Source organism: Gastrolobium bilobum, unplaced genomic scaffold (assembly GCF_033153095.1).
Source record: "Gastrolobium bilobum isolate Gb01-03AN ecotype WA unplaced genomic scaffold, APGP_CSIRO_Gbil_v1 utg7851, whole genome shotgun sequence".
NCBI classification, from domain to species: domain Eukaryota; kingdom Viridiplantae; phylum Streptophyta; class Magnoliopsida; order Fabales; family Fabaceae; genus Gastrolobium; species Gastrolobium bilobum.
This window is the reverse complement of record NW_026899675.1, coordinates 13,777-85,865: the sequence shown is the minus strand read 5'-3', so window position 1 is coordinate 85,865 and position 72,089 is coordinate 13,777. Positions and strand designations below refer to the sequence as shown.

The 72,089-nt window shown below is 35.2% G+C and overlaps 5 protein-coding genes across 6 annotated transcripts in view; 3 read left to right on the top strand and 2 right to left on the bottom strand.

Annotated features, from left to right (window-relative positions):
• Window positions 1-23,004: 23,004 nt before the first annotated feature.
• LOC133292522 (protein ALTERED PHOSPHATE STARVATION RESPONSE 1-like) lies at window positions 23,005-26,199 on the top strand. The gene is made up of 4 exons (XM_061490938.1): window positions 23,005-23,665; window positions 23,750-23,922; window positions 24,090-24,313; window positions 25,455-26,199. Exons 1-4 carry the CDS (start codon window positions 23,005-23,007, stop codon window positions 26,197-26,199), a joined length of 1,803 nt encoding a protein of 600 aa, XP_061346922.1.
• Window positions 26,200-27,310: 1,111 nt separating this feature from the next.
• LOC133292519 (ATP-dependent zinc metalloprotease FTSH, chloroplastic-like) lies at window positions 27,311-31,223 on the bottom strand. Its single transcript, XM_061490935.1, has 5 exons — window positions 29,708-31,223; window positions 28,833-29,079; window positions 28,575-28,758; window positions 28,097-28,268; window positions 27,311-27,656 (listed from the first exon to the last, which is right to left on the bottom strand). Exons 1-5 carry the CDS (start codon window positions 31,022-31,024, stop codon window positions 27,435-27,437), a joined length of 2,142 nt encoding a protein of 713 aa, XP_061346919.1. The 5' UTR covers window positions 31,025-31,223; the 3' UTR covers window positions 27,311-27,434.
• Window positions 31,224-49,944: 18,721 nt separating this feature from the next.
• Window positions 49,945-54,242, top strand: LOC133292520 (probable CoA ligase CCL5). The gene is made up of 5 exons (XM_061490936.1): window positions 49,945-51,218; window positions 52,701-52,846; window positions 53,040-53,107; window positions 53,392-53,494; window positions 53,919-54,242. Exons 1-5 carry the CDS (start codon window positions 50,006-50,008, stop codon window positions 54,030-54,032), a joined length of 1,644 nt encoding a protein of 547 aa, XP_061346920.1. The 5' UTR covers window positions 49,945-50,005; the 3' UTR covers window positions 54,033-54,242.
• Window positions 54,243-60,496: 6,254 nt separating this feature from the next.
• Window positions 60,497-60,868, top strand: LOC133292521 (auxin-responsive protein SAUR64-like). Its single transcript, XM_061490937.1, has one exon. It carries the CDS (start codon window positions 60,497-60,499, stop codon window positions 60,866-60,868), a length of 372 nt encoding a protein of 123 aa, XP_061346921.1.
• A 10,233-nt stretch (window positions 60,869-71,101) lies between these two features.
• Window positions 71,102-72,089, bottom strand: part of LOC133292523 (uncharacterized) — a 3,567-nt gene continuing 2,579 nt past the window's right edge. For both annotated transcript variants that reach the window (XM_061490939.1, XM_061490940.1), the window contains exon 5: window positions 71,102-71,385. In XM_061490939.1, coding sequence (XP_061346923.1) covers window positions 71,299-71,385 — 87 coding nt within the window. In that variant the 3' untranslated portion in view covers window positions 71,102-71,298. The remainder of the gene's footprint in view (window positions 71,386-72,089) is intronic.

Genomic DNA, 72,089 nt, shown 5'->3' with positions numbered 1-72,089 from the left:
ATTTTTGCATAATTGTGATTGGGAAATCAGGTTATGTCTCTTGTTAATTGAACCTTTGAGGTTAGGGATAACCCAAGGAGGTCTTTGATATAATTTTTGAAGACTTAGAAGACTTTGGGAAAAGATTCTTCTAAAGATTAAAATCTGAAACTGGGAAGTTTCAGTTAAAATAGCCATAGTAGTTCAAATTCTGATCTTAAAGTGTCGTAGCAGTTATAAAACGCAGGAATGCGAAATTTATCCTTCATCCATGATTCAAGAATTCCAGAACCTTATAATTGTTACATTTGTGATTAGATATTCTTCTGTTAATTTTGTTTAATACAAATCTGATAAATACCTTGTTTCATTTAGTCTTTTCTTAGTTTTAAAAGATTGATTACTTAATTTCAAGAAATTAGAAATAGGAATTAAAAAAGGAAAACTAAACAAACCGTTCCCTGAGAACGATAACTCTTTCTTTCGAAAATTACTACCCAACAAGTATCAATATTCTTTGCGCAATACTAGCTGATTGCGAATATAGTAAATCTTGACACCAAAGAAAAGATCCCATATGCTTAACCTTCTGCGTTGGGAAATACATATTTTCTACCCAAATATGATAACTTTAAATAATGGGATAGGCATCGCGCCATGACTGTATGATTTATAAATCACGTACTGGCATCGTGCCATGACACTCTGGGTTCACAAGCCATTAAGAGTTCAATTATACAAGAGTTTTGATGATAACAAACAAGCCTAGAAGCGACTTCAAAGATAATACAACTTGCAACAATCAAAAAGTCCAAGGAAGCAATTCAACAAGACAACAAAAGCAAATCATTCAACACACATGATCATGTTCAAAGATCAAGATTGCAGTATATCCTTGGGGCTTAGATTTGAATGTAAAGGTTATTGATTAATGATGCATAAATGAGCTCAAAGGATACTTAACTCTATGCATGCATTATCCATGACACTAATCACTTGAAAGCTTTAAAATTTATGAAAAAGACCCTTGACATATTTCGTAACCTCGAAACATTTTCAACTAGTCAAGGAATTACATTAAAAGTGATTAGAGGCAAGTTGGAATGCTTTACAACTCAAAAAACTACAATACTTATGTTCTGTCAAGAAAGTATTCGATTATTTTCTTAACTATATTCGAATACTTATGCTATGAACAAAGTATTCGAATACCTTAAGAAAAGTATTCAAATACTTGATGAAGTATTCGAATACTTCACGAAAAGTATTCGAATACTTACTGGGCAGTAAGCATTCCAACGGCTACAAACGGCTAGTTTCGTACTAACACCTATATAAACTCATTTATTGCAATTCAGAACACTAAGAATTACTGTTCCATTGACTTTGCAATCATTCTTGATTATTCTCATTGAATCAAACTCATTCAATACTTTTTCTTACTCATATTGATCATAAAATTTCTTTGAGCTTCATTCTTGAGTCATTGATCAATACTCATAAGCTTCAACTTGTATAATCTGTACTTTAAGAGTATAAATCTATTTCTAAACACTTTTCTTCTGTTTATTTGTGTTGAGGATAGTGAGACCCTAGTGAAAAGATTGCTCATAGCCTAAGAAAATGAGTGAAAGTGTAAGGGTTTCAAGAACCAAAATTCTTGAAGGTTGTAGTGGCTTGTCAAGCACTCTTAAAGCTTGACCATTAGTGAAAAGTTGATCGAGCAACTTCAATCTGAACGTAGGTCACGGTGGTGGTGACCGAACCAGGATATAGCTTGTTTGCAATCTCTCTAACTCTTTAGCTCTTTACATAAGCATTGTTAGAATACTTGAGCATATTTAAATTTACACTTTGCATATTATTTGCATGTATTAATTTCTATTCTTTAAGCTTTGCCTACGTCAAATCATATTAACTCAAGAAATTCATTTTCAATAAAGAAAGTGAGGCATTGTGCGAAAATATTTTTAAAATTCAATTCACCCTTCCCCCCTCTTGAGTTTGAGGCCACTTGTCCAACAAGAAGAACCACCATAGCAGAGGAGAGGGAGAGAGAAGATCAAAGAGGATCGAAAGAATCATCACCATGGTAGAGGAGATCACCAGATTGAGATTTAGTTCGGATCTAGGAGAGAAGATTGGAAGAGAAGAAGAAGAACGATTCAGATTTCAGATCTAGTTCTAGATTTAGGCAGCAACGAGATTTTTTTTGTTCTTTTTTACACACCAAACGATATCTTTTCGTTTGTAAATTTTTTTAAATGCAATGACTCCTTCTGACCGGGGAGTTACGGGTTTAACCAGGGGGATTTCAGGGGTCAACGTGGATGCATGGTCTAACTACTGATCCCAACCATCAAAAAGATGGGGTCAGTGACCTGGCAAGGTCGACCCCGGGATGGGGTAGAGTTTTAAAACACTAGGATGAACTGCAATCTAAATTGGAAAAATACGACTATATGAGTAATTGGCTTGAATGACCAACTATCTACACATTTATAATGAGATTCAGCCTTTCATAGAGATGTATATTGTAAAATCTATGTTGAATAGAGATGGCAATTCGGGTCGACACAACATGATACAAATATGAATACATTCAACATGAACACGATACAAATTTAAAACCGGGTTAAAACTTTTGCACAAACACAACCCATTTATTTTGAGGTTGACACGACACACTATAATTAACCAACAAATTCATAGTGTATCACTTATTATGGGGTTTGACATGACACGACGTGACACTAATAACATATCAACCACAATTTTGTGTTACTTATTATGCGGGTTGACACGACACAATAAGATATGAATAACCTATTTACAACGTGACATGACATGACACGAGTTGTGGAACCAGTGCACTCTACGTAAAGAATATAAAGGTTCAACGATTTTGACGATAACAAACAAGCAAGAAAAGAAAGCTTCAAGTTGCAACAATCAAAAAGAAGCAAACAACTAACATTCATGAAGTCCTTCAAGATTCAAGCTTCAAAAGAAGAATCTAAGTCCAAGAAATCTCAAGTAATATACTTTAGGACTTAGAATTAATTGTGAGGATAATTGACTTCTTGCATGAATAAGCTCAAAAAACATTTTTGTTAAAGTACATGCATTAAATCATCAATTGATTACACAAAGGATTTATAGCATTACGTATTTATAAAAACATGCTTTCAAGATTCAATCAAGCAATTAAACATGTTTGAAATGCTTATGAGCGTATTTCCAACCTTTTCAATAGTTGGGAATCGATTCCTTATGAGCAAGAATCGATTCCCACTCTCCGGAAAAGTTGGGAATCGATTCCTTCTTGCACCAGAGGACGAAAATAACGGTTATAAATGACTAGTTTTGCAAAAATGGTTGTACAAAGGCTAATGGGGGCCCTCTATAAATACAGACTATTGTTCCATTGATTGGACAACTCTTCTTGATCATAATTCTTGATTTAATTCATATCATTTGCTTATTTTCAATCATCTTGATCATAAATACTCTTTGAGCTTTATTCTTGTGAGAGTGTCTACACCCATAGTTATTCAACTTGTATAATTTGTACTTTGAGAGTACTTAGCCATTGTTAAACACCTCCATTTGATTTCTTGAATAGTTAGGGGAGTGAACTCTATTCACTTGAAAGGTCACCAAATTTCTAAGAAAATTTGGAGTGAAAAATTGTAAGGCATCAAGAGCCCGAAGTCTTGAAAGGTTATAGTGGTTTATCAAGTACCCTCAAGCTTGATAGTTAGTGAAAAAGTTTGATCGAGTGGCTTCAGTCTGGACGTAGGTCACGGTGGTGGTGACCAAACCAGGATACATCTAGTTTGCAATTTTTCTAATCTTAAACTCCTTACTTTAGTATTGAAATTGCTTTTTTAGATTTGTCTATCTATTTACTTGCTTACTTTATTGATCACACACTTGCTCTCACACTTAGATTTTTCCTTATTAAATCATTTTATTGAAGAAACACTCTTTAAAATATCAAAGGAGACACTTTGCGAAAAGATTTTGTAAAACTCAATTCACCCCACTCTTGAGTATTGAAGCCACTTATCCAACACGAATAACTTGTAAAAAAATTAATGTGATTCAATTTCAGGTTTGTGGGTTGACACGCGTCATATAGGGTGGCAAAACGGGCCAACCCGACTCGACCCGGCCCAACCCGTGTTCAACCCAAAAAAAATGAGTCGGGTTAGGGTTGGCTCGCGGGTTGGCTCGAAAATAAGCTCGCAGGTTGACTCAGAAAAATGCTCGCGGGTTGGCTCGGAAAAAGGTCACGGGTTAGCTCAAAATATTGCCAGCGGGTTGGCTCGCGGGCTGGCTCGCAGGTCAGCTCAAAAAATAATGGTTTATGTGGAGCTAAGTTTCCTGCAAATACCAAATACAATCTTCAATAAAGCTAAATAGAATCAAATACATAGCTGGTAGTCACAACTGGGTGTAAGCATGTAACCATTCACATATCAATCTCTCTATCTGTTATGCACAATTCTATGCGTTTAAACTTTCAAACTTTAAACTTTAAACAGCCAAGCAAATCCAAAAATTAAAAGTTCCAAGACCCAAGGATTATGAATTTATGAAAATGAATAGATCTGTCACCTACCAACGACATACACTATTTCACAAAGTTATACATATATGTATTCTATTATATCATAGCCATGTACACAATTTCAAAATCAACATCAACCAGAGAGAGCACTCATAAGTATTTAAATCCAAATTAAGCTATGAATCTAAACATGAGTTCAGAGAGAAAATCGAATATCTTTCAAATAAAATAATAGCATACAATATATTTAGTTGACAAATGATTATGATCGACAAATCTCTCGAAGCGAATGTTTTACTGAATAAACAATTGTATTATAGCATGAATGGATCTTAAGGTTCAGCCATACACGTAAATCCACAGTTCTGACATTTTAATCTGGTTACTTTCATTAAATGAATTTTATCTTCTTTTTCTTTTTCTCAAACTTAAGATCATACACTCTAGAATAATGGTTCTACAAACTCAGATAGCATGAGGACAACCAAAAGGGTAAAAACACATAAATTCTCACTCACGATTCAAATCATACAAAAAAACAAAACAAAAATATAAAGAAAAAAAAAGACAAAGACGAGCGAAGACCAGCATTTACCTGGCACTCTGAGTCTCTGGCTACTGGCAGCGAAGACGAGCGAAGAAAAAGAGAGGGGGACTCGGGGAAATTGTGAGTGACGATGAACGAAAGTGAAAAGTGACGATGAAAGAAAGTGATAAGTGAGATACGGCTAAGGCAGTTTTTGATATTACTATTTTTAATTAAAAAAAACCCAACCCGCGAGCTGGCCCGTTTGACCCGCGGGCTGGCTCGTTTGAGTCCGGGTTGGCTCGGGTCGGGTTGGCAACTCATTTATGCCAACCCCACCCGACTCATTTATGGCGGGTTACGGGTTGGCTTGTTTTTGCCACCCCTAGCGTCATGGCACAAATTTTTTCGGATCAAATTTTTTCTACCCGAACATGACATGAATTTGAAAACGGGTCGAACCGAATACAAATTTTTGATGTCATATCAATGAGTTGTGTTGAAAATTGTCACCACATATATTAAATATATGTAATGTGCCTAATCATTATATTTTGGAATGCATTTCCATTTAAATATAAGCAACTCAATCACTAGTCATTGAACATGAATGTTCTTACCCACAATAAGTATCATGGTTGTGCTATTTCCATACTTTACCATTACAGGCAAAACCAAAATCAGTAGAAATAAGGATGCATAAACTATTCAATCTTGTGTGCCCACAATAAGTATATTAGTTGTGCTATTTCCATACTTTACCATTACATGCAAAGCCAAATTCAGTAGTATATATATATATATATATATATATATATATATATATATATATATATATATATATAAAAAAGTTCTATTTCTCTCATGTTATTGGAGATAAATATTTTCTATCAGAGACACATGATGTGGTGAGACCTACTTCCCATTAAAAAAAGAAAAAAAGTGGTGGCACAATTTTTTTATGTGAGAGTAGCATAAGATAGTTATCTCATGTAAAATAAAACAATAATTTCCCTATATATATGAGTTTTATTACTCTCCTTTCACATAAGATAGTTATCTTATGTTGTAGAGAGAAAATGGATGGGTCCCACCATTATATAAAGAAAATGAAAAAGGTGAGATGCGAAAATCGAAGTGAGATAACATGAGAGAAGTTATCTTATGTGAAATGAGAGCAATATTTCCATATATATATATATATATATATATATATATATATATATATATATATAGAAGGTAGGATCCTTTGATACCGGTGTCAAATTTAAAGTTTGTCATCTCATATGAGAGCTGTTAGATCAAAAAGGATAAATGGTGTCACATGCTTACAAATCAGAGTTGTTGATCTCTTTTTATCTAATGACTCTCAGATAAGGTGTCAAACTTTAAATTTGACATTGGTATCAAAGGATCCTACCCCTACATATACATACATACATATATATATAGGCAAAATCTTTTGAAACCGATGTCAAACTTTAAAATTTGACAACAAATCCTAACCATTAATCAATGGTTATTATTTATTGGGAATTAATGATTAATTAATAAGTTTGATTGAAGAAAATCATAACCATTGATTGACGGAAATCCATGGTTAGGATTTGATATCAAATTTCAAAATTTGACACTGGGGTCAAATGATCCTATCTCATATATATATATATATGGGATAAACATTTCTACAGCCACTTTAGATAAGGTTATCTACAACTACCCTTTATAACTATGTACTACCGGTAGCACATAGTTATAACATTAAAGTTGCTTTTTTTTTCTCTCTCCGCAGTCAAAGCATTAAATATGAGAAATCATAACTATACAAAGATAGAAATAAATATAAAATATTAAATTTAGGAAATCATGACCATACAAAGATGGAAATAAATATAACCGTTGGATCAACATAAACGATCTAACTGTGAGATTGACTGGGTGTAACATAACTTGGGTGTCACAATATCCTATCCATATATATATATATATATATATATATATATATATATATATATATATATATATCTTTTAATTTGATGTAAATATATCTTTTAATTTGATGTAAAATTAAAATATAAAATTGTTAATCTTCGTGTATCTGACCATTATCATTTATTAGAAAATGTTGTCATTTGCTCTTCATCTTAAAGGAAATTTTTTAAATACTACAGTTGTATCGTGTTGGGTACCACATTTTACTAAAATTGAAAGTTTTTATTCCATTTTAATCTCTTATTTTTTATTTATTTTTCTTTTGTCTTTACTGTTTTTTAATTTGGGAACGGTATTACCTGCTACAATAGTACCCAAAGTTCGCTCTCATCTTACATTGAAGTAAAAATACTTCATAGGAGTTTTGTAGTCTGGACTCATTTCCATACGCCCTTCTCCTCCATTCCTTGACCAATCTGGTAAATGGATGAAATTTATTCTTAGTTGCATAAAAAAAAACCCTTTGCAGCTGCTAAACCTGAACATCGAGCTTGAAGAAGAAAGTTCATAAAGCTGGATAGCAGAATCAATGAGAGAAACTCAGTATGTATGACCTTGGAGAAAAGGGTAACCCAACTGAAGATGCACGACTAATATCCGTAACTGGTGAAGCATTCTTTGAATGTTATAACCCAAGCGGTCAAGCTTCATTTGCATTTCAAAAATATAAAAGATTATCAATACTTATCTACAGTCCTAAACTTAAAGCTACGAGTATTGAGGTTAGAACAAGTAACTCGAGATCTGCGCAACCCAATATTCATCAATGAACTTTTTTTCTTTTCTTTTTTTCCGGTAGACTATTCATCAATAAACTTAAGAGTAAATACATTTTTGGTCCTCAGCAAATTTCACGATGTCCGCCTTAGTCTCTAGCAAATAAAAAGGCCCATAAGAAATTCAAAATGGACTCATTTAGTTGAAATCGTGGTCCCTCACAAATTCAAAAAAGATCCATATTAGTCCCTAAAATGACTAAAATGGGTCCATTTTGAATTTTTTAGGGACCACAATAGACTTTTTTATTTGCTAAGTACTAAAACAGACATCATAAAATTTGCTGAGGACCAAAAAGAATATTTACTCTAAACTTAAATAAGAGTAAAAAGTGGCGAATTCATATTTGCAATCGTCTTGAAGCCTGTTAGCTATAAATTATGATTATTTTAATGGCTTTATTTTTACAAAATTTGAGTTGAAGGATGGATATTAGTGCATGGTAATGGGCCAAATGAGTACCAATCAGCCCAAAGGTAAAAAAAGAGAGAAAGAGATAAACTGATGATTTACTATTCTCTTTTGTTATTTTTACTGCAGTTTGAAAGCAAGATCCAATCTGAACCATTGGATGGACAAAGAGATGGATGGACAGCAATGCATTTTGAGGCAGCTTTTTAGTTTTTAGTTAAATAGAAGTCTGAGTCATTTTTAGGGACACATATACCGTACTTTTAGTTTCAGTTTACGTTTTAGAATTTTGCATTTTTTCTCTCTTCGAATCTGAGTGTTTGTCTTGAAAGCTGGTGCATGTTCTTCAATTCTTGATCTCGAAGTGCATTGACAACGCAACTTCAAGGAAAGGAACCACGGATCTGCATACGAGCTCCTGTTTTCACATTTCTGATCTTTTTCTTCCTAGCTCTAGTTTAGGAACTTTGACTCTTGAAGAACCGGTTTGTAACTTTACTTTGAGTTTTCTTTCATGAATGTTTGTGATGCATGTTTCTTTACTTTTAGATTTGTAATATTTTTGAATATGGGTCTCTGATCTTTTCCTTTCTGGGATTCACGATGATTGGGTGATCTTTTATTTTTCTGAATACTGTGATGGTTTGCTTTAGTTTCATTTGATTAACAAGATTTTGATTTTAAGTTCAAGAACACCATGGGAATGGGTCTTGAATAATTTTAGCATAGCTATGATTGGGAAATCAGGTTATGTCCCTTGTTAATTGAACCCTTGAGGTTAGGGATAACCCAAGGAGGTCTTTGATATAATTTTTTAAAGATTTAGAAGACTTTGGGAAAAGATCCTTCTAAAGATTAAAATCTGGAACTGGGAAGTTTCAGATAAAATAGCCATAGTAATTCGAATTCTGATACTAAAGTGCCGTAGCAGTTATAAAACGCAGGAATGCGAAATTTCTCCTTCATCCATGATTCAAAGAATTCCAGAACCTTATAATTGTTACATTTGTGATTAGATATTCCTCTGTTAAATTTTGTTTAATACAAGTTTGATAAATACCTTGTTTCATTTAGAATTTTCTTAGTTTTAAAAGATTGATTACTTAATTTCAAGAAATTAGAAATAGGAACTAAAAAGGAAAACTAAATAACCCGTTCCCTGAGAACGATAACTCTTCTTTTGAGAAAAATACTACCCAACAAAATGGCGCCGTTGCCGGGGAACGGTGTTTGATTTCATTTTCTTTTTGTGATTCTGTTTTAGAATTCTTGATTTTTATTTTTTTTTATTGAATCTTTTTCCTTTTTACATTTTTGTCTTGTTACCTACTAACTCCAATTCTAAGTTCTTGTGAGATTTCTGCAGAATTCAATTTAGATTACAGCAATAAGCATTACTACAACCTATTGAAGATGGCAGAGTCGAACCAAGGATCTGTTAATGGAGAAAACATCAATGGCAATGGGAATGGCAACCATGCTCTAGTTATGGTGGATGAAGAGCTTCCCATTGCTGAATATGCTATTCCATCACTTGATGGAGTAGTTCCTGGTATTGTCCAGCCTGGAGTGGAGGGGAACTTTGATCTCAAACCAGGGATGATACAGCTGCTGCAATCCATGACTCAATACCATGGATTACCCAAGGAAGATCCCCACAAGCATATTACGAAATTTATGAAAATTTCCGATACATTTGCTGTTCATGGGGTGTCCACAGATGCCATGAGAATGAGGCTGTTTCCCTTCTCTTTAGCTGGGGCAGCAGAAGAATGGGTAGAAGATTTTCCTGCACAGTCCATCACCACATGGAAGGAGCTTGGAGAAGCCTTCCTTATGCGGTTTTTCCCACCCACAAAGGTATGTGATTTGAGGGATGACATAACAGGGTTCAGACAGTATGTTGATGAGTCAATCCATGAGAGCTGGACTAGATTTAAGGGGCTGATTAAAAAGTGTCCCACCCATGGTCTTCCTAAGTGGGCTACCATTCAGATTTTCTACAGAGGATTGAGTCACCAAGGCAAAACTCACTTGGATGCCACTGCCAATGGAATGTTTTTATTGAAAAGGTATCCAGAAGCTTTTGAGACACTTGAGAGGAAGCCAAAACAGCTGCCAATGGCCTGAACAAAGAGATGAAGCTCCAAAGAAGGCAGCTGGACTTTATGAAGTGACTGAAATAACATCCATGGCAGCTGAGATGGCAGCAATGCATAACACTTTCAAGGTTTTAGTCAAGCAAATGGCTGAAACTAAACATCAACCACCTGCTCAAGTGGCTCAAACAACACCAATCTGCTCCCTTTGTTATGGAGCTCATTTTTTCGAAGAATGCCCAAGCAACCCCTCTTCAGCCTTTTATGTTGGTGACTACAACAAAAACTACAATAATAGAGGAAATTATAACCAAGGCAGATGGCAGCAACAAAGTGGGAATTTTGGCCAGAATCAGGGCCAAAATTACCATCAAAATGTTGGAAATAGAAATCAGAATCAACCCTTCCAAGGAGGGCAGCAACCTTATCAGCCAAAAGTCCCATTTCCACCCGGTTTCAACTCACAAATGCCTCAAGATCAGCAAGGGCAATCTAATGCAGAAGCTCAGCCTCTTCCTAATGATCAGTGGTCAAACCGGATGCTGCAAAATCATGAGGCCATGCTTCAAAGTCATGGAGCAATCTTAAAAAGCTTAGAGACACAAATGGGGCAGATTGCTTCCTCTCTTAGCAATAGACCGGTGGGAACTCTTCCTAGTGATACTGAAGCACCAAGGAGAGAGGGAAAGGAATCTTGTAAGGCTCTCCATTTGAGAAATGGAAGAGAGGTTGAACAACCAGAGCATGTTATTAGGCCTTCTACCTTGAGGAAGTTGGCAGAAAAAAATGTTCAACCAATTGAAGAAGAGGAAGAGCCTAATGTAATTGAAGTGCAAGACTCAGAAAACAACAAGGAGCAAGGTGATTTGGGAAAAACAGAAAAATCAGCACCTAAATCAAAGGAGCCAGCCAAACCTACGCAGCAAAATGAAGGCACTTCACCAAGATCAAGGGCAAGGCAGATTCCATTTCCACAAAGGCTACAAAAACAAAACCAGGAGCAGCACTTTAAAAGGTTCTTAGACATCCTCAAACAACTCCAGATCAACATTCCATTTGTGGAGGCCCTTCAACACATGCCAAGCTACATCAAATTCATGAAGGACATCCTATCAAGAAAGAGGAGAATAGAGGAGTTCGAAACAGTGGCACTGACCAAAGAATGCAGCAGCATTGTCTCTACAAAAGTACCTCCTAAAATGGAGGATCCAGGTTCTTTTACTATTCCTTGTGTTATAGGAGATAGGTATATTGGTAGAGCTTTATGTGATTTAGGCTCTAGCATTAATTTGATGCCTGCTTCCATTTTTAAGCAATTAGGAATAAAATCTGCACCCACAACATTAACTCTCCAATTAGCTGATAGGTCTATTGTATACCCTGAAGGAAAAGTGGAAAATATTTTAGTAAAAGTGGAAAAATTTATTTTTCCAGCTGACTTCATTATCCTTGATTGTGAAGTTGATGAAAATATTCCTATTATAGTAGGAAGACCATTTTTAGCTACAGGGGGTGCAATAATAGATGTGAAAAAAGGAGAGTTAACAATGAGGGTAAATGATGACACTATGACCTTTAGTGTTTTTAAAGCCATGAAATATGTAGATGATGATGTTGATGATTGTTCTGCCATATCTGTAATTGATACTTTAGTTGCTGCCCATTTACACGAAAATTTGGAAACAAATGATTCTGCAAGTGATTCTGCCATTTTTGAATTTTATGAAAATAATGCATCTAATCATGATCATGCATGTGCATTGAAGTCTTATCCTACTAAGTTCTTTGGTGACAAACATTTTGAGTCCCTAGGACTTCATGAGAGAGTCACCAAACCTCTTAAACCTTCCATTGTGGAACCACCTAAAGTGGAGTTGAAAGAACTCCCAACTCACCTTAAATATGCTTTTCTAGGAAGAGATAATACCCTCCCTGTAATTGTAGCTGCTGCCCTCAAAAATAATGAGGAGAATCAGCTCCTAAGTGTGCTTAAAAATCACAAGAAAGCCATTGGCTGGACCATGGCTGACATTAGAGGTATTAGCCCTTCTTTTTGTATGCATAGGATAAGGCTAGTTGATGAAAATGCCAGTTCTATTGAGCCTCAAAGAAGGCTCAATCTAAGGGTTAGCTTAATTAGCCAAGTGACTAGAAAAACAAAGATCCTAGCCCTGCCTCATTACAAGCCTTAAAGACCCTTTGATGGAGATAGCATATTGGACTTCAAGTTTCTAAATGGTAGTGTAGGTTGAAAGCATTCATGCATAATGACAATGAGTGACCTCCCTTATAAACAGGAGAGAGTGTGAATGATTGAATGTATCTGGCAAGGAATTCAGTGGAATTTCAATTGAATCATTTTAAGTTAAGGGTTGCAACTAAATGAATGAGCATGAATTTTTGATTGAATGTTTATGTAATTGCTGATTGACTGGAGTTGGGTGATTAATTGGTTGTAGGAATTGGTTGACATTAAACCTGGTCAAAGCTTTAAGAAGAGTGATGTTTTGCACGGATGGCTGATTTAATTTAACTAAGTTATTGTAATCATATCTGCGTTGATATCTAACTTATGAGTGAAGTTTGTCTGATTACTTGAGGGCAAGTAATTAATTAAGTTTGGGGTATTTTGTTAGCTATCAATTATGACTAATTTTAATGGCTTAGTTTTTATAATATTTGAGGTGAAGGCTGGATATTAGTGCATGGTAATGGGCCAAATGAGTACCAATCAGCCCAAAGGTAAAAAAGAAAGAGAGAAAGAGGTAATTTGATGATTTACTATTCTCTTTTGTTATTTTTACTGCAGTTTGAAAGCAAGATCCAATCTGAACCATTGGATGGACAAAGAGATGGATGGACAGCAATGCATTTTGAGGCAGCTTTTTAGTTTTTAGTTAAATAGAAGTCTGAGTCATTTAGGGTCAGATACCGTACTTTTAGTTTCAGTTTACGTTTAGAATTTTGTATTTTCTCTCTTCGAATCTGAGTGTTTGTCTTGAAAGCTGGTGCATGTTCTTCAATTCTTGATCTCGAAGTGCATTGACAACGCAACTTCAAGGAAAGGAACCACGGATCTGCATACGAGCTCCTGTTTTCACATTTCTGATCTTTTTCTTCCTAGCTCTAGTTTAGGAACTTTGACTCTTGAAGAACCGGTTTGTAACTTTACTTTGAGTTTTCTTTCATGAATGTTTGTGATGCATGTTTCTTTACTTTTAGATTTGTAATATTTTTGAATATGGGTTTCTGATCTTTTCCTTTCTGGGATTCACGATGATTGGGTGATCTTTTATTTTTCTGAATACTGTGATGGTTTGCTTTAGTTTCATTTGATTAACAAGATTTTGATTTTAAGTTCAAGAACACCATGGGAATGGGTCTTGAATAATTTTAGCATAGCTATGATTGGGAAATCAGGTTATGTCCCTTGTTAATTGAACCCTTGAGGTTAGGGATAATCCAAGGAGGTCTTTGATATAATTTTTAAAGATTTAGAAGACTTTGGGAAAAGATCCTTCTAAAGATTAAAATCTGGAACTGGGAAGTTTCAGATAAAATAGCCATAGTAATTCGAATTCTGATACTAAAGTGCCGTAGCAGTTATAAAACGCAGGAATGCGAAATTTCTCCTTCATCCATGATTCAAAGAATTCCAGAACCTTATAATTGTTACATTTGTGATTAGATATTCCTCTGTTAAATTTTGTTTAATACAAGTTTGATAAATACCTTGTTTCATTTAGAATTTTCTTAGTTTTAAAAGATTGATTACTTAATTTCAAGAAATTAGAAATAGGAACTAAAAAGGAAAACTAAATAACCCGTTCCCTGAGAACGATAACTCTTCTTTTGAGAAAAATACTACCCAACAAAGCCTTTTTTGCATAGCGATTACATAAAACAATTATTATATAAATTATAAATGGGATAGGATATTGTGACATTAAGTGGTCGTAACATTATGCGTAACATTATTTGTGTGTCACAATATCCTATCTAATTATAAATACTAAACAAAAATATGATCAATGAATATTTTATGTTACCACTTAATAAAAACTGATCACGTCCTCTCTCAAAATAGATTTGAATATCTCTTTCACTTGCAAACAGAATTATAAAATTACTAAATACAGAAACAAAAATTTAATTGTAAAAACAAATACATTTAATATTTAATTTGGGAAAATTTAAGAGTAAAAATTTTGTGTCATCTTAAGTGAAATGACAGTGTTCATGTATATTTATTGATTTTCAATGTTCTTTATCCTGCAATCATTGTAATTCATTTAAAATGATACAAAATTTTGTTCTTCAAAATGAAAAACGTTTTCCCTTAATATTTTGAAATCATAAAAAATACAATGTTTTTAATTCAGTAATTAAAAATTTTATTAAAAAAATTAACTAAGATTGGTGTATTTGATTGAGATTTTAATGGATTAATTTTGGACAAAAAACTATATTGATATTCAATTAGGATTTTAAAAAATGATTTTAGAGTTCATCCAAATCCAGTGATATTCAATCAGTATTTTAAACAAAGAAAAAATAATCTTGTGGTATTAAAAAATTTGACGATTTTAATTAATTTTTTATTAGTGTGGATTTTATGAGACTTTTTAATAAAAAATATAAATAACATACATCTCTCATAATTTTATTCTAACCCCGGAGATTTTTCTGTCTCACAAACTACGCTAAACTTTTTTATCCTATTTTCTTCCAAGCTTTCGCAGGACTAATAAGTTACTTTGGGCATATCGTTTTTTTCTTTTATTTTCTTCCAATTCATCTGCTTTGGCCGAAGGGGAAATTTCTGAATTATAATTAGCTAATGATAAGTCATGGTTATCCTTCAATAATTGAATGCCCTGTTGAAGTTGAGATTAGACGGACTATGGTGTGTTGTTTGAAATTTGAAATTGAAATGGTTATTTTTATAGAAAAAATGTATCAGAATCTGAATAATTTCAATACATGAGGAATGTCCACAAGTGCAACTATAATAATTGTTTAATAATAATTCAGTTCTGCATCATAACAATTGAATGATATGAAATATATTCTCTACCAACATTGTCATGGACCATTGTAGTGCTAGTTACTGGTTTCATTTTTAACTGGACACATTTTATAAATACACCTAATGTTCCTGTGTTCTTTGGATGGGTTTTACAAATTTGTAAAATTAGAGTTTTTATATAGTTTGAGTTTTTCTTATATTTCTTGCAGCCCATTGAAAATGTGTGCTCTGTATTGTCTTTACTGTTTTGCCCTTAATGATATTCAGGGTTAGTTTGCTTTGGAATAGACGAATAGACATACTTATCAAAAAGATTCAGAATCGAATTTTTCTGCACTATCTCTTTGGAAACTTCCCTCTTTGAAACTTAGGGTTTTCTAATCTTGCTTTCATCTTCTATTCTTCTGTGAGTTAAATCCAAAATAGGAGTGAGTGAGAGAGAGTGAATCTAGGGTACTTCCCTAGGTTGGCGGTGAGCATTGTTGAGAGGGTGAGATTCTTTGAGAACTCCGTGGAGTGGTTTTGTATTTGTGCTGTTAACTTTGTTTTGTAGGTGAAAGGAGGTGCAATTCTTGCTAGGTTCTTGGTCGTGTGTGGAAGAGGAGCTTCTGGTCAACGAACCAACCAGTGAAGGCTTGGTGTTTCTTCTTGTCTTGAGAGAATTGGAGCTGCAAGAAGTTGGTTTAGTGGTTTGGTGTAAATCTGTTTCATTTGTTGTTTCTTTCATCTATTACTTGTTTTTTCTGGTTAAAGTTTTAGACTTGCTATGTACTCTGAATTTTAATTGGACTAAATAAAATTGCAAGAACTTGACCCTGGATGTGGAATCTTGATAGCAATATCAAGATTTGAACCAAATAAATTTTTGTGTTGTGATTTTTCTGTTTAGTGCTTCTGCATTTATCAGTTTATGAGTTTGGGAATTTGACCCCAAATTCTTCACCTTCCTTTAGATAGCCAATGAATAAGTTTATGTTCCACACTTTGTTTGGCACGAAGAAAGATCTCGGACAAATGGACTATTCATTAATGTATATGTAAAAAATTTCCGGAAAACATATAGGACATGAAAAAGTTATTTGGCCCTTATGGTACAATAACTAATGCAACTATAATGAAAGATGTGAATGAGAAGTCTAGGTGTATTGGTTTTGTAAATTTTCATGATTTAAAATCTTATAAATTCAACCGTCTTTTAAAAAATTCATGATTTTTTAAAATCTTATAAATTTATGTTATCCTTTTAAATCTTATAAATCCTATTAAAATCATTTAAAATTCAATCTTATAAAATCTTGATGGTGATTTTTTTTTTAAGTGTCACTACAATTCTAAGTAGTCTTTTAAAATCTATAAGATTTTTTATCTCAAAATAGTCTTATCAAATTTTAATCAACTACACCCCCTAAGTAATTTATAATTACTTTTAAAAATTAAATTTGTTTGGGAACTTAGGGGATGTATTGGATTAGGATTTTAAAAGATCATTTTGAGATAAAAAAATCTTATAGATTTTAAAAGACTATCTAGAATTATAATGACTTTAAAGATTTTTTCAAAAGATTCTTTTTATAATCAATATTTTATAATGTTGTATTTTAAAGAATTTTATAGAATTTATAAAATTTGATAGGAGAATATGAATTTATAAGATTTTAATAAACCATATGAATTTTTAATAAACATTCAAAGGTGATTCTTAAGAAGGATAATCAAATCAAAAATTTATATGCATAAAATTCATTAAAACTTTGTGATACATTTGCATGCTATTAGTGTGATGGAGCATGTTATTTGCATTTAAAAAATTTTATTTCATTTTCATCAATATTTTTTAAAAATTTATTAAAATCATTATATGAAATTATATAGTAAATGCAAATGTATTTATCCCAATTTAATAGATCATAAAGTGAAAAAACTGACATATATACTGTGCAATGAGCATTATTCTTCTACTCATTATCTTGTCAAACAATAACTTGCATAATGGATTCATTATGGTACGAGAATGATCAACATTATTGAGTAGAAACTCTTTTAACTCAATGACGAAATCAAGTTATGCAATAACAACAACGGTTTTTTTTCCTTATTTTCAACAAATGAGTATGAAATTTTGTCTCTTGTTGTGTGCCTGGTGCATAAAAAGTCTTGAGAAATTTTTATATGCAATATACTATTTATTAAACATGTTTATCATTAATGTATTACCAGTGTTACAATTATATAAAAAATAAAATAAAATGTAACACATCATTAGAAACGACAAGCATAACCATAAATCATCACTTAATCATGAAGAAGAATAGCATAAGGAGGAATGCTAAAACCAGATAAAATATATGAGAGTCAAAAAAGAACATATCTTAACTTTGAGAAAAGACTATGGTAGATTGTGAGACACTACAATAAAGAAATCTCAAGAAATTTAAGGGGTTGGGGTGAAATTGTAAGAGAGACATGCTATTTGTACTTCTCATTAAAAAATCTCACAAAATCCATACTAATAGAAAAATTATTAAAATTGTCAATTTTTTGGATACCACAAGATTATTTTTCCTTTATTTAGAATCCTGATTGAATACTACCAGATATGGACAGACACTAAAATAATTTTTTAAAATTCTAATTGAATATCACGTGAATTTTTTACAATATTCTTTAAAATTCTAATTGAATATCAATGGATTTTTTTGTCCAAAAATAATACATTAAAATCATTAAAAATCTGAATCTAATACACCCATTAAATGTAGAGATAGTGCATTTACACTACAGTATTTATTATTATTATTATTTTGGATAAATCACATGTATCTTATATCCGAAAGGTAATTTTGTTTGAGTCAAAAATATTCACATTATTACAAGACTAGCTCTACTAAAAAAAATTTACATTTATAAAAACTTGAATAAAAAATATTGCTTAAACCGAATCAAACATTTATTACTTAAATCAACTACTTTGATTACTACAGTATCCATTTTGAATCATAACGACAAAGTGACAAACTATCCGCTCTGCGTCGTACCAAAGTGAGCATTTTGTTTGAAAGTACTTGATTTTGAACTGAAGAAACAATCGTTAAAAAGAGTAAAAAGTCAAAAGGAATAGTGTTGAGCTCGCTGTGCCTGTGAAATTCGAAGTACGAATAATTTTGAGAGGTACGAGAGAAAATTATGCATAACGATGCAAGGTTATCGTTGTCTGTCAAAACGCCTCGTTCCCCTCCCCACCATGATTGCAGATATGAAAATAAACTTTAACGACTTTATCCTGTTATTAACGACCCACCAAAAGGCAACGTGTCTCCTCCTAAACAAATTCAGCTTCCAAGTAACGTACGTTTCTGCAGTTTATCATAGAATCCTATGTAGATGCCAATGTTGTTTTTTTTTTATTATTATTATTATCATTGATTGATCAATTATTTGACTATTCGGGTAAAAATTATATGGATAGCAAAATTCTCCCTTGAAGTTTTAACATAGATATTTGATACAGAAAAAAAAATTATTCATGTGAATCACGATTCCAAATAATATAATGGGAAAGTAAATTTTTCAAAAATTTGGTAGACTAAATTATTTTCAGAAATATAGGTTCAAGTTTTTCTGATTTTATATTTGGTTGATTTTCAATAATTCTTAAAAGTATGAACTGATTTTACAAAATTAACATTTGATGAATGATTACAATATCTAATACTAAACTTCAATAAAATTAGTTGAGAGTTATTGAAAGTCAAACACAAGCTCCAAATGATTTGAAGATCAATTCAACATGTTAGGAATTTCATACAGTTGTTTTATAAAGTTTTTTTTTTTAAATAAAAATTAAAAATTGTGTTGCAAAGATTATCCAACAACAATTTAATATCACTAACCAAAAAAATATTAGGCAGCAAAAATAATATTGCAGTCAGAAGAAACCAAGATATATGATTTTCCATAAGTCTTAGTAATGAACTAAACAGGCCATAAACATGAATTGGAATTTAATAAATGAGTAAAACTTGATCCGTTCCTAATCGCCATTAATGTTGGTGCAAAGAATAGCACTATATGGAGAAAGAAAAATATCTCAACAAAAAGGCATTGTTTTACACAAAATTAATTTAATTTGCAGTTATCAATTTGTTCTAACAAGAGAGGATGTATTTTAGTCATGAAAATATTAAAGCATAGTTATTTATGTCCTATAAATTATGTAAAAAATTTCTGTCAAGTAGGAATCCAAGAATACCACTCCCTGATGGTATTATTTCTCTGGGTTCTTTTTCATAATTTGAATTCCCAAGAATCTCATTTTTCTATGAAAATTTTTAAAATCTATATACCAAAAGTGAGTTAATTCCCAATATTAGTTTCTTGATAATCTAAAATTTATCCCTCTACCAAATAGCTGTCAAAGGAAACGAATTCAAACACTAATTAAACTAAAACAACCTCTTACTACTTAATCCACATGATTGGTGGTATGATATTTTTCTTTTTTGGTAATCAAGGTGGTATGATATTTTACCTTTACGTTTAGCCCTAGACTTTGCCCCCGTGTTTTTGTTTTTTTTGGGCGGGGAATTGATTTTTTAAATTTTCTAGACAAGATTGATGATATACCTCTGCTTAGGGGTGTTCGCGGTCTGGATTGGATCGGTTTTGGAAGCAAAACTCATCCGATTCAATCCCTTCGGTTTGATCATGTAATCATCCATTCGGTTTAGATTTTTTTTCAAATCCGATCCAATCCAATCCAATTTTTTTCGGTTTGGATTGGATCGGTTTTCGGTTTTTTGAATATCTTAAAATTAGTCTCATGATTATTGTACAAATAACATCTTTTGTACGTATTGGCTTTGTAAAAAAAAAAAAAATTTGAAATACAAAAATATCACTAAACAATATTACTATAGTTGATGAGACGTGATTAAGTTTTTTTTTGTTTAGTTGATGAGTTAATGGGTCTTGAGTTTAGAAATTTTTGGGCTATGATTGGAGAAAGGACAAGTAGGTAGAGGATAATTAATATATTGGATCGGTTTGGATTGGATCGATTTTCATCAACCCATCCGAAAACCGATCCAATCCAATTATGATTTGCGGTTTTCTTTCGGTTTCTGATTATTCGGTTTTCGGTTTTCGGTTTATTCGGTTATCGGTTTTTCGGTTCGATTTTCGCGGTTTGAATCGGTTTGGATCGGTTGATGAACACCCCTACCTCTGCTTCTCTCTAAGTATTTATAGATTTTGTTATTTATTTATTTTTTGTTATTGAAAGGGGGAGGAAGACCTTTTGACTTTCCTAGAATTAGATTTACTCACCACAGTTTTTAAATATTAATAGTAGATTTAGGATTTTAATAAATAATATAAAAAAATCAGTAAATATTATTCTTCATAATAAAAGAGTATGTTTTTATTCGAATAATTATTTTTTATTTTATTAATATTTTCTCTCATCTTACTTAATAGAAATATCAAGATAATAGAATAAGGAGAAGGATATTGTGACAACCAAGTTATGTTACTACCAATCAATCTTATCATTAGATCGATTATATAGATCCAACGATTATATTTATTTCCATCTTTGTATGGTCATGATTTCCCAGATTTAATACTTTATATTTATTTTCACCTTTGTATGGTTATGATTTTTCATATTTAATGCTTTCACTTTAAATATGGGGAATCATGAACATACAAAGATGGAAATAAATATATCCGTTGGATCAACATAATCGATCTAACGGTGAGATTGATTGGTAGTCACTTGGTAGCAACACAACTTGGTTGTCACAATATCCTTCCCCATAGAATAAAATTAAAAAATAATTAATAACTTATTATTTTAAAATAAAAGAAAAATCGATAAAAAAAGAAAAGAAAAGAAAACTAGATTATCAATTGAAGGCTATACATAACTTGCAAACAAAATTCAGTGAGTTGGAATTCCACCAAACTCTGCTTTTGAGAAGAGACAGATTTTGATTCCGACGTGCACTTCAAAACATTTTGCTGTACAATAGATTTTTTCACATTCCCATCTTACTAACGATCATAAATCATGATGCCTCGGTACCAGCCTTTAGAACTCACTATTTGTGATTATAAATGAATCACTTTGAACTAGATGACACCCAGATGATAAAATTTTGTTTCATTCATTTGGCTTGCTTATGATCAATCAAAAAGTTATGATATTCTTTGTCATCTGCTTTGCCGAATAATGATTAGCATTCATATCTAATTTGAAAATTAGAGAAAATAAACGGAATTGTACTCAGTTGCTATGGCTATCATATGGTCGGAAAGGTTTTCCTCTTGTCAATGATTGAACATCAAAAGCCATTACAACAACCTGAGCAGAGATTTGGATTTGCTTAACTTTTAGGATTGTATGTATTCTGAATTTAGGCTACTCAGATTATGAAATGGATTAATTTTCCTTTTCAACGGGTTGAAATTACAGATCATGTTGGTGAATTTTCAATTTTGACACGTGACTCGTACGCATAAGCATAATCTTTTATTTGAATGTCAAAATAATAATAAACTTACTAAAAAATAAACATTACTTTTAATTTTTAAAAATATCTTAAACTATCAATATCATAGGTTTTTAATATAACAAAAGTAATGTTTTTTGCTTTTTGTTTGAATACTCTAGACATTTTGAGTTTGAAACTGATCTGTTTAGAATACTAAAATTAATGATCCCAACATCGTGTTTGTGCATGTTTGAACGCTTAACATTTTAAAAACCCCTCAACTACATGTTTATATATATATATATATATATATATATATATTGGTAAAATCATTTCTGCAGCCGCTTTACGTACAGCCGCGACAGTTGTATGATTATGATTCTCCACGTTTAATGTTTTCATCTTTTGTATGGTTATGATTCTCTGCATCTAATGCTTTCAAGTATATATGACAATTATTTGATTGCTGCACATACAACAGCTGCAGAAATGAAAATCTCATATATATATATATATATACTATCGCTTCTCAAGCCGACAGAAATAAATATATATATATATATATATAAGGCTTATGATTCCTATATATATATATATATATGGTTATCTCAAGTTGTCGGAGAAATATTTTTTCCATATATATATATGAGTAAGAATAATTTGACACTAATATAAGGATCAACATCTGATGTAAGATTTTTTTATTCCTACATCGCTTGAAGAGTATCTTGTCCTTCTCTTTATTTTTCTTTTCATTCTTTTGACCTATTAGAAATTTTTTATACAGTATTATTAAAAAACATTATAATGTGAGAATTACATTTAAAATATTGAAATTAAATTTACAAAGAACGTTGACTTGTGAGTTACAATATATGTGGAGCTTAAAAAGTAATAAATAAAACAAGTGGAGGACCACAAAGGTAAAAAAAAAAAAAAAAAAAAATTAACAAGAAAGAGACGTTGGAACCTTAGGACAGTCCCCGCCACCTCAATGGTTAATACAGTGGTCCACTCTTTATTATAGCTAATTAATTATAATTCAAAACGGTTAATATTCATATTCAAATTCCATCTATAGTTAAAAGATGAGATTGAGAAAGTAGAAGTAAAACTAAACCATGGGCTGCAACACTTCAAGAATCAATGGCTTACCTGCGGTTGCTATGTGCCATGACCGTTGCAAATTTATAGACGAAGCTCTTCGACAAAGCTATGCCGTTGCGGATGCGCACGCCGCACACATGCAATCTCTTAAAACACTTGGCCCTGCTCTCTACCGTTTCTTCAATCGATTTGAAATTGAAGAAGAAAATAACCCCAAATCATCATCACATTCACCCTTTCACCCACATTCTAAATCAGAAGCAGCAGAAGCAGAATCCGACAACGCAGATAATGAATCCCAATTTTTCAACCCATGTCGTTATGACTCTTCACCTCTTTCTCGTAATGTCCATTTCACTAATTATGTGCCCTCACCGCCTCCTCCGACAACCTCGTCCTGGGATTTCTTGAACTTGTTCGAAACCTTTGACAAGTACCAAGTTCCGTACACTGAGGAGAAGAAAAAGGAGGCTGATTCTGATTTGGAGGTTAAGAAGAAAGAGCCGTCACCGTTAACGGAACATAACGACGTGAACTCCTCCGTTAAATGTTTCTCTGAGGCAATGAAAGAGATTCAGATTCTACTAGAGAGAGCATCGGATTCGGGTAACCCAATTTTGGAAATGCTCGACGTTGGGAAACTCCGTTACCATCGTAATATAGCCGTTAATCCAGGTACATGTGAATATTTTGAATTTTAAGAAAAAATTTAATCAAATTTAATACTTTAAAAAAAAGTTTTTTTTTTTTTGGGTTCAGTTTCTTGCAAGATGATGCACGTGTCAAACCCCCTTAACTGCATGGATTCCTCGTCGCTTGGTCGGAGAATGTATGAAGGAGTTGAGATAGACAAGGGATTCAGTTATGGGAATCTTTGTTCTACTCTTAACAAGCTATGTATGTGGGAGAACAAGCTCTATGCTGAAGTCAAGGTATGGATTATAAACAAAAATTAAAGGAAAATTGTAACAGAATTAAAGATTATTGTTAGCTTTATTTCAAAGTTATTGATAAATTGCACAATGTTCATTGTTCGTTTCTAGAATTCTTTGATAGAATACAAAATGTTTCGCAATATTCAACATGGTGTTTTATTCAGGCTGAGGAGAAATTGCGCATACTTCATGAGAAGAAGTGTAGGCAATTGAGACGTATGAATAAGAAGGGTGCTGATGCTCACAAAGTTGATGCCGCTCAAACTTTGATTGGGATTCTAGCTACAAAAATCAACATTTCTTTTCAAGTAGTTGATAAGATATCTAGCACGATTTGTAAGTTGAGGGAAGAGGAGTTATGGCCACAGATTAACAGTTTCATTTTCAGGTATGTCATGGCAGAAGTTTCTTGTCTCGAAATTCTTCTCTAATTAGTTAAAAACTCTGTAGTTAGAAGGTACGGGTGACTATCCTAACAATTTTAATATCATAGTTGTGTTGCTATCGAGAGAGAGCCTGAAACAGTGATTAAGGGCTTGTTTGAAATCAGTTTTCATAAACAGATTTTTGATTTTTGATTTTTTTTTTTTAAAAACTCGTTTGGTAAAGTCTGTTTTGTAATAAAAAAAAACTGTAACTGTATTTTATTTTAGAATCGAATCTAGAGAACATGTCTGATTTGTTTTTGTTTTCTGTTTTGATTTTTAACTCTCAAAACAAAAACAAAAAACATAAAAGATAACCGTTTCCATAACTATTCTACAAAACAGTTTTGAAAACAAAAAAACATAACACAATCAAACAGGCCCTAAGTTGCTCTTGTGACCTTGGTCACGGTTCGAATAGGAGAAATAGTTTTTTTGAAAATATGCAAGTGTTAGGTTGTTTACGAGGATTGTCCTCGTCCCTACCCTCACTAGTTAGGGTTTAATTTAGAGTGATTTTAGTTGTGTTGCTGTGATTAAAATACATAAGAAATAGTATTTATACTTTTGATGTCATAATCTTGTTTTTCATTCTACAGCAAAAGGTGCTTATAATGTGCCCAACAACCAGAGGTAGAGATAATTGATCTGATGAAATCCATAGACACAGGAATGACCCAGTTAGCAAGAGGAAGAAAACAATGAAATTGCATTCTATAAAAATAGAAATTAATACAATTTTTAGCAGAGCTATTATTCAGTGTTGTTTATTTTGCATTAAGAGGCATGTGTTTCAAACTGAAATCTTACAGAAACAAATTTGAAAATGGAGAGTTTAGATACTATAAGAATGATAAGAAGAGTTATAAGTGAAGAAAGTATGAACTTATGTACCTTGTCCCGCAAAATCAAGTGAACCTCTTAAGTGGCTTCTTATTTAGTAGTTCATCTATTTATATAAATTTATTGATATTGTTGTACTTCACTCAGTATTACTTCTATAATTTCTTCCTTGAAGGCATAAGACAGAATGTTATTTTCTTTATTTGGATTTTTCCCCCTTTCCCCTTTCTACTTGCTAATAGTTATCCATTTGTGGAAAAGGTTTCTGGGAATGTGGAAAGAAATGCTAGAATGTTATAGATGTCAGTATAAGGAAATTGCTGAAGCCAAAAGTTTGGTTGCCACTTCATTGAGCAGAAAGCTTAGTAATTCTCATCTTGATGAAATAATAGAACTCAAATCTGAGATACAGAACTGGAATTTAAGCTTCTCAGATTGGATTTATGCCCAAAAGTCCCATGTGAAAGCCCTGAATGGTTGGCTAGTAAGATGTCTTGTGTATGAACCTGAAGAAATAACTGATGCCACAGCTTCCTTCTCTCCTGGGAGGACTGGGGCACCACCTGTGTTTGTGGTCTGTACCAAATGGTCAAGGGCAATGGATCTTCTTTCAGAGAAGGATGTAATTGAAGCCGTAAATGTATTTATTCTCAAAGTGAATGAGATCTTGGAAAAGCATGTTTTAGACCTTCAGCAAAAATTAACATTGGACAAGGAATTGGAGAGGAAAGTGAAAATCTTGGAGAGACAGGAGCATAAGATGCACAAAGTGGTTCAGGCTCGAGAAAGAAAGATGGTTCCAGTTGCCAAAAAAAGAAGCACAAATATTGGAGGGGATGCTGTCCATCATGGTGAACTTGACATAATTAGCTTGCAATCAAGTCTCAAACATATGTTTGCTGCAATGGAGAGGTTCGCTGCCACCATTGTTCCTGCATATGAAGAACTGTGCCAACAACTTGAGCAAGACAACCATGTTTTGGGAGAATTCAACAACATTCATTAGTTTTATACCATTTAGGTTGGATGATTCATTGATTCTTGTAGAATTCAACAACATTCATTTAGTTTTATCATTGATTCATTATGTTTATGGATACATATATCTTAATGAACTATTTTATGTTTATCAGAATTTTATGTAGACAGAAGTCTCAGAATTATTTTGATGCCATTTTGTAACCGATGATTTGGTTTTAATCCAAAAACAACAAGATTAATTATAAGAGGTGTTAAGAAAAAAATGTGGTAAGTATGAGAAAGATTATACTTAGAACCTCTTTTCCCTTTCACCAACTGCTATGGTTGTTGGATCAAAATAAAATCAACGACTCATTTAATGTCATTTTGTAACCGTTGATATGATTTTGATCCGATAACCATAAAATTGGGTTGTAAGAGGATGTAAGGAAAAAATATTGTAAGTATAACCTGCCTCGGTACACGTATAACTTCCCAAAAAATTCAATCATTCTATTAATCCTTGTTAAAAACCATAAATTATACTTTAAAACGGAAAGATTACAAATATTACATGAAAAGGTAATACTTATCACTTTTTTATTTATTTTTTTATCATCTCTTAGCACCAATCTTGTTATCGTTGAATCAAAATCAAATCAATAGTTATAAAATAAAATCAAGTGAAAGTCACTGATTTAATTTTTTTGGATACATTGAGAAATTGAACACACTACTTATTACATAACTACCCACATCCCTCACCACTAGAGTAACCCTAATGACTTTCATAGTTTCATTGATTTAATTTTGATCCAATAATTATAAGATTGGTGATAAAAAATGATAAGAAAAAAAGGTGATAAAAATAACCCATCCCAATCTTATAAAAGAACTATAACTCCTTGGAAATTTGTTTTGGCATGGGAAAATGCCCCTGAACAAATTACAAAGTAAACATGCACAAAAATGCAACTGACACGTAAAATGAAGTCGCTCCTAAAGAAGATAAAAGGTAACGAGGGAAAGAACCTTAGGTCCATAACCCTATTTTTTTTTTTTTTTTTATAATCCTTAGGTCCATAACCGTTTATTAACAGGAAAACGTGCGTACGCTAGAAGTGACTTCGTTTAGAAAGAACCATATTTTCTTGTGAATGAGCTGGTCTATTTTTTCCCCTTGAATTTTATAAAGTATATTTGATTTATTCTTACATTGTAAATGTCTATGCTTTTCTTATAGTACAAACATGCTTGTGTATCTTAAGTATACCAATACAATCACACAACATACAGTTCAGCTTTTCCATCAATAAATAGGCTCATGAATTCTTCACCATCCACAGTTTCTTTCTCTATGAGGAGTTGAGCAAGCTTGTGAAGGATATCAACGTGAGTTGTGATTATCTGCTTTGCCCTAGAATAGGCTGTCTCTACCAGCTCCCTTACCTCTGCATCCACTATATCAGCAGTTGCCATGGAGTAATCTTTTTGCGTTGACATCTACAATTAAAATTATAGGTAATGGTGAGGCATTCAACTATGTACTAGAACAATGTTTTCTGTGCATTAAAATGTGAACTACTTGTGTCAAATAAATTGGGGTGTGCATAGTGCGGTTCGGTTTTCTATACCGAACTAAACCGGTTTTGAAAAATGATTTGGTTCTTAAACCGACTTGAAAAAATGTGGTACGATTTGGTTCGGTTTGGTTTGCGGTTCAATTCGGTTCATTTGGTTTTTCCACACTTCCAAAAGTGGGTATGGTTCGGTTCAGTTCAGTTTCGAATCGGTAAAGTGGTTTGATTCTTGAACCAAACCAATTTTGAAAAAACGGTTCAGTTCTTGAACAAGTTCAAAGAAAATGATTCAGTTCTTGGACCGGTTCACACCCCTACAAATAAGGACATAAATGAATATTAGGTCAGAGTGTAACATCCTACCTGTTGGCCCAAGAATGGATTTCCACCAGGTCCCCCAATGGCAATTTGTCCAATCTTTTTGCTGAACCCGAATCTCTCAACCATTTGCCTTGCCACCCGTGAAACTTGCATAAAGTCACTTGATGCACCAGTGGTGACATTTTCCTCGCCAAAAATGACCTCTTCAGCAACCCTGCATTGGCACAAGAGAGAAAAGGAATTTGTTACATAAGATTCAAAGCTAAAACTTGGGCTTTTGACATCTATAGGCTTATAGCCACTCCTTTAAATATATACAGCTATAATCAATTGTAATAATTAACAACAGTTTTTATAGCCAATCTACATCACTCTTGCACTATAGATTTATAGCAATGGTGATGCCAATAGTTAATAACGAAAATTACATTGAGAAGTGGTATAATTATGGTACTCAAAGATCAAAATCCAAAATCAGATAACAATATGCGTGTTTCCAGGGATTGCATGGTTCACTGACCTTCCACCTAGAGCAACTGCCATCTGATTTTCCAAGTAGCTTCTACTGTAAAGTCCAGACTCAAGTCTCTCTTCGCTGGGAGCAAAAAATGTGAGACCACCAGCTTGGCCTCGAGGAATAATTGATATTTTGGCTACAGGGTCATATTCAGGCATCAAAGCACCAACTAAAGCATGGCCAGCCTCTGAAATTAACAAGTAAAAAATGGTTAACGACCCACAAATTGACAGCAAGGAAACTTAGGTATATAACATATACCATGATAGGCTACTAATTTCTTCTTCTCTTCTGAGACGACCGCATTTTTCTTTTCAGGTCCAGCAATGATCCTTTCAAGCGCATCAGATATCTCATCCTTACTTATTTCCTTGAGGTCACGCCTGGCTGCAATAATAGCTGCTTCGTTCATCAGATTCTGGAGGTCAGCCCCCGTGAATCCCGGGGTTCTTCTGGCAATTTTTTCAAAGTCAACATCCTTAGCAAGTGCTTTCCCTCTGGAATGCACCTGACAGAGAAGGTAAGCTTATTAACTAAGATACAGAAATGAGAGTAACATACTCATCTAGACCCCAGCCCAGCAATTAAACTAAGATAAGGTATGTATTATAGTAATATCAATTATCAAAGACTGCACTATAACGTTCCAAAACAATACAAGTATCAAATTCATAAAGGAGAACATAAGGCATTTCCAATAGGAAAAACCCCAATGCACAAAGGCCTCCAACTTTGCGAGAGCAGGGATGAGGGTCTAACGCAGCTTTACCCTAATATTTTTGCAAATTTAGACTATTTCCTATGCTCAAAACCTTGACCTTCCACTCACAAAGGGAGCAACCTTAAAGGTTCGCGCTCATACATCATCACAATAAAATAAAATAAAATAAAAGACAAACCCCGATGCACAGAGCTCCCAAATTTGTGAGGGTCAATTATATGCAATCTTACCCATACAATTTTTGCAAAAGGCTACTTCCCATACTCGAATCAGTGACCTTTCGGTCACAAGAAATAACTTTACGCGGCTCTAAGACTCGCCCTCAATCATACATCATCACAATACAATATTTGAATTCATGACATGACATATTAGCTAACTTGATTCAAGAATTCGAGATTGGTGGTGACCTCACCTGAAGGATCTTAACTCTACCAGCAACATCAGGTCGATCAACAGTGACTTGCCTATCAAACCTGCCAGGCCTTAACAATGCAGAGTCAAGAACATCAGGTCTATTAGTTGCAGCCAAAACAATGACACCCGAATTACCAGAAAACCCATCCATCTCCGTCAGAAGCTGGTTAATAGTTTGTTCCCTCTCATCATTACCACCACCAAGACCAGCACCTCTCTGCCTTCCCACAGCATCAATTTCATCAATAAAAACAATGCACGGTGCCTTCGACTTAGCCTTCTCAAACAAATCCCTCACTCTCGAAGCACCAACCCCAACAAACAATTCCACAAACTCTGAAGCCGCACACGAAAAGAAAGGCACGCCAGCTTCACCGGCAACCGCTCTCGCCAAAAGGGTCTTCCCGGTACCCGGTGGCCCCACCAAAAGACACCCTTTTGGAATCTTAGCACCCAATGCAGTGTACTTATCTGGGTTCTTCAGAAAATCAACTACCTCTTGCAATTCAAGCTTCGCTTGGTCAGCACCCGCCACGTCAGCGAATGTTACACCCGTTTCCGGAACTTCTTGGAACCTGGACTTTGATCTCCCGAAATCCATCGGGCCTCCAAGCCCACCAGGCCCACCGGGCCCACCCTGGGCTCGCCGGAACAGCAAGAACAGCCCTGCGAACGCGAGCACCGGGAACAGCAAGTTTCCGATGAAACTGAACACCCCGTTACCCGAATCGCCTTCGGAAACCGAAATATCGACGCCGCTCATGGCCAGAATGTCGATGAGGTCAGGGTCGTTGGGGACGATGACGGTGGCTCGGCGGCCATCGACGGCGGAGAGTTGGAGGACAGAACCGTCTTTGCTGAACCTGACCCTCTCGACCTTGCCCTTCTTCACAGCGTTCAAAAACTCGCTGTAACGCCATTGGGCACCTTCGGGGAGATCGGAAGTGGACTGTGTCTTAGGGTTTGGTGCAGTGAGGAGAAGATTCTGAGAAAAGGGTGAAGAATTAGAATTAGAAGGGTTGGGTTGTTGCGTTTCAATTACCGTTGGAGGAGGGGTCACGTTATCTAAGGCCAAAGCTTGAGGTTGAGGTGTTAAACTCATAGAGGATAAGATTATGGCAGTTAAAGCAGGTGAGGGTTTCCATTGTTCTGAATTTGGCTCTGTCTTAGGCTGAAGCTTCTTGAAGATGTTTTTTTGAGCGTTTATAAACCTTGTTTTGTAAACAAATGGTGGCGATCTGGTTGCTTTCGGGGATAGGAGACCTTTGCTTCCAACAAAGTTCGAAGAAAGCAACACGTTTGTGGCGAAGGCCATGCTAATGCTACTCAAGTTAGTTACTTCGAGTTTCGAATTAAAATGTCGAGTAAATTATGTGAATGGAAGAAGGAGTGATAGATATACCAGTACCACATTACATTCGGGGAGTTTAATGTTAAAAATCCTAGATTTCGTTTTTTATTCGAAGGATGAAGCAACCTGCTTGAAGCTATGCCATAACTTGGGGTTGTGACTTGTGCGTATGTTTCATACACGTGGCCTGTACTTTATCCATCTGAGGAGCAAGGAAATATCGTAGGGGATTACGGAATGTACACGCCAACTCTCTTCCCCACGTGTTTATTGGTTGGGCCTCTTGTTGCGTTATCTGACAACAATATAGCCCATTCTCTAATTGATGGGTTTTCTCATTGTCATTGGGCCATAGGCCCATAGCTTCTACATCGTGTCCTCTCACCGAGTATTGTTGTCAGAGAAAAAATTGGTAGGCAATTAATGTGAAGATTGAATTAGTTGGAGTTCAATTAATAAAAGATTAAAAGGGTGATTAAGTTGAGATTCATAATGAGAATAAGTGAAAACACAGATTAGCACCAATTGGAAAATAGATCAGAACAACTAAGTGACGAAACTAGTCGATTTCTCATTTTTTAATAATTGTTCACACAATTGCTGTAGCAAAAGTTGTAACGATGCATATCATTTAACCAGAACACATTAGTTTGCTAGAGTTTTCCAATAATTTTGCATGTTTATTTCTGAGTTCCAATGTAACATATTCCTATCCAAATTATGAAATCATAAATCCCTTAAGTTTAAGTTCAAAGGTTGTATGATGTCAGTACATTCTTGTAGCTTATCAACTTAGTTAGATTTATGTTTAAATCCACTAACCATACCGTTTTATATAAGTCTAATATTGATTTCTTTCTAGAAACCAAAATGACAAAACCTTACAAGTATGCATGTGTGATGTCTAATACTAGCTGGGCATTTCAATCAGACCAATATAAAACAGTTTGAAATACATTTAGGCAACTGTCCATGTGTTCAATTATATCAAATGGATACTTTATCTTTTAATTCTATAATTTTAAATATCCTTTTTCACTACCAAAAATGCGGCATGTAGCCACATTGGTTTCACCACACATTAAAATATCATAAAAAAATCCCAAATTTACAACATTATTTAAAAAAGGGATTTATAAATCGTGTGTTGCTGCACCAAAAAAATTATTTGCAACTAAGACAATAAAGAAGAAAAAGAAAGTGAGATGAGAAAAGAAAAAAAAAATTGTGTTCCACACATCTTCATTGTCTCAGCTGCAAAAAAAAAAAAAAAAAAAAAAACGATGCAATAACATATGATTTATAAACCCCTTTAAAAATGTAGCAAAATCACCTATAAGCATCTTTTATGCAAACTTCATTTCTTAGGGATTTTCTTTCATCCCGCAGTATAACAATGATAAGTGTCAAAGACCCTATGATTTTAATATCAAATATAGTGTAAATAATAAATAATGAGGAAGGTTATACTTATAACTTTTTTTTTACAACCTCTTACAACCATATCTTAACACCGTTGATTTCCGACAATCAACGGTTATCATTTATTCTGAATTAATAATTAATTAATGAGTTTAATTTGCGAAAATAATAACCGTTGATTAGCGGAAATCAACGGTGTTAAGATATAATTGTAAGAGGTTGTAAAAAAAGATTGTAAGTATAACCTTCCTCGTAAATAATATAATTAAAAATATAGTATTAATTAATAAAATCTTAAAGTTTAGTAAAATGCCAACAAATAGATAAGATTCTAATCCTTTTATTGTTTCAGGTTGTTTCATACTAGGAATAACAAATTACTAACCTGATGAGGATGAGAAAGCAATTGGCACTGGCGAAAATATAAAAGAAAAATCAGAAAATAAAGATTTGAAAAAGATTCGGTCACGCTTGTAAGAACACGCACCGTTATTTAAGGAAATTAATTGATTAATTATGTGAAATTAGAAAATAATTTCATAATTGACCCTAATAATTGTTATGAGACATAAATAATTATAGTAATTGATTAATAATGCTGAAAGTCGCTTTTCGGACGGAAAGTGCAGATACCGGTTCTGTTACTAGGTATAAATACGTACCGACGAAGTATCCCGGAAAATTATAAAAAGTGTGTGTATGTCACTAAAATAATATATAGGACTGGTAAAACAAGTTTCAAGTTAAAATGATGAGAACTGGTGCCAGAACTGATACTGGTTACGGAAAAGCGCGTACCGGAAAGGTACTGCGAAAAATAAAATAAAAATATGATAAATCTTAGAAAAATGAGTAGGATCAGATTCCAAAGTTTGGGATTAAAATGCTAAGCGTAGCAATTAGCGCTAACACAATGCGATTAATCTTAATTTGAGATAAATAGCCAGGGCACAGACTTTTAGGTCAGATTTATCATTCTCTACGTGCCTCCTTTTTTAGTGTGTGCTCTCCATGGCTGGCCACCTCCATTTCCTTCATGAAATAGCCCAAGTTGTCACCTTTTTGCTTGGTTCTTCCATCTTTATCATGGTAAACACATAGTGGAGTGTTTTGTGAGTGAGGAGAGTGCATCATTTCTGAGTTTTGTCACTGCCTTGTGAGGTGTTGTGGGGCTGACCTTGTGGTTTGAGTGCGAGAGCCATTGTCATGGCATGGTGAGCTTCAAAGTGTGATCTTTGAAGAGAAAGAACCAACCTTTGTATGCCATTTTCGTTTCTCTATTAAGTCAGAGCCTTGGAGACTATTTGTGAGCTCCAAGAGCCTTCTTTTTCTGAGTTGTGAAGCCTTGGGTATGTTCTTGAACCTTTGATCATGAGTTTTATGCTTAAAGGTGGTGTCTTGGCATGTTTCATAAGATAAACAAGTAATCAATGTGATAGATAACCTAAATGAGTTTAAATATGCATGCTTTAACGTTTTAATGCGTTAAAAGATGAACCTTTGGAATGATATCTCGCGAAATGCGGAAACTGCATTCTGTCGCGAGATATCCGGATATGGATATCCGGATATGATATTTGGATATTCAGTAAGGGTGTGCACGTGTGTGTGAGACTTTCATTGTCACCGGTGTTGTTCGGGCACTCGGAGTGAGGAAGCTGAGCCCGCGATTCATTGGGCCATACCAGTTACGTGGTAGAGTAGGACCTGTTGCCTACCGGTTTGCCTTACCTCCGAACTTGGCCAACACCCACGACGTGTTTCACGTGTCTCAACTTCGCAAGTTTGTAGCGGATCCTTCGCACGTGGTACAACTCGATGTTGTAGAGGTTCAGGAGAACTTGAAAACCCCCGTTGAACCACTTAAGATTCTCGATCATGGCGAGAAGCAACAGAGGAGCAAGATCATTTCGATGGTCAAAGTACGATGAACGAGAAAAATCCCCAAAGGGTAATTCTGGGAGCGAGAGGACGAGCTTCTCCGACAGTATCCCGAGCTTCGAGACAGGTATGTTTTCTGATTTTGAGGGCAAAATCCTAAAAAGGTGGGGTGAATGTAAGAACCTGCACCGTTATTTAAGGAAATTAATTGGTTAATTATGTGAAATTAGGAAATAATTCCATAATTGACCCTAATAATTGTTATGAGACTTAAATAATTATGGTAATTGATTAATAATGCTGAAAGTCGCTTTTCGGACGAAAAGTGCAGATACTGGTTCTGCTACTCGGTATAAATGCGTACCGACGAAGTATTCTGGAAAATTATAAAAAGTGTGTATATGTCATTAGAATAATATATAGGTCTGGTAAAACAAGTTTCAAGTTAAAATGATGAGAACTGGTGCCAGAACTGATACTGGCTATGGAAAAGCGCGTACCGGAAAGGTGCTGCGAAAAATAAATAAAAATATGATAAATCTTAGAAAAATGAGTAGGATCAGATTCCAAAGTTTGGGATTAAAATGCTAAGCGTAGCAATTAGCGCTAATATAGTGCGATTAATCTTAATTCGGGTATAAATATCCATGGCACAGATTTTTAGGTCAGATTTATCATTCTCTACGTGCCTCCTTTCTGAGCGTGTGCTCTCCATGGCTGGCCACCTCCATTTCCTTCATGAAATAGCCCAAGTTGTCACCTTTTTCTTGGTTCTTCCCTCTTTATCATGGTAAACACATAGTGGAGTGTTTTGTGAGTGAGAAGAGTGCATCATTTCCGAGTTTTGTCACTGCCTTGTGAGGTGTTGAGGGGCTGACCTTGTGGTTTGAGTGCGAGAGCCATTGTCATGGCATGGTGAGCTTCAAAGTGTGATCTTTGAAGAGAAAGAACCAACATTTGTATGCCATTTTCGTTTCTCTATGAAGTCAGAGCCTTGGAGACTGTTTGTGAGCTCCAAGAGCCTTCTTTTCTGAGTTGTGAAGCCTTGGGTATGTTCTTGAACCTTTGATCATGAGCTTTATGCTTAAAGGTGGTGTCTTGGCATGTTTAATAAGACAAACAAGTAATCAATGTGATAGATAACCTAAATGAGTTTAAATATGCATGCTTTAAGGTTTTAATGGGTTAAAAGATGAACCTTTGGAGTGATATCTCGCGAAATGCATAAACTGCATTCTATCGCGAAATATCTGGATATAGATATCCGGATACGATATCCAGATATGGGTTATCCGGATATGCCCCCGATAAATATCCGGATATTCTGAGTTTTCGAAGAACAATAGCGTACTGTTCATACAGAACTGAGTTGTGGGTTTGTGAACCTTAGTTTGGTGAGTTGAACTTCTGTAATAATTAACTAAGTCAGAACCTAAGTGTTTAGGGGCTTAAGGCTTTGTGAGAAGCCTAAAGTCATGAAACGTAAGGAAAGGCGTAGTCTTTATGTTATATGCTTGTAGAGTATGAATGTTGATATTGTTTTGGTCCAAACAGATTGTGATCTCGCTGTTTGTGGACTTTGAGCTGGTGTGGACCTTGTTTTGGATAGTTAGCTTGCGAGGTAAGCTTTTGTGTCCTCGGTTTAGCAATTGTTTGGTTCCACCATTTCCCATGGGGGGATGGTTGTATGCATGATGTGTTTTCATGTACTGTTTTATTGAAATGCTAATGAGCTGTTAAGTGCAATTGCTTATGATATGTATTGTGTTGTTACGCCTATAGGAGGCCAATGGGCGGTCCTGTGGGTGGATGCAGCGAATGCCTAGTACCGTGTGGGTTTAGATGGATTCCTACACTTCTCTGATCAGTAGAATTGTTATAACACACATGACATGATTATCTGCTACATTGCACTATTTTGAGAACTTATACTGTTAACCGCTTTTGAAACTTATATTGCACATGTAAGTGAGCTTGGGGTGGAAGATCCTTGAGGACCCCTTGTCTTACTGAGATTTCTTGTTTAGAGATCTCACCCCACGTTTGGGGCGCTTATTTCAGGTAGCTTGGGGGCTGATGCCTCTGGCGGCAAGAGGTCGGAGCTTAGTTGATGATATTACTATTTATATGCTGACATGGTTGGATGCTGGATTTATGTGCTGATGTTATGTCTTTAGCTTGCTTTTATTATGTTGCTGCTGTTGAGACTGTTGTTGGGCTTGTGCCTTATTTGGGTGAGCATGAGGTTTGTCCATGCCACTTTGATTTCTGTTATGTCTTAGTTTAACTGAGTGGTATAAACTATCAGGGTTGTCCGGTCTACGTGTTGTAATTCTGTGACTAGAGACATATTTATGTATTTAATTAATGAGGTATTTCAGTTAGTCGTCTTTTGCAATTTACATACAGGCAATGTTTTATTAACTGATTAAGTAAGCAAGTTGGTAATGATTAATGACATCATAATTGAAAAGAAAAAGATATTCTGAATTTTTAATTAAGCGTGGCTTAATACGATGACATGTTAACAAACCGGGTTAACACAGGATGTTACAACGCTCGCTATCTTGCTCGCCTTCAGCGAGCAAATGAGCGAGAAGCATAATCAAGCTCGCTCTGATGCTCGCTTCAGCAAGTGAGCGAGGATAGGAAAATTGCTCGCTATGCAGCTCGCTTCAGCGAGCTCCTCAGTGAGCTGGCCCAAAAATAAAGGCCCAGTTTTAAGCCTTTAAATAAAACGCGAAGAAGGCTATGAAGGAGGAACGGTCAAAGCTTCACCGTGGAGGCCGGGTTTTATATTTCTTTTATGAATTATATTTTCTTTTCACCTATTGTTCTTGTTTTTTTTTACTATGTCAGGCTAATTTTCTTTAACTAGTTAGGGCACGACGGAACCATGGGTTCTTAAATGTTGTTTGCTTTTCTTATGATTTATGTTCTTGATTTACAGTTATGTAATCGATCTATTATTTATGCTTAGTTTTATTTATGACTCGATCACTCATAGATAAATATATGAGTTGTGCATGACAATAAGGATGTTGGTGTATGATTCTGATTGGTTGATTGCTGGAATTTATATGATCTCGGAATAGACTTATGAATTCTATAACCGTATGTTCTGGCGTTAATGCTTACTTTCTGAAAAAGTACTAAGGGATTAGGCTTTTGAGTAAAGGATTGGAATACCAAGGAATTAGGGTCTAATCAAACATAGAAAGAACTTTTAATAACTGAATCTTGAATGTGATTATAAGAATAAGTAAACTAGTTTGGAAATCATTGGGGAAGTTAAGTCCTAGCTACATCTTTTATAAAAACTTAGATCCAATTTTCTAGCATTTATTAATTCTGAATTTAATTTCTTGAATAGTGAAAACTAAAAATAAGTAGTTTAAAATTCTGTTTAAATTAAATTAAAATATTCTCAAATCAACATTTCACGATCGATCCAACTTTAGTTAAATAGATAAATTAGTGCTTGGTCATCAGTCCTTGTGGGATCGATAACTTATTCTTATCACTTTATTACTTGTACGACCGGTGCACTTGCCGAAGTTGCAACAAACAACATGCAAAGGCTTTGTTGCATCTAGATTCATTTCTCCTAAATTTTTTCTGTCTCTCTCTCTCTCTCTCTCTCTTTACAAATTCCACACAAGATAAGAAACCTTGTCACTGCAATCACCATTATCAAGCTAGCTAGGGTTCATTCCACATACTGTCCAAATAATCTAATGACGTCCAAAGGCTTCACCATAAGAACCCTATGTTTGGGAAACTCGAGGAGTCCAAAAATAAGGTTCTTCTTTAATAATTTGAATTTGAATTTGAATTTCAATATAAGTGCATAACTAATTTCATTATTCATTTTACAACTTGAAATTTTCATTTATGTTATTTGGTATATGAGGTATGATTTCAGGTATGTTATCCCTATGCGCGTGCACTTGATTTTCGAATTTGTGTAGGGTTTTTTTTTGGTTTCAAATATGTTTCAAGTGCAATTCCAAGAACTTAACTTGGGCATTGGGGGATTTTCGTCTGCAATCTGCATCATCACTATCTCAGTGTGCACATTAGCTTCGCGAGGCAATTTGTTGGCTGATACTATTTAAATAGTAGATTTGGTTGTTGATTTTCTATGCGCTAAGTGTATTAGGAGTGCCATGTGATTCAGTTATGAGGACATAATTTGTATTAAAAATCAAATTTTGTCTAAGGTTGACAAAAGCTGCATTTTGTATTTTTCTTTATGTTTATGTGTACATGCCGATACGTCATAAACTTGTGAGGTAGAAGCCACTTCTCATATATCATTGACTTGTACTAATATATTTCCTCAATCCCGCCAAAGTTGTGGCCTACATGGTCAAGGTTAGTATATCTGTGTATTAAGGAGAATGAAGAGAAAAGGTAGAGATGGCAAGCCATCTGTTGGCCCGGTATACTGCAACCTCATCTCCAAAAATGAATTTCCTCCACTGGATCATGATTTAAGCACTTCTTGGGATATTTTCAGGTTGATTAGTAAATAATAATTTGCATAATGAGTTCTTAGGAGACTTATAATGTTGACCTTTTCTGTGATGATTGCAACGTGTCTGTCAAAAAACATCCTCCAAATTGTATGCTAGGATGGAGTAAATTTGTTGAATGAAATGTATTTTATGGCAATTCATTTTATTATGTTTACATGGAAGATAAGGGATTTGATTTTTTTCATGTTTATAGATAAGACCATATGTCTGGAAGACATATAAGGAAGTTTATGATGAAATTCTGTATATTGGCTTTGCTTTATGAGCATCTAGTGCTGAACCTGTAAGTGCTTGAATGAGACTTTTGTTATTATTTTTACGTAAAGTTCACTGGTATTCTTTAAAGAAAATCTTCTCAGTTTCAATTGTGGTAATCCTATAGCAGGGCTCTCAAATTGGAATTTATGGATCTAACAGCCCTCAATGGAGGTTTACCACTTTGCCGCTTCCGTATCCATTGTGTTCCCAAAGTTTTCACTACTTGTTCCTTCTACATTCCTTTTTTTTTGAAATACAATGAAAACTAAAGCAGCATCAAAAAAAGCCCTATACTGGGCACAATCTTGGGAGACTAACTCCCTTCAAGTCATTACGAAGCAATTCCAAACAAGCCGTTGGAGGGACATCCAGCACAATCAGCTGTCCATCCTGATGAGGTGCATGAGTAGCAAGCCAATCAGCAACAAAATTGCCTTCTCTATAAGTATGACTAAGCTGAATAATCCAATCAGCAACAAAATTGCCTTCCAAAGCCACCTTGGAGTCACCCTCCACAAAGACTCTCCTAAATCCCTTATGCCAAGCCAGCTCCATACCTGTCAAGAACCCCCAAATTTTCGCTGAAGTAGAAGTACCACTCCCAAGGAATTTTGTAAAACCAGTTAACCAGTTCCCAGCAGCATCCCTTATGACTCCACCACATGCAGTCCTTTGCCCACTGTCTATGCTGGAACCATCCATATTAAGTTTAACATAACCCTCAGAGGGAAAATTCCAGTGAATAAGACGTTCCTCTCTTCTAAGCTCCTGATGACCAATCTTAATAAGGGTTTCATTAGCCAATTGAATATTACCACAAGTATAGGTAATGCGCCTAATGAGACCATACTTCGAGGTGCTAGTTTGATCAAAGATTGCCTTATTTCTTTCCCCCCACAAACACCAAGCTATCACCCCAAAATACAAAGGCCAAGTTCGATCAGTTTGAAACGGACCTTTTAATCCTAGATTTGTCTGAATCCATAGGTGAAGATCCATGGAGAAAAAGTCACTACGGTTATCAGAAGGAACCCAATGCTCCCATAATTCCCTGGCACCAGGACAATCTCTAATGGCATGTAAACTATCCTCAAGATTATAATGACATCTCAGACACCCTGCATCTGTAGCCATGTGACGATGCACTCTACGAACATTAGTTAAAAGAGAACCTCTGTAGAGAAGCCATAAGAATTGTCTAATACGTTCAGGACCAGGCCAAGCCCAAATTACCTTCCAAATCCTATCCTGATGATAATGCGAGGTACCCATGAGATAGTTATAAGCTGATTTCACTGAAAAAACCCCATCTTGGCTACCTGCCCAAATAACACGGTCCGGAGAAGGATCCACTGTAGGAGGGAGCACACTATGAATCTTGTCTAATACTGAAGTAGGAAGAAGGTGCTGAAATAAAGGCCAGTCCAAATTACCATAACAAGTTACAAATTAAGACGTAGACCAATGAGTCATAATAGGAGGAATAGGTTGAACGGCCAGAGAAACAAGTTGAGGACATCCTGGCACCCATGAATCCATCCAAAAAGACGTATGAACCCCATCCCCTAAAATGATACGAGAATTCTCTAGAGTTTGAGGCCAATACTTAACAATAGCCTTCCATAAACCAGAATCATTTGCGGAAGCCGAGATACTTGGAATGAGCCTTTCCTCCACCTTATACTTGCTACGAAGGACCCGATCCAATAACGAATTACGATCAGTCATGATTCGGTGACCTAGCTTCATGATAAAAGCCATATTATTCTCTTTAATTTTACGAAAACCAAGTCCCCCTACATTCTTCGGCAAACAGACCGTCTCCCAAGAAACCAGGTGAGCTTTCCTTCGTTCAGAAGTTGATCCCCAAATGAAATTCCTAGTTACACTCTCAATACGATCACACGTACCACTAGGAATAATACAAGTTTGCATAGGATATTGAGGAATTGCAGTAAGAACTGACCTAGCCAAAGTTGATCTTCCTGCCAATGAAAGAGTACGTTGATTCTAGGCATTTAAACGAGCTTGCATCCGATTTAAGATATTGCCAAACGTACTCTTTGTAACACGACTATGACGAAGAGGAATACCCAAGTATTTACCCAAGTCATTTGTAGGAGAGTAGCCCATCAACTGGCTTAGATTCTGCACTCGGGTATGATTAACATTTCTGGAGAAGAAGACTTTTGTTTTTTCCTTGCTAACCTTCTCACCAGAGCACATGCAAAAACAATCAAGAATCTTATTAATAATAACAGCTTGCCCTTCTGTGGCTTCTGTAAAGAGCAGAAGATCATCTGTAAAAAATAGATGGGAAAGCAGTGGTCCCCTTCTATTCAATCTGATAGGCTTCCAAACGTCCTCTTGAACTGCTACATTAATCAAATGAGCAAGTCTTTCCATGCAAAGGATGAAAAGATAAGGAGACAAAGGATCTCCCTGACGAAGACCTTGATTAGGAGAAAATTCTGTCGTAGTCGATCCATTCCATAACAAATTCATTGTACATGACGAGACACAACACATAATCAGAGAAATAATATTCTCAGGCAAACCAACATCCACAAGCGTGTCTTTCAGAAACTCCCAAGAAATCTTGTCATAAGCCTTTTCTAAATCAACTTTGACAGTCATCCAACCCTTACCTCCTCTCTTTTTATTCATGGAATGGATGATTTCCTGAGCCACAATGATATTATCCGCTCCTTGTCTACCCTTAATAAAACCACATTGATTAGGCATAACCAAGTGAGCCATATGAAATTTCAGCCTATTAGCCACAATCTTAGTTACAGTCTTGTAAATAACATTACAAAGGCTAATAGGTCTGAAATCTTTAAGTAATTCAGGCACATCAATCTTAGGAATCAGACAAATCAAAGTTTGGTTAACCTCTTTGATATTATCCGGATGAAGGAACACACCTTTCACAAAAGAGATAACTGACTCACCCACCTTATCCCACTGAGATTGAAAGAAAAGAGCATTAAGCCCATCCTTCCCAGGCGACTTGTATGGACCAAAAGAGAAGACTACATCTCTGATCTCCTTACTGTTTGGCATAATACTCATCGTGTCTAAAGCATGCGCTTCAATAACTGGAAAAAAGCCACGAACTGGAAAAGCCGGTTTAGGTAATGGATCTTTTGTGTACAGATTTTCAAAGAAAGAAACAGCCATTTCCATTAAAACCTATTGATCACCAATCCAAACTCCCTCCGAGTTTTTCAACGTATCTATGTGATTCCTCCTACGTCTGGCAACCGTCACAAAATGAAAGAAACACGAGTTCCTATCTCCAAGAGCAAACCAATTCAATTTCGATCTTTGAAACCAAGTAATTTCCTCTTGAAGATAAATCTTGTCTAGTTCCCTCCATAGATCCTTTTGCAACATCTCAAGGCTATGACTGTACTGATAACTAAGACATCTATCAATACCTCTAATCCTTGCATGCAAATCATTCTTTCTTTTCAGAGCAATCCTATAAACATTTCTATGCCATTCCGAAGCATTAATCCGAAATGTCTCCATAGCATGCATCCAGTTTACATTGTTTGACCAACATCCATTAACCACCTCATGAAAAGTGCTCTCTGTTAACCAGGACGCTAGAAAAACGGAAAGGACGCTCCCCTCTCGGATAAACAGCAGGTTGACCTTCCCATAATAACACTGGTCGATGATCTGAGCCAAAGAAAGGCAAGTTGAAAGCCACATGGTTAGGGAAAACCAAGTTCCAATTATCATTAGCGCAAACCCTATCAAGACGTTCCTGAAGATTTCTTCTTTGCCAAGTGAAAATAGGACCTTGATTGCCAATGTCAGACAAGCTACATTCATCTAAACAATCACGAAATTCCCTCATGCTATTCCAGTTATGCCCATTACCACCTAGCTTCTCATACTCATACAAATAAGTGTTAAAATCACCTGCTATCCCCCAAGCTGCATTCCTCATGGACTGATCAAACAGTGAAGACAAAATTTCCCACAGCTGAATACGTTCATGTCTTCGCGGACTTGCATAAATAAAAGTCATGAACTCCTCTATATTTTCTTTTACCCAACAAATTTTAGTATGGACAAGTTGGTGATGAGAAAAAAGAACATCCACTGAAACTTCATCAGTGTTCCAAAGCACCCAAATACCGCCAGAAAAACCAACAGCATCACGATGAAAGTGACCAGAAAAGCCAAGACGCCAAATAGCTCTATCCGCCATAACACCACTCAATCTGGTTTCTAACAAAGCCATAACTTTAATACTGTATCTATGAGAAAGATCCCGAATTAGAGGCGGAAAACTCCTTTTCCCAGCCCCTCTACAATTCCAGGTCAAAATATTCATAAAAACAATCTTAAATTTATCCGAACAGAAACCGGCCCTAAGAAAGAGCATTGGTATAGACCGAAGTCGCACCCAAAACGTCCAAATTATCCAAAGGGATAGAATCCTTGTGAGTTTGATAAAAATTCCTCATTAACGTAAGAGCATCTGGTGGTCTTCCATGTTTACCTCCATTATCCAAGCCACTAGAAGAAGGAATAGTCTCTTGCTGATCATTAACCACATGAGACGTCTTCCTCTGGAATTTAGATAAAGAAGGGTGCAAGACAATTTTTCTATCTTGGAAATCCTCCGACATATTCTTCTGAGAATCAAGTTTAAAATTTTTCGTTTGAGATTCTGCACCTTTTGAAGCATTTAATCTGCCTTTGCTAATATTAGCATTCTGGACCAGCTGATGAACTTTAGCAGATAATGCAGTTGCTTTCTTCTTTAGGTTCTCTTTGAATTTTACTCCTAGACTTTGGACCTCTTTTCTCGAATTGCCCGCGGATAGGTTAGCAGATGGAGAAACTGTTTCCATTTGAATATCCTTTTTCACCAACGGTCCTTCATTATGAGCAATTAATTCCCCATGATTAATTCGTGTCAGACCAGATTCAATGCTGATTGAATCAATCACTGGAGAATCGGAAATAATTAAAATATTATTATCCTTTTGAGCCAACTCAGCAATAGCTTGAAATCTTGAACCTGATTGAATGACCTGTCTGTGATTAGGATGAGAATTGGAAACTGCCTTATTACGTAACGCTGCATTATTAACAACGCCAACTTGTCTCCTACCCGATGGTAATGATTCCTCCTTTGATTGTGCTATGCTCCTTGATTCCTCCTTTGATTGTGCTATGCTCCTTGATCGACGGTTACGCACCAGCATCCAATTCCCAAACGGTTCCTCCTTCGCCGGAACAGAATCTTTTTCCGGCTGCTTATGCACCACCGAGTCAGAAACTTCAGGAGAATAAGTCGTAATATCTTGTTGAAGATTACTATGGGAACACTGATCCCGTCTATGCCCATACTTTCCACAAGCAAAACAAACTAAGTGGAGACCCTCATATCCAACATGTAAGATACGATCAGCAATCCATAATTTGGACAAAAAGCCTTTCCTAAGATCAACTTCGACACAAATTCTAGCAAACTTTGCTCTCTCTCTGTAATATCACCTTCACCAGAATCACGTTTCCTGATAGAGTTCCTATCAATCTTCAATGTGCGACCAAAAATACTACCTATATTCCACAAATGATGAGAGGTATAGAATTCAATAGGAACTCCTGGAATACGAATCCAAACTGCCAGCTTTCTGATCTCATCATCATAAGGATTAAAAAATGGACGCCATCGTTGAACTACCACATAATGATCAGCTATGATCCAAGGACCATCCTCCAAAACATGAGAGTAATCATTCTTATTTGAAAATCGAAACAAAAAGTAGTCATTCTCCATATCAATGAACTCATATGTGCCTGAGATATTCCACATTCTCAGTAAACGATTGAGTAAGAATCTAACTCCAACTTTCTTCCCCAGAAGTTTCACAATCATTGCCTGTCTCCAAGGTCTGCAACCTTCTAAATGCAAGGCTTTTGGAAAAGAATACGTTGGGCAAAGAGGATCCTCCTCACCATCAACCGTAACAAAGACCTCATCCCCTTCTTCTTCATCCTCTTCCTTACGTAGTTTTTCTACCCAATCTTCCTCATCGCTATCAGCAACATGGGGTCCTCCATTAAAACCAAGAAGAGAATCTTTATATGACACCAACTTCCTGTTAGATGAATCACCTGACTCTTCCTTCTTTTTTCCCCCCTTGCTAGTCACATTCACCTGGATATCCTCCTCTGCCATGTGATCATCCATAGGTTGATCTTCCATAGCAGGGCCTTTAGGTTTTTTTGTGCTTCGATGGAGAAGATCTTCCTCCTCTGTCGTAGCATCTCTCGCCTCCTTGCTGGTTTCTCTCTCTTCACTCATCTCTAAAAAATTCTCTTCCTTTTTTCTCTCTTCCTTCCTTCTACATTCCTTATTATATATATAGTTCATAAAATCACATTCCTTATTATATATATAGTTCATAAAATATTTTTATATTGATGTAGGCTTGTTACACCCATAGCTTGGTTTGTGTGCCTCTCTATGACACCCTTGGTAAATTTTTTCCGTAAATTTACTCTACCCTTTTTTTCTCTTTGTTTTTCTACAATTAGGAGCTATGCCAAAAAATTATCCTAGTCAGAGCCATTCTTTGAATTTTCTTTATTTTTTCTTCTCTTAGTAGCCATAACATTCATCTTTTTGAACTAATACAAATTTATTTCCATAGTTATCTTTTAGTTGTTATCTGATCTAAGTGAAAGTGGCATCCAAATTTTTCAAGGCATCTTTTTAGCTATGTTTCTCTTTCTTTCTTTTATTTTTTATAATTAAATAGCAACTAGAGATTCTTTCAGATTCGTTTTTCATTTACCCATTTATTAGATTTGTCATTCTTCATATATTTATTGATTTGAAGCAATTTAAACACCAAACGTTGGGCCTAGTGCGGTAAATTTTATCTTTGATAATGGAGAAGTAGATTTTGCATTCGTCCAAGATAAGAAGGTTATACGGGTAAGAATCATTTTCTTGAGATAATCATTTTCTTGAGATAATCATTTTCTGCTCCAAATGAACTTATATATCAGACATTCAGTGGCAAATAGAGGTTTTCATTGGCTATATATACTATTTTTAGCTTTTGAATCCTGATTGTAAATCTGCTCAACGACCAAAAGGTAAAATGTGGCTAGGTGGGCGTGTTCAAGTAATAATATCTAGAGGTGCACCCTTAGCTTAGAGGTTAAAGAGTTCTTGCATGTTACTTCGTGTGCCTTTGTATGTCAAGGCTATGATAGTAAGGAACTTTCTTGTTATACTGCTTATAAATAAGATAAACTGTGGGATGTATTCGTTAATATATGCATACGTTGCATTTTTTATCGAAAAAAAGTTCATATTATTTTGATTTTAGAACTGTGGTGGTGTTAAGCCTTACACTCTACACATTTTGGGCCACAAGGAGAGACCATGATTTTATCTTTTTAGGTCTTGGTCTTTGCCCTAATTCAGGGGTTCTGGTCTCGAACATGTATTATTAGGCTATTAGCCCCTAATCTATGATGCTCTAGGCCATTTTGTATTCTTAAAGTGTGTTCCTTTCCTTGCAGATTCTCTTTCCACTTGTAAGTTCTCAATGGTGATTTATGGATGCCTGGCATCAATTATATTTTGTGGCTACATCATATATCATACAAACAACCTCATCAAGAGAACTTCTGGCTTGTGCTACCTTTTTCCTTTTTTATTTTAAATTTAATTTTTTTGTCAAGATCATTTGTTGCTTTTCACACACACATGTTTGTGTCTAATTCATAATTTTCATGCTTGTATTTCTCATTTTTTTAATCCTAGGCTTTTACTATTCCTGTTCGTTTGGTCGAGAGCAGTGGAAGATGCAACAAAAATGATAGTTAGGAAAAAGTTGGAGATTTGCTTTAAGGAATTTCCTTATATCCTTTTTTCTGCTCATTCATATGCATTGAGAGGATGTGTGCTTCTTGGTGACTGGTTCTTCCAAATCGGACAACTTGAATTCCTCATCTAGTCCAAACAATCATGTAAATAGCATTAAACAAAAGGGAGTGTATTCATGTTGACAAGAATTTGATTTAAGGGCCAAATCCAAATCAGGGAGGAAAATTATGCATTCCTCTTATATTTGCTTTCCAAGTAAGCTTGTGAACTTTAGAAAAACTATGTGTTTGATTTTTTTCCTTATCATCAAGCTAATATTTTATTTTTCTACGTAGGTGTATTGGGGTAGGTAATGCTTCAAAGGATTAGGATGCATGCCATAACAAATTTAGGAAGGGTGATAAGGACAAATTGTATTGTCATTTTTTTAATGGAACTAAGAAAATAATTTGTTTATGGTTACATGAAATATGATTTTTTATATAGACATTCCATGACAAACTTCTTAATAATTTTATTTGGAAATTATTTCTCTTATGCAATATTAGTAGAAAACTTGATTAGCGCATATGAATTGAAACCTTGATGTGTTGTATAAATTCTTTAATAATATCAATAAAAAAACTTACATATCCAAAATTAAATATATGGTTTGGAGTTTGGTTCATATTTTTCACTATTTTTTGTTTGAGTTATTTTTAGTATTTTTTTCTTTATTGTTGTAAGATTTATTAAATTTGAAATATTTTTAGTTAAAAAATATTTCTTATAATTAGCCACATTTTTTTGTGGCAAATTATACAGTTTAACCGCATTTATAAAGTGACTAAATTAACAATAATCGTGGCTAAAAAAATGCTACCACACTCAATTAAAATGTGACTAAATGAATAAAACAATATGGTTAGATTATTGAAACACTCCTTCCAGCCACATTTAATAAAAATGTGGTAAAGTTTGTGAGCTACATTTCTAATGAATGTTTGCCATGTTTTTAAATGTGGCTAAATATCACTTTTTTTTTTAATATTTGAATTTTTTTGGTATTTTCACAACCCAAAAGTGATCTATAATTTCGCATAAATATCAACTAATCCTGAGTTAAGCATTGTCATAATTATCCAATATTTGTATCAAAATTCATATTCAGGATTCAACCCGTACTTTTTTTTACAATTCATCCATCTTACAACTCATATTTCCACTTGCAAATGGATATTTTCGTCCGGTTTCAAAAATAAGTACAGCTATTGTAAACATGATTACTTTGCAGAAAAAAAAAAAAAATACAAGCCTAAACAGAAGGGATAGAAAAGAAATGAACTTTAATTCTGGACTCGTTCTGAATTGAATTAGTTGCGAAGCAATGAACAGATTGAAATATTTCAAAAAATAAAAAGAAATGAGCTCATCCGCCAATGGAGAAAACGTCTCCTTGACAGCAACGAAGAATTTCCTTTTTCTCTTCCGCAATCATAGCAGCCGTGCGAGGCTCCTTTTTATTAAGAGGCTTGTCACCTCTCATTCCTCATCCACATCAGTCTCCCCGCATCAAAAGATGCAAGAGTTAATCAGATATATACAAATGTCCTTTCATCATATAGATTGAGATTACATCTTCCAAAAAAAACAATAGCTTTTCTCTTTTTCTACCCCAAAAAGTAGTAAAGAATCTCCTCATCATGTCGGGATTTTTTCATCAACATATACACCTTCCACTACGTGCATCTTAGCCATCCATATGCTCTCTCCAGCATCAAATTCATCCAAAAATTACATCAACATTTCATAATTTCCATAACAATAGATGCACCATATTTACACTAGAGATAAAAATAAAAAAATTAAATGCAGCTATAAAACTAAAACAACTAAATTGAAGCAATGTTAAACTTGTTAACACCCACCCCACCCATGGAATGAAAAAAATTCCATTTACAATTAAAAACAAAAATTATAACAACAACATGATGGCGCATGTTCGTTGGGTCCTTAGGAGACTATAGGTCAAATATTGCAAGGTAAACGTTTGCCACAATAAAAACAATAATAATGATAATAATAATAAAATCAGGCGTGCACCCTAATCGGGTAAAGATCTAAAAGAGTAACGGAGTTCTCCATCGACCACCGCACACGTGATAACGTATCTATCCTCATTACACGGCCGGTCCCAAATAATAATAGTCAAATACATACAGCCACTGGGTCAACTAGTCAACGTTTCTTTTAGCCAGCCACTCAACTAGTTACCACCTATTAACGGAGAAAACTTTTGGTGTGACAGAGGCACACAGTATTGGACGCAACCGACAAATAGGAAAAGCACACATGACACATCAACCCACATATGAATTTTAGAGATAGAGAAAAAAATAAAAATAAAAATATAATCTTGATATTATAATTATGAAAAATGTTATATTTACAAATTTTTTGTTTATAAACTCTTACAAACTACACTAAGTATGACTGATCATACTTTAATCAAGAGTGTATGACCGATCATACTTAATGTAATTTGTAAAAAAAAAATTGAAAACAGATTCTTCCCCTGTAATTATATAATATATATTATTATAATACATAATTATAATAGAGGTAAGATCTTTTGACAGCGATGTCAAATTTAAAATTTGACACCTCATCTGAGAGAGGTTGGATAAAAAAGATCAACGATTCTGATTTATAAGCATGTGACACCATTGATATTTTTTATTCTAACGACTCTTAGACAAAGTGTCAAATTTTAAATTTGACACAAGTGTCAAAGAATCCTACGTCCTTATAATAATATTTTCATCAATATTCGATGTCTCTATAAAAATATTTTCCTATTAACGAGGCATTCAACAATTACAACCTAAATAATAGAATAATGACCGACCAAACATCAACGTGGTACAAACTGAAGAATATAAGCACGCATCAGTAGTTGTTGTTTGAGACTAGAAAACAGAGGACATGGGAATCGACCGAAGAAGTGGCTTTTGTAGCTCCAATTATGTTTTCTACAGCAAGCGTAAGCCACTTCCACTCCCACCAAACAAGTCCTTAGACGTCACCACTTTCATCTCCTCCCGGGCCCACCATGGCAAAATAGCCTTCATAGACGCCGCCACCGGCCGTCACTTCACCTTCCACCAACTATGGCTCGCCGTGGACGCCGTCGCCACGTGTCTCTCCGACATGGGCATCCGAAAGGGCCACGTCATACTCATCCTCTCTCCCAACTCAATCTACTTCCCTGTGGTGTGCCTCGCTGTCATGTCCCTCGGTGCCATCATCACCACAACAAACCCTCTCAACACAGCCCGCGAAATCGCCAAACAAATCGCCGATTCCAAACCCGTCCTCGCCTTCACAACCCTTCCCCTGCTTCAAAAAATCGCCGAGGCATCACCCACCTTACCAATCGTTCTCATGGACACAACAAACTCTGCCACTGGAGATAATAATAAAATCGTAACAACCACACTTAGCGAGATGATGAAAAAGGAACCCGGGGCGAGTCGAGTGAGGGAGCGAGTTGACCAGGACGACACGGCCACGCTTCTTTACTCTTCTGGAACAACGGGACCCAGCAAAGGGGTAATTTCGTCACATCGGAATTTAATTGCCATGGCTCAAATCGTTTTGGGTCGGTTCAACGTTGGAGACGAGGAAGAAACCTTCATCTGCACCGTTCCAATGTTTCATATATACGGTCTTGTAGCGTTCGCAACGGGGCTTCTGATTTCAGGATCAACGATTGTGGTGCTTTCGAAGTTCGAGATGCACGACATGTTATTAGCGATTGAGAAGTTCCGTGCCACGTATCTGCCGCTGGTGCCGCCGATACTGGTGGCGATGCTAAATAACGCGGATGCGATTAAGCGCAAGTATGATTTGAGATCGTTGCATTGGGTGCTGTCTGGTGGAGCTCCACTGAGTAAGGAGGTGATAGAAGGGTTCGTGGAAAAGTACCCTAATGTTGTGATCCTTCAGGGTTATGGCTTGACGGAATCAACCGGAGTTGGAGCATCCACCGATTCCTTGGAGGAGAGTCGTAGGTACGGCACGGCGGGGCTTTTGTCTCCGGCCACCGAGGCTAAAATTGTTGACCCTGACACCGGTGAACCACTTCCGGTTAACCGGACCGGTGAGCTCTGGCTTAGGGGTCCCACCATCATGAAAGGTTGGTATGGTTTTCAATTTTTTTTTTTTATTAATCAAGCCGCTTGAGTTCTGTATTATCATAATAGGCCTTTAGGAATAAATATTGGGAGTGGTTCTTAATTAACATGACAATGTCATGTGGGGCCATCATAATCATAGTGAGTTAATGGTGACAAGAGAGGAGAGAAAAAAAAAATATAAGAATGGGAAGTTACACAAGCATCACCGTTGGTATAATTATTAATGGTTAAGATCCTTCCACGTGACATGATCATATTAAATTACATATGAGGATCCATTTCCATAAATATTTGTCCTTGAAAGATAAGTCTATTTTATACAACTCAAAACAACCTATGATGCATTTACACTTCAAAATACTTGACGTGTCGACACTTTGACACTTCCACTTAAAGAAGGATTCGAATGTTGTGTTGCATTGCAGTTTTATTTCCAACTAAGAATGTAAATGGACTGGGCTAGGCTAGACTTTAGCTTAAATAGGTCAGGCTTGTGTGAAAAGCATTAGGTATGGCCTGGCCATGTAGGCCCCAAAGTACAATTCTCGGTTACCTATATTTAAAAAATAAAAGCCTTGACCTTGACCTGTTAGCGTGTTTAAGCCTATTACACATTCAACAATTAAAAGAATAATTAAAATAATATTATTTTATTATTCAAAGTTATTAAAACAATAATTTTATTTATTATATTTTAAATAAATAATATGATATAGGCTGGCCTATAGTCTTATAGGTTAGACATGTACAAAAAAGCCTATGCCTATTTTCTAAATAGATATTTTTAAAAGCCTAGACTTGTTTTATTTTACTATTTATAATAGGTCAAGCTTGACCTAATATAAGCTAGGTCGTAGGCCCCTGTAGGCCGGCATAGTCCATTTACACCCCTAGTTTCAACTATTAGATTCGTTTAATTACGATTAACATTTTATTGAATTTAATATAAATATTTAGGATATCTTATGTTTCTTTACAAAATTTATGGGCATTATAAATTTAGCTTCATTTCTTTGTTAAATTATTGAATATTAAATATAATATTATAGAAAAAAAATATTTTTTCACGTGTTATTTAATAGGTGAGAGAATTATAATTATACAAAAACAAATTAATGATGGTGATAAGGGAATAGAGAAAAAAAAATTAGAATAGAAAATTATAAAATTATCATAGTGACTTGTTCATTGATGATTAATATCTAATGTCCGCTAAAAGAAGCATAGCACCCTTTGTACAATCACACAATATTATTTTGGTAAAATATGTGAATTTTAACTCAATTAAATAAATTTTTTCCTTTTTACCTTACTATAATCAAAAGCGCCTTCAAAAATATATTAAAACAATGTAGGATTGACCTCGTTGTTCATAAGATAATAGCGGATGAAATTGTAATTTTGTCTATTATTCTAAGTATGCTAAACATGGTCGTTGTTTTAATTTAATTTAATTTAACATTGAGGGATGGTTATGGCAGGTTATTTTAGTAACGAGGAAGCCACCACTTCGACCCTTGATTCAGAGGGATGGTTAAGAACAGGGGATGTTTGTTACATTGATGATGACGGATTCATATTTGTTGTCGATCGGTTGAAAGAACTCATCAAATACAAGGGATATCAGGTAACCAGATTCTGAATTCTAACTGGGATCTCATATGTATTTACTATTAATTAACAACTGCATGTTTACTAGTAGCTACCTGCTTCTAAATCAGTGAAGTAATTATAGGAAGATTAATCACAAACCCACAATTGGGATATGAATATTGTCAATCTTAGGGATGGTGTCTTGATCTTGTTTCTTGATTTTTTAGGTCCCTCCAGCAGAACTAGAAGCCTTGTTGCTGACTCATCCTGCTATTTTAGATGCTGCTGTCATACCGTAAGTATTTCATTTATCACACAGATTTTTAACTAATAATATATAGACACATAAAAATGTGTAGGCCATGCCTTCTCTTTCTCTTTCTTTTTTCTTTCTCTTCCTCTCTCTTCTTATCACTTGGTCCAACTGTCCTACACACTTATTTATCTCTTACAACGTTAGAAATAGTAACCCATAAATAAATATTGTGATTTTAGTTTGCCTAATTTAATTTAAAATTATATAAAGTAAGTGAAAGACAAGTCCTGATCCATGAGGCTTTTTTATGTTTTGTATATCAGGTATCCAGATAAGGAGGCTGGGCAGTTTCCAATGGCATATGTGGTAAGGAAAGCTGGAAGTAGCATATCGGAAAACCAAGTTATGGATTTTGTTGCAGGACAGGTTAGTATGGAGCATTGCTTTTCAACAATGGCGACCTTTTTCTTTTCCATTAAGATTCTTGGAGTTTTTTCAATTTTGACGGCTGAAATTATATTGAATATCTCTGAAGTGTTATTTTAATACAATCTCTACTGTTAAAATATAAAGGGTTCTATTTTTTTTATGTTATTGGAGATAAGTATCTCCTATCATAGACGTGGTGGGGCCCACCACCCATTGAAAAAAGAAAAAAGAAAAAAGTGATGGTGTAACTTTTTATGTGAGAGTAGCATGAGACAATAATTTTCTCAAATATAAATACTCTAATATTTAAAAAAAATATAAATACTCTAATTAACATTTAAAAATTTATTCGTTTTATGGTGATACTTTTTAATCCTAATTCCTAATGTCTTAATCTTAACATGTTGTGGGTTATATACAGGTGGCTCCTTACAAAAGAATTCGAAAAGTGGCGTTTATATCTTCCATACCCAAAAATCCATCTGGTAAAATTCTTAGGAAGGATCTCATCAAGCTTGCAACGTCTAAACTCTAAAGAGTTTTGAGTTGTTCTATTTAGGTTTGTGTTGGAGATGGAAAAAGGGTGAATCTTTAACTAGTTTTCTTTTTCGCTGTAATTTTCTGGCTTGTTTATTTTTGTTCATTTTCTATGTGTTCTTTGTTTAACAGTTTATTTGTAAAGAGCAGCAAGTGCTGAGTGAGTGCTTTCTAATGCACTCATAGGGAATAAAAATGTCTTTTCGTAGTTTTGTTTGTGGATGATAAACTATAATTTGAATGGAGATATCTTAAGTTCTTTTGAGAAATTTCATTCATCATATCGGTTTGTTATCAAATGTGCAGAGAATATTTAAAGGGTTTTGCATTTGTCATGTTGCATGACAAATACAAAGTTTCTTACACATACATTGATATTTGTGTTGTATTTTATTTTATTTTATCTTTATTTTAAACATGGTTGACCCCACGCTTATTATCTCTATAACATGACAAGAGAATTGTCCTACAACATTATATTTGTTTTTCCCATATTTAAAATAGAATTTTTAATAGTCTGCATATTGTTGTACCAAAACGTTTACATGCGTTGTGTTTGATTTTTTTTATAATTATAATTAATTAATTGCTTTTTTTTAATCAAATTATTTTGATTTATTAATTAAATTCTAATCTCTGGAACAAGTATTAACTTTATAGTTTCAATTATTTTTAAAAAAAGAAAGAAATTGATTTTGAAGATATTAAAAGTATAGAAATGTATAAATCCATTTTCAATATTGTTAACCAATTAAACACTGTAACTTTCTGACTGATCATGAATCTTAAAACTTTTTTTGCCTTTTGAGTATTTGACCAAATTTGATGAATTCGTTGGGCTTATACATTTGTCTCTTAATTTATATTGGCTCAACCACTTTTTTTCTTCAATATCCTAACTTGCGACCTTGCCACATGCCTCATTTTTACCGTGAATTCATTTTTTGGAGTAATTTTTACGGTTTAATGTTTTCATGCATATACATGGAATGGGTGGGACTCTAAAAAGAGAAGAGTGAAAGAAAAAAAAAAGTGAAATTCATTCACTTTTGTATGCGTACCAAACATAAAGTTATCTTCTGGACCAGAAATATTAAATTCTAATTTTTATTAAAATAATAGTCTGTATTCGATTTGTAAACTCAACTGTCATGAGTTTTTTTTTTTAATTCCGATGGCTTTTGACAATTATATCTTTTAATTAATAACAAATTATCATCTTGTCCCCATTCATAAATTATTCAAAAAAATTGACATATTCATCAAACATGACACTAATCTGTCTCTATTTAACCGTTGACCACTTAGTTATCTGTGTACTGACCCAATTACCCGGGTATATTTCGAGGATTGTAGGTGTTCTTATGTAATATGAGTTTCTACCAGGATATTTACCCAGATACTCGAGTATGCAGTAATTTACCCAGATACACACCAATTACCCAGGTATTCGTCGGCCAGAAACCCCAATATCATTGGGTTTTGGCCTCTTTTATCATCTATACGTTTTGTATCCCCAAATCTCTATTCTCAGCCATCAAGATTGTATTTCATCTCACCATCTCAAAAGGCCTTATCTTGTGAAATCATTGGCATTACACCTACATATTCCTATTTATTTCTCAAAAATCCGATCCAAATCCAAACCCAAACCCAAACCCTAGACCCAATTTTCGTGTGAAAGATGAGTTCAAATTCAAGCACGTATCCTGTAGTTATTTACCACAATGGAAGGCAATTTGAAGGTCCCAATGGTGTCCGATTTGAAGGAAGAATAAAAACAATGAAAATAAAAATGGGCACTACATTCAATGAACTGTAAGAGAGAATTCATCAAAAATTGGGGCTACAAGGCAGCCAATCCATTCAGCGCATGATAGCCAGGTTAGAAACTGTAATTGATATGGATACAATATACTAAATCAGTAACAATATCAATGATGATGAAGATGTGGAGTTTGTCACGATGCATTTGTTGAGAGGGAAATATTAAAATTTATTGAGATATATGTTCAAGTTGATGTTGGTCAGTCTTCATCTTTACCGACGCATAGAAGCACTCCACAGTGTTATGGTCAAGAAGATACAATTGTCGATTTATCTGCACTTGCTCAATAGTTAAGTCATATAACAATGGATGAGGGTGAGGAGGATGAGACTGGGGAGGAGGAGGATGTGGATAGCGAAGAGGATGGAGAACCTGAAAGTGTTATTCCACAAGGTGATTCATCAGATACTGACGTCGAGGGTAATTTTGATGCTAACACGAATGCGGTAAGCCTGGGTTCCCTGGCCATGTCACCTCTTCATGTTGACTCAATTAGTAGTGGTAAGTTATTAAATTTCAATTTGTTTTGAAAATTTAATATTTGCATTGGTATTGCTTCTGACAATTATAATCATGCTTTAGATGCAATGATTGAGGTAGAGCCATTTTGGAATGAAAGTCAGCATTATTCATTCATTAATAGGGCGCACCCTAATGACGAGTTGGAGATCCTCTACGGTGACGACGACTTGCTTGTATGAAGGGACGCGAGACAACCATAGTTGAAAAAAGCAACGAGCATAGATTTGTGATAAAGTGTTGAAACTATGCTTACGGTTGTCCCTGGTATATGAAAGCAATCAAGCCCAAGAAGGAAAATAATTGGGTGGTTCGTAAGAGAGACCAAGATCACACCTGTCTGAATCAGGGTCTTGCACAGGATCATAAACAGCTGGATTCAAAAGTTATTTGTGCAGCCATTATGAGTATGTATTGTACGATTTGTTATTATCAAAGCTGTTATGATTATGTTATTTATTTAATGAAAAATGGTTATTGACAATATTTTAAACTTGCAATTTTTTATAAGTATGTTAAAGAAAGATCCAGCCTTAAAACCAGTTCATATGGATATAAAATAACGTACAGGAAGGCTTGGAAGACAAAAATGAAGGTCATTATGAAGTTATATGGTGACTGAGAGAAATCTTACGCATTCATGCCGAATTGGTTGACGTACATGACGCAAATGAATGTGGGTTATGTGTTCAAACTTGATACGAATGAATGTTTTGACGAACGTAGGGTTTATACGAACAAGGTCATCTTTCATAAGATTTTTTGGACATTTCACCAGTGATTTGAGGCATTCAAATACTGTAAGCGATACTTCAAATTGACAACACTCATCTGTATCGGAAATACAAAGGAACTCTTTTCAGTTCATCATCACGAAATGAAGATGGATATCTGCTACCTATTGCCTTTGTTGTTGTTCCTCCAGGTGAGAAGTTGAAAGATTGGTCGTGGTTTCTTAGCCTTATACGTTTTCATGTGACACACAGGCAAGGTATTTGTCTAATATCTTATCGTCACCGAAGCATTATAAGGGCGGTCAAAGATCACGTTGGTTGGCAGCCTCCTTATGCCTATCATGTGTTTTGTCTACGTCACATCGGAAGCAACTTTAATACCAGGTTTAGGAATGTGGAACTAAAGAAAACGTTGATGAAACTAGGTATAAAATTTCATTAATATATATTATCATTCAACCTTTTTTTTTGGTATGTTAAATTACCTATTGAATTTTACCTCTTTGATTTGCAGGGTACACGAGTTCAAAGATTCATTTTGACATGAGATTTAAGGAATTTATTGACAACAATCCAGAAGTTGCTTCATGGTTGGATGAGATTCCAAAAGAGCAATGGTGCAGGTCTTATGATAAGGCAGGACACAGGTTTGGTCACATGACGACTAACCTATTTTAGTGTGTGAATAAGGTCCTCCACGAAGCACATAATTTGTGGGAGACAAAATTTCAACTTAAATAATATCATTCACATTCGCAAAGATAAAATATGCGAAACGAGACATAATGAAGTATTTTTTGGGAAATGTTTTTGACCAAATACCTTTCTAAATTTTCCAGCGCGTAAATCTCAAAAAGTTATGTGGAATAAAAAAAATCACCTCATTCAAACACTTGAGTCAAAAGTTATGACTTTTTAAAGTTTTACTGCAAAATTGTTATAAATTTTGTGCCACGTGTCATCATTGGGTGAGTTCGCCTAAATTAGGTGCGGCCAATCACCCTATTACGCCTTATTTGGACGCGACCAATCTCGCGACTGATTTTTATATATTCATAAATTAATTCAAAGTGCTACATTTTCATAATTTTTTTATTTAAATAACAATATTTAAAAATTTTCCCCCACCGAGTGGCCTGGCCAGGAGGCCAACATGGCGCTTGGTTACAAAGGCAAAATCTGTTTCTTGATTTGATCCATCACCTGCTATCAAAAACTTCGAATGTAGCCTTTTTGGCAAATTTGTTTTGCCAAAATGGCGATTCCCTGAGATCAGGTTTAAAGAATTATAATTATCAATTAAAAAGTTAATAAAATAAATTGGAAAAGATTATATTTACAAATTTTTTGTCTACAAATTCTTACAAACTACACTAAATATAACTGGTCATACTTCAATCAAGAGTGTATGATCAGTCATACTTAGTGTAATTAGTAAAAAAAAAAAAAAAAAATTAAACGGATTCTTGTTCAAATAAATTTTATCAATTCTATAATTCATTGTATATGTACACATATTTTATCACAATTTCAATCATTAATCAATAATTATAACTTTCCATCTTCACTTTAAAAAATCAAAGCTGTGGCATGTGGGAGCCATTTGAGCGTATAAATGCCCATACTCGATCCCATACTTTGATTTCGTGAATGTTAATTTAAAAAAAAAATATTATTATTATTTTACATAAAGTTTTACAAATCTCAACTTGAGCGTTTTGTTTCCTTAAATCAATTGAGGGATGGAGTACTTTAATTTTTATTTAGATATAATGATAACACTGAAATTTGAACCTACAGACTAGCTAAACTCTTCAGCACTAGACTAATACTACTTGACCTGGATGGCAGTACTTCTAAGCTCGAGAGTCGAGTCCTTCGACATTTCTCGTATTTTATATGCCATGGCACGTGCTTCTCATATCAGTTGGAAAACCAATTATTACCTGGTGCCTTCTAGTTCGGCGGACTCTATTATAATGGACTGGAATCGTAGTTCGTAAAATTATGGGTCTTTTTTTCCTTTTCTTCGAATCTCAAGCTTAGCCTGGATGTTGAAACTTGAAAGAGAGATTATACTTGCATACACATACAAAAAAAATGCACTTTGTTAAATAAAGAAGATATTAGAATGTGTTTTTTTTTGTTATATTATTTAGAAATGAAAAAAATTTAAGTATAATGTCAGTTTGTTTGTTTGTTTGTTTTTTTTTTTTTTGTGGGCATGTTAAAAGAAGTCCTTCATATTAATTATTGTTTCGTTCACGTGCAATTTCATCCCTTGAGCTTCGTTCTGAACTTTGGCAAGTAACATTCTCCAATCGCAATTGCTCTACCCCACGTATTATTGTACTAATTATAATATAAAAGTATTAATGTAGTTTTCACTTATTGTTTGCATAATATCATAGCTTCCATGGTAAATGATAATGGGTTTGATCTTCACCATTTTCATTCTACTATCAAATAATTGAATATTAGACTTTTTTTTTTTTTTGGGAAACTGATCCTAATTACTTCTTTGAGGTGAATCAGAACTCCCAGTATCTCCACGGGTTCGACTCTTTGAGCTGCCTATGGAACTAATTCAGAGTTCGGGTGCGAGTACAAGGATTACAGTACTTATGCTCCTCCCCAGATGGTGTTGGTGGAATTCGAACCGAGGTCCTCTCCCACCACTCAGTCTCCATGCTACCAACTGAATATTAGACTTTCTTAATACAAGTAGATATAGCTTCAATGAATTCGTGTGTATATTATTCACCCTTCAAATTCAATAAACTCCTATAGAAATGGGTTAGAGAAAAATTAAATAATAATAATATAAAGAGTAAACATCATTTTTGGTCCCTAACAAAAATACGCTCCCCACTTTAGTCCCTTACAAAAATAAATTAGTCAGTTAGTCCCTAACAAATTCAAAATGGACTCATTTTAGTCCTTTTGAGGGACTAATATGGGTCTTTTTTGAATTTGTGAGGAACCACAGTCTCAACTAAATGGGTCCACTTTGAATTTGTTAGGGACTATGACTAATTTATTTTTGTAAGGGACTAAAGTGGGGATCGTAATTTTTGTTAGAGAACAAAAATGGTATTTAATCTAAAATAAAAAGATAGCAACATGGATAACCTGGTCCCACTATCTGTTCAATTGTGCATTCTGATTAAAATCCAAAAATAGCCCACGTCCTAAACCATGTTATCATCCAATCAGCACATGGTTTTTCTTCCAAACTAAATTTTATAATGAAAAGCTCGTATATATACACGAATTTCCAAAGCATGCACACCGCGCACTCTCTAAATCTCAAATACAAAGAGAGTTTTAGGCAGAGTGAAAGACGGTCCCAACATGATAAGCTTGAAAAGACTAATTGCCATGGCAAGGAAGTGGCAAAGATTGGTTGGAATCAAGAGGAAAGAGATTTCGCTGCCAAGAATGAACCATAAGGTTAAGGTAGCAGATAAAGGTCACTTTGTGGTGTATACCATTGACAAGGGACGTTTCGTGATACCATTGGCTTATTTAAGGAGCAAGATTTTCAGAGAGCTTTTTAGGATGTCTAAGGAACAGTTCGGGCTCCCAAACGATGGTCCAATAACATTGCCGTGCGACGCAGACTTTTTGGAATATGTTGTGTCGTTGGTTCAGAAACACGTGTCTACGGATCTTGAAAACGCAGTGCAGCTCATAGCCTCATTTGTTTTTGGATCTAATTGCCTGTGTCTTGCACCTTCGCTTGCTGTCTAATTAATACCATCAGTGGTGGTTTCGTAAAGTTACATGTATTAATCTATATATATATATATATATATATATATATATATATATATATATATATTATATATATATATGAGGCAGTATATTCTTACACCGGTGTAAGAGTTAAAAGTTTTACACTCAATCTTGACCATTGATCTACTTGTATCCAATGGCTCACATTACTAAAAAAATTCAGCCCTTAGATATAAGTAGAATTAACGGACAAGATTAAGAGTGTAACTTACACTGGTGTAAAATGATCCTGACCCTATATATATATATATCTATATATATATAAGGAAAAATGTTTCTGCAGTCACTGCAGATAAATTATCTGCATTTATTTCCAAAACGACGTCGTTTTGATATTGAAATCTTAAAAAATTATAAATATAAAGACCATTATAACCTGAAATAAATTAAAATTACATAAACAACATGATTTCTGCCCCAAAACGACGTCGTATTGAGCTTATTGCAGATAACTTATATGCACTAACTCCAGAAAAAGCGAACCCATATATATATATATATATATGTTTGTCCACATTTGATGCTTGAGTTATTTAATATGGTAAAATTCGGTGTCAAACTTCATTTTATTTTAAATGAGAAAAATGAACATTTTAAGAAGTTGATTTTTCGTTAGTTAAATTGAAAATCGTCTTTATCTTGAGCAAAATTAAAGATAAGGAAACCAATGTGATGGCAAGATTTTTCGTAAAGAAAAATAAAGGAGAAAAAAAGAAAGAACCAAAGCAACATTTGCAAAAAAAAAATATGGTGACACTTCAAACATGCAAACAGACAGCTGTAAGTCCCCTGCTATAAAAACCGATATGATCCGCACATGATTTAGGTATTGAACCGATTGTACATTAATTTTACCATGTATGAAATCAATATATTGGTTCTAAACCGATATTAAATTGGCACCGATTTTAAAAGGATTGATTTTGTGAAATATTTGACAAAATATTTAAAAGTTCCCTATAATAAGATTCAAACGTAAACCTTGTAGATTATAACTTATAGTATTTATTATGAATCTAACTCGAATTATAATTAGCTTCTAATTTTATATTTATTATATTTTATTACAGGTTTTGTATTTCTGCAGCAACAGCAAAATGTTGTCTTCTTTCCATCATTTAAAAAAAAAAAAATAAGAAATGAAAATTTTTACTGAGTCTGTTGCACGAGGAAAACACTTATATGTGCAGAATTTTTTTTTCCTTTTTATTATATATATTTAGTTTATGCAATACAACTAGTAATCTAATGGTTAAATTATTGACTCATCTGTTAGTTTGCATAATATATCATGTTCATAAATCATAAAATAAGAATATGATAAAAGATCTTGAGAATACATGATTTTCACATACAAATAAGAGATAAAGACATACCCAGAAACAATGATGAAGGATTAACAATAGTCATCATCTTATAAACAATTGTGTTAGGGTAGTTTCTCTCTTTAAGCTTTCTTTACTTTGATATGCAAGGAAGCACGGACATTTGTAAAAACAGGGAGAGTCGTGTCCGACACGCTCCGACACGGCGACATGTTCCGACATGCTCCGACACGGTGTCGGACACGCGGTCAACTTTTTCTGACACGTTGACCAATCCGACACGCAAATTTGACTGTGTCCGACACGGTCAAATGACATTTTCGTAATTTTTTTTATTTTTTTAAAAAAAATTATTATCTTTTAAATTAAAATATATTAATAAAGCTTCCACCTGATCATATCAATTTTATTTTTTTGTCTTTTTTCCCCTTAAGTAGATAAGAGATCATCTCAGCATCATTGTTGTCAATTCTTATCACGCTCTTGTTGTATCTCCTTGTCTCTGATCTCTCTCTCTAATATGATTTGATCTCTCTATCTGATATTATATATCTCTCTCATCCCAGTTCTTATATTTTTTATTAAAGCTTCCATCTTTATAACGTGTTGATGGGTATTATTAATTTAGTTTTATTTTTTTGTTAAATTATTAAATATTATATGAAATATACACTATATAAATTAAAAATATTATTTAATATTAAAACGTTTCCTAACGTGTCGAAATTCACAATTTTTTAGGATTGACGTGTCGGAGTGTTGTGTCGTGTCACATGTCGTATCGGTGCTACATAGTTGATATGTATTCTGATGGAGAGAATGACATTAGGGTTGAAGGGGAGAGAGGACCATTCCTAATATATATATATATATATATATATATATATATATATATATATATATATATATATATTCCATAATTCATAATCTGGTAAGTCCATCATATACCAAATCAAATCAATGATTGAGATTAAGTGTATCAGTAATTAATTGGGCAATATAACATTTAATGGGTAATATCTAGAATCTTAATATTATAATTATAATAAAATCCTTTTAAATGTTATAATTGATTCTTAATATTTTTAACATTCTCCCACTTGGCCCGATTAATCTTAATATACATGCATCTCTAATGTTAGTCATCATAAAAGATAAATTGTCAAGTGTGAGTTATGGCGATAGTGCACTATTAATTCAGTACATTCCCTTCCATATACTACATCACCAACAATCCATCACATAAAATTCATAATATAGGAAACATAATGGTCCATGTAATGTCTTACAAAGACTTTCTTGTCAAAATTCGTAATGTGTATACAACCATAAAATAACAAAGAAACATGATGTATGTCAGAAACACATAGGTGAGCTCAGAGTGTCACACATCAATAATCTTTAATACAACCAAGGCCCATACTTTCAACATGTTCTTTAAATAGCTTTGGTTGTAACAGAAAAAAAAAATCAAAAAATTTCTGTTTTTTTGTTCTCTGGCACAAAATGAGAAACACTTGTCTATCTCAATTACTCTCCACCACCACCGTTATCTCGATAGGATCACCACTAACATTGTCGTTGTTGTCGTCGTACCACCAATGTCATTGTCACCACCACCACGATTCCACTGCCACCATCACCACCACCTCCACCCATCGCCACATCACCACTACCACCACCACTATTGTTGTAGCCATTGTTGTCACCATCACCATCGCTGCCACCACCACCACCATCGCCACCAACTACCACCACCGTCGTCGCAGCCACCGCCACAACCATCATGTCATTACCACCACCGCTGCCGGCACCACCATCACCACAACCACTATCGTCACCACCACCACTACTGCCACAACCACTGCCATTATTGCTGCAGCCACTACCATCACCATCACCACCATGCCACCGCCGCCACCAACAACCACCACTGTGCCGCTGCCGCCGCCACCACCATCACCACAGCCACTGTCGTCACCACCACCACCATTACCACCACCACCAACTACCACCACCGTCGTCGCAGTCATTGCTGTCTCCAGCACCACCATGTCATTACCACCATCGTCCTAGCCACCTCCACCACCACTACCGCTGTCGCCCCCCGCCACCGCCACTATTACCACCACCACGCTGTCACTGCCGCCGCCACCACCACACCATATGGAAAAGAAAATGTAATATGAAAAAAATTTATGCTTAACGGGAATTATATTTTATTATATTATTTGTTATGTTATCAAACGCAATTCTCATTCTCGGAATAAAAATAGAACATGTTATCAAACACATTTTTTTTTCTCAGAAACTGTTCCAAGGCACAGAAATAGAAAAGAATTGTTTCTTTTCAGAAACAGTGCCAAAGAACAGAATGATTGTCATGCACACCCCAAGTGGTTATGAAACCCTTCCCAAAGGCAACAAAAATTACCATTTAGTCATTCCTTAAATCATACATAACTATACATTTGTCCTTCACACGAGTGATACAAGTTATATTTTACATTCTTCCACTTGGCTCAAGTGATAAAATGTCATTTTATAATTTAATGCAACATCAACTTTAATGTGCATATATAAGGCTAAACATTTCATACATTGGTTGCATCATAATTCATGATTAGGAATAAAACCAATATGAGTCACGGCGGTTCCACACTATCAAATTGGTATAAATCCTTCCATGTACCACTATATTGACTTTTCTCCCTAATATAATACTTTAATGGGAAGTATACAATTATGTCCAACCATAATGTCTTCAGTATGGACAAATCTTGTTTTTCAATATTAACATAAGATTGGTGCTTACATGCTCTATTGACATTCTATGTTTCTGAATCTCTTCTTTAACGACGAAGTATTCAACTCCATATGCTTAACATCTTTGGAATACTTGTCGTTTCTAAAAAAAAACTGTTGCAGAATTATCACAATACATTTTCAGCGATCTATCAATATTGTTGACCAATCAGCGCCCTAAAATAAAATTTCGTGGCTATTTAGCTTGAACCATGGCCTCAAAGCATGCCACAAATTCAACTTCCATAGTGGAAGCAACAATTATAGACTTCTTCGCACTTTTCCATGATATAGATCCTCGAGTTAAAAGATATAAGTAGCCTAAAGTGAATTTTCTTGTATCCACACATCCAGCAACAATTATAGACTTCTTCGCACTTTTTCATACGGGTAGTGCCATATAATGACCTTTTTCATACTGTTAATTAGTAAAGGGGTTATGTAATATAAGACTGCACATTTGTTTATTCAACATTTGTTATGTCTTATTGGGCAAAAATGTACACGAACGTGTAAAGAGAGACACACAACGCAGATGTCAAATAATAAAGTTTTTATTAGGGGTGTGCAAAATAACCAAAAAACTGAATTGAACCATGAACTGAACCGAACGTCCTTTAAATAACCGGTTTTTAAAAATCAATTCATGAACCGAATTGGATTTTAAAGAATCAGTTCATGAACCGAACCAGTTTTTAGAACCATTTTAAGAACCGAACCATTTTGAACCAAACCGAACCGAACTATTTTCAAACTGAACCAAATTGATTTTTATAACTTTATTTTTTAAATTTTTTATTTTTTCTTTTCAAAATAGGGTCGACCCGAACCGGTTTCAAACCGAACCGTTTTACACCGAACCGAACCGAACCATTTAAACCAATCCGGTTCAGTTTTTAAAAAAATTCAGTTTGGTTCGACCCATATACATCCTTAGTTTTTATGACAAACACATTCAATTTTCAAAATGGTATTTGGTAATTTTGATACTCTTTCTCATCTATATTTTACAATCATCCAAACATAACATCAGTAAAATTCTCCCAACTTTCCAGATAAAGTTTTAGTTTACCAAACACTTTTTTTAACTTACCCGGAAAAAAAATCCCACTTTTTTTTCAGAAAATATTTTTGTTTTCGGTAAAAAAAAAAATTCTCTTGTACCGAACGCTCCCTAAGTGTCAAAGAGCCCAATCAAGAAACAATTTTCTAATTTTTATTATTGTTATTTTTTAATAGTAGATAGTAACGACGATAAGTTACTCCCAATATTAACGATCATATGACACCAGTAACATGCCTATGATTTCAAAAGATAGATAAAGATCCACACAAAAAATCACTTACAAAAAGACACTCACATAAATAAGCTCTAGATGATAGGGAATACCCGTGTGAGGAATGACCACCAAACAAAAACAGTCACATATAAGCTCAACTCGTTTAATAGCATGAGGCCAAGTTAATATGTACAACTAAATGGTGTAGAAGGAATTTTGGTGGCCTCTTAAGCAAGAAACATTTTCATTTTGTCTGACTTGAATATAAAATAATAGAAGAATAATATGTTGTGTATTGATCTGTGTCAAGGAGTTACAATATATAGAGACCCTAATGGGCTTAAGTGTAAGGCCCAAACCTAATCCTAATACAGTCAGACTATTTACGGATAAGACAGAATCCAATCATATCTAATCAAATCTAATCATATCATATCTAATATTCTAACACTCCCCCTCAAGCTGGTGCATATATATTATGAGCACCAAGCTTGTTACAAATGTATTCAACCCGAGGACCTCTAAGAGCTTTAGTGAAAACATCTGCTAGTTGATTAGATGAGTTGACAAAAGCTGTCTTGATTTCTCCTGACTGAATCTTTTCCCGAATGAAGTGACAATCAATCTCTATATGTTTGGTCCTCTCATGAAAAACAGGATTAGAGGATATATGTAGTGCAGCTTGATTATCACAGATGAGTGTCATGGGTTGTTTCTGTTCACAAAGATGAAGCTCCTGAATCAACTGCTTTAACCAGATCAACTCACAGGTAGTATTTGCCATTGCACGATACTCAGCTTCTGCACTAGAACGGGAAACAACAGGTTGTTTCTTGCTTTTCCATGAGATTAAGTTTCCTCCGAAGAAGACACAATAACCAGAAGTATAGCGTCTGTCCGAGGGTGATCCTGCCCAATCGGCATCTGAGTAACCACAAATTTCTGTATTTCCCTGATCCGAATACAACAAACCTTTTCCTGGTGCTCCTTTGATGTATCGGAGGATCCTCACAGCAGCATCCCAATGTGAATCACAAGGGGAATCAAGGAACTGACTGGCCGTACTGACAGCGAAAGAAATATCTGGCCTAGTCACAGTAAGATAATTGAGCTTCCCAATTAGCCTCCGATAACGTCCAGGATCAGATAACGGCTCCCCCTGTCCGGGTAATAACTTGACATTAGGATCCATAGGTGTATCAACTGGTTTACTCCCCAACATACCAGTTTCTTCTAGGATATCCAAGGCATATTTCCTTTGACAGATAGAAATGCCCTGTCTTGATTGCGCCACCTCAATTCCCAAGAAGTAACGCAGCTTCCCAAGGTCCTTTGTTTGAAATGTACTAAACAAATGCTGTTTTAACTGACGAATTCCGTCTTGATCACTTCCGGTGAGAATGATGTCGTCAACATAGACTAACAAATAGATACACTTATCAGGAGATGTAATCCTATAAAACACAGAATGGTCAACTTTACTGCGGATTAAGCCAAACGCCTGAACAGCAGAACTGAAACGACTGAACCATGCTCGAGGAGACTGCTTGAGACCATATAAGGATTTCCGAAGACGACACACCTTTCCAGACTCCCCCTGAGCAACAAAACCAGGTGGTTGCTCCATGTAAACTTCTTCTTGTAAATCACCATGAAGAAAGGCATTTTTGATGTCAAGTTGAAGGAGTGGCCAGTGACGAACAGCAGCAAGGGTAAGAAAGAGGCGGACTGACGCCATCTTAGCGACCGGAGAAAATGTATCGCTATAATCAAGGCCAAAGATTTGGGTAAAACCCTTGGCAACTAAACGTGCCTTGAGACGATCAATATGGCCATCAGGTCCAACTTTCACAGTAAAAACCCAGCGACAACCAACTATAGACTTCTCTGGAGGAGCAGAAACAAGGTCCCAAGTGCCATTGGAATGAAGTGCAGTCATCTCATCAAGCATTGCTTGACGCCACCCTGGATGGGAAAGTGCTTCACCTGTGGTCTTAGGAATAGAAATAGAAGAAAGACTAGAAACAACGGTGAAATGAGGTGAAGAAAGACGGTCATAACTCAAAAAGGTATAAAGAGGATAAGGGTTACGAGTAGTACGTGTACCTTTTCTTTGAGCAATGAGAAGAGTCTCTGATGAAGGATCCGGAGGGGAAGAAGCAACAGCAGTGGGCGATGAGTCAGCAAGAGTCGAGTCGACATGAGGCACAGTTTTGCGACGCTGATAGGTGAGAAGTGGACGGTCCTCAGGTATAGAAGCAATAGGTTGCTCATCTGGAATAGAAGCACCTGCAGCTGGCAAAGACAAGTCAAGAAAAGGGACAGGAAGGACATGATCAACCTGTGACATCTGAGATGGGATAGAATTAAAGGGTTGTTGATCAAGAAAAGTGACATCAGCGGAAACTAAGTAACGCTTAAGGTCGGGAGAATAACAACGATAACCCTTTTGAAGACGAGAATAACCAAGAAAGATACACTGAAAGGCTTTGGATGTTAACTTATCCTTACCAGGAGTGAGATCATGAACAAAACAAGTACAACCAAAGACATGTGGAGTTAGAGGATAAAGAGGAACATCTGGAAGCAATAGATTATGAGGAATGTCATTGTGGAGCACAGATGAAGGCAAGCGATTGATGAGAAAACAAGAGATGAGTACAGCATCTGCCCAGAAGTGAAGGGGAACCTGCATATGAATAAGAAGGGTACGGGCAGTTTCAATGAGATGTCTGTTTTTACGTTCAGCCACCCCATTTTGTTGTGGAGTGTGAGGACAAGTAGTTTGATGTAAAGTACCTTGTGTGGCCAAGAAATTAGAAAAATCAATAGAAACATATTCCTTAGCATTATCACTACGTAGAATACGAATAGAAACACCAAATTGAGTATGGATCTCAGTAGAAAACTTTTTATAAATGGAAAATAGCTCGGAACAATTTTTCATTAAATAGGTCCAAGTGCAACGGGAAAAATCATCAATAAAGGTAACGAAATACCGAAAACCTAAGACAGACAAGGTACGACTTGGACCCCAAATATCTGAATGAACAAGAGAGAAAGGGGCATCAGCTCGTTTATTGACTCGACTGGCAAAAGAGGAGCGTGTATGCTTCCCTTGTTGACATGACACACAATCTAAAGACTGAAGACCGGACAAAAGAGGAACCATTTTCTGCAACTTTGAAAGACTTGGATGACCAAGGAGACTGTGGATAAGTTGTGGAGATTCTGTGAGAGAGCATGCTACTGAAGGACGAGGCACATCCAGATAATAAAGCCCTCGTGACTCACGACCCACTCCAATCATTTTCCCCGTACCCGGATCCTGCACAGAAACAGAATGGTTAGAGAAAGTAATGGTGCAAGTGAGGGAGTGCATCAACTTACTAATAGAAATTAAGTTATAAGGGATGCCAGGAATGTAATAGACAGATGTCAGGGCCAAGGTAGAGGTCGGACGAGCTTGTCCAATCCCACGAACTGGGGCTTTGGTTCCATCCGCAAGGGTAAAAGACGGTAAATGATCAGAATAAGTAAGAGATGTAAAGAGTTCCTTATTACCACAGAGATGATCGGTAGCACCGGAGTCAAATATCCAAGTGCCAAGTGATGTAGAATGAGAAACACAAGCAACAGGATTACCAGTATAAGGCTGAGACTGAGGAGAAGCCTTCCTGAGAGGGGTTTGGAGTGCAGCATAGTCTGAACCTGAACCAAATGATGCATTGTCTGACTGAGCTATATTTGCAACAATAGAAGGAGAGTTAACCTCCGAGAGATCAGGAGATGCTGCTGCCATTTAAAGATAAAATATAAAAGCCTTAAACGAAGGCAAACGATATCCAATCAAGAAGAACCACGCGTCTAAGGTCAGACCCACAGAGAAACAATCACAGATCCAGAAAGGGGAGGAGAAGGCGAGCTTCTCTGTCCAAGACCGGCCGGAAAAAGCCGCCGGAATAGTGCTCACGCGCCGGCAGAAGGTGGCGCGTGAAGCCCACGCGCAGAGAAGACAGGTGGCGCGTGACGGCGCGTGGGAAATGCGTTGCTGACCGGACCACCACAGACCTGGTCGCCAGGAAGAGAGGGTCCTGATCGCGTGAAGTTTGGTCGGAAAAGTCGCCGGAAAAAGTCTCCGGTTGCCTGAACAGTGATTCTGACGGCGGGCGGTGGTTCCGGTGGCCGTCGGAGGTGCTGACACGTTTGGAAAAATCACTCAGAGGCTGTTTACAGCCCTAGAAGGCTTGCCGGAAGGACGCACGGCAAGAAAGAGGACTCCTAAGCAGTGGGCTTAGGTTTTAAAGCAAAAAAAACAAGGTTTCTAAGCGGAAGCGAGGGTTCCCAGAACGAAAGAGCTCTGATACCAACTTGAATATAAAATAATAGAAGAATAATATGTTGTGTATTGATCTGTGTCAAGGAGTTACAATATATAGAGACCCTAATGGGCTTAAGTGTAAGGCCCAAACCTAATCCAAACCTAATCCTAATACAGTCAGACTATTTACGGATAAGACAGAATCCAATCATATCTAATCAAATCTAATCATATCATATCTAATATTCTAACAGTCTGCAATACTTTCTGAACTGTGTACTTAGGTTGGTCTACAAGGCTAGCATCTCCACAAGTAATCCATCTCATTCTGTATATTTTGTTGAGATCGAACATATAGTATGTATAACAGGGCGAACTACACATTTATTACTTAAACAGAGACATTGTCAACAGGTATCAACACATAGAAGACCAGTGCCCTCCTTACCCAAACAAAAGGCGCAAATCTTTTGTACATTAGATATAATGAAGTTGAAAATTTTATAATTCTTGCGTTCCGCTGATAAAAACAAAATTGGTTTTAGTTTCATCAAATGTTGCACAAAGAAAAACAAAAAAAGGCTTTATTTCATCCCCCTAAGACAGTTTGGTCTTAAGCCCGAATCTCTGAGTGAATCAAGCAAAATTATGTCCTTACTGTCCCTCATGCGCTGCATTGACCACCTCATTGGAGTGTTCAGTTCCTGCAGTATTATAGGAAGTGTTGGAATTGCCATCATTCTGCACAGAAGTTAAACAAAAGTGGAGTTGTCAAAGCAATGTAAATAGCCCACTAGAAGCTAAATATATCCCAAAACTTGAGCACACCTCCAAATTCCAATGCTTCCCTGCTCCTTTCTGTTTTTATTTGTAAGAGGTCAGGGAGGGTTCCCCCCCCCCCCCCCCCCCCCCCTATGGGGGGTGTTGTTGTAAATAACTGTTAGTGAATAAGTCTTTGGGAACATAGCCCTTTCAACATGTTGTACTTTCATCGTAAACTATACTTTAAAATTTGTGCTAGCAAATAAATAAATTAACAATAATATATTGTAAGAGATCAACTTGACCTATCCCCACCTCTTCATAGAACTAACCAAAAAACAAAGCAGCAAGAAAACAGGGGTATACTGCCTAGTGAAAACTATCACTTGGGGATAAACTCATTTATTGTCCAACTATATTCAAAACTCTAGTAATTGATAATGCATTCAAACAGAGCATCTAATCAATTCTTCCATTTGAATTGATTTATTTCAATCTCCTGCCTCATACGATTCTTTAAAATTTACATATAGGTGACAGATCTAAAATTTAGAGAGAGAACCATCCTCACAAATGAAGTAATGAACTATAGTCCGATATATTGGCGACTATTACTATATAATGATCCCTGTCATTTCTTTTAAAGGTTTTGAATAAAATATATAAAGCATCTTTTTAGTGAG

Bases quoted from the DNA above. Each gene is read 5' to 3' on its own strand.
- LOC133292522 (XM_061490938.1), top strand. From the start codon at position 23,005: ATGGGCTGCAACACTTCAAGAATCAATGGCTTACCTGCGGTTGCTATG. The intron at 23,666-23,749 runs GTACATGTGAAT...TTTTGGGTTCAG, and splicing joins TAATATAGCCGTTAATCCAG to TTTCTTGCAAGATGATGCAC. The intron at 23,923-24,089 runs GTATGGATTATA...TGTTTTATTCAG, and splicing joins AGCTCTATGCTGAAGTCAAG to GCTGAGGAGAAATTGCGCAT.
- LOC133292519 (XM_061490935.1), bottom strand. From the start codon at position 31,024: ATGGCCTTCGCCACAAACGTGTTGCTTTCTTCGAACTTTGTTGGAAGC. The intron at 29,080-29,707 runs GTGAGGTCACCA...CTTCTCTGTCAG, and splicing joins GTAGAGTTAAGATCCTTCAG to GTGCATTCCAGAGGGAAAGC. The intron at 28,269-28,574 runs GTCAGTGAACCA...GTGCCAATGCAG, and splicing joins GCAGTTGCTCTAGGTGGAAG to GGTTGCTGAAGAGGTCATTT.
- LOC133292520 (XM_061490936.1), top strand. From the start codon at position 50,006: ATGGGAATCGACCGAAGAAGTGGCTTTTGTAGCTCCAATTATGTTTTC. The intron at 51,219-52,700 runs GTTGGTATGGTT...TGGTTATGGCAG, and splicing joins GGGTCCCACCATCATGAAAG to GTTATTTTAGTAACGAGGAA. The intron at 53,108-53,391 runs GTAAGTATTTCA...TTTGTATATCAG, and splicing joins TTAGATGCTGCTGTCATACC to GTATCCAGATAAGGAGGCTG.
- LOC133292521 (XM_061490937.1), top strand. From the start codon at position 60,497: ATGGCAAGGAAGTGGCAAAGATTGGTTGGAATCAAGAGGAAAGAGATT.